Raw genomic sequence first — 72,089 nt, 5'->3', positions numbered from 1 at the left:
CACAATGTTTCGCAGCCACCCCCTCTATCTAGTTTCAAAACACTCTCATCACCCCAAAATAAAACCCAGCACCCTTTAAGTAATTACTCCCCATTTCTCCACCCCCAGCCTCTGGCAAACACCAATGTACTAATGGGATCATTCAACATGCTACCTTTCTGTGCCTGGCTTTTCACTTAGCATGTTCTGAAGGGGTATGAAGGTGCATGCTGTAACATGTACCAGTACTTCCTTCCTTTTTATGCAAACATTAGTTTTGGGCTGAAAGTCTGGTGCTCCAAACATAAACCTCTTGTTTTAAATTAAAGGAGGCCAAGATTACAAAAAGCAAAATCCTTGAATCTTAATTTTTAATTAAAATTTTGTTGGCATCCCTGATTTTTTTTCCTACAGTACCTCCCGTCTAGTAGAAAAGTCTAAAAGCTATTCAACCCAGGAGTAATGAGTACTGCTAGCACCCAGACTAGGGTCCCTAACTACCTTTTTCCGTTAAAAGCAAACAAAGTTCTTTGGAAAAAATGGCTGTTTTCAAGATTGGGGAATAATGTACAAAAGAAGCCTAAGAAATCTTATTATTACAGAAAGTAGTATAACTATGCCAGCCCTGGTGGTCTAGTGGTTAAGATTCGGCGCTCTTGCTTCTGTGGTCCAGGTTTGTTCCCCGGTCAGGGACCCACAGCACCCATCTGCTGGTTCTCATACCGTGGTGGCTGCGTGTTGCTGAAAGCTATGCCACCAGTATTTCAAATACCAGCAGGGTCACCCAGGGTGGACAGGTTTAGCAGAGCTTCCAGACTAACAGACTAGGAAGAAGGACCTGGCCAAGCACCTCTGAAAAAACTGGCCATGAAAACCCTAAGCCCTGCAGCAGAGCACTGTGTGATACAGAGCCGGAAGGTGAAAGGATGGCGCAAAAGACCAGGCAGGGTTCTGCTCTGCTGTCCACAGGGCGCCGGAGTCAGGACCAACTCCATGGCATGAACAACAACAACAAAGCATGACTATCCGAGGCTAAGGAGTCATATCAAAGGACACAGCAGCCAACCTGATGTGCTTCCTTCTGGCATAAACATGGAGAAACAGAGCAATCTGAGCATCAGTAAGAATGCCTGCACCAGAGTGAAAAACATCAAATATAAACAGGTCATGAGTCAATAATGCTATGCAAAAAAACCAGACAAAAAATAAAACAAACACTATTTACTACACTCTTTATTACTGGAAGGTGCTGTCATTACTCTGAAAAATTATACATAAAGGGAAAAAAGCAAGCATTTATCTTTGCTTTTCTGTACAGACTGTATTTCAGGGTAACCAAATAGATCTTTTTAGGAAAACTCTAATAAATGCAGAAGAAATTACAGAGTTAGAAAAATCACTGTTTTGTAATTCCAAATGAAGTAAATCTCAGCAATAATCACAATGAATGCTAAAACCATTATATGAAAGTCTGACTGGGGAACTGTTTATGGATGAATCAGCTTGATAACCCTGGAACCTACTAATCAATCTTGACATTGCTAAAAGATATGACAGAATTTAGGAATACAATAGTACCACCTATAGAGCACTCTTGTCTAGAAAAATGAACTGGATTCTAATCAAGCCTCTAGAGTTCTAACTATGAGTTTACAAGATGAAATACTAAGTCTAATCCGGATGTGGACATTATACAAATAACCTTGTTTCTCTGTAAAATTGATGATCTGCAAAAAAGGGAGGGTACAGGGGGGCTATCATAGATTTTGCAAGTGAAATGACTCAATGTAAGGTATTTGCTTGAAATACTCAAAAAAATAAAATAGGGTAATAGACGAAACAAGATTGGCAAAATGTTGCTAACTATTAAAGCTGGTTGATGGCTATATGGAGGTGATTATACTATTCTCTCTACTTTCGTGTATGTTTTAAAATCTCCACAGTAAAAACGTAGAAAAGGAATTGCAAAGGACCCCAAACAGCCAAAAACACTTTGAAAAAGACAAAGTTGGAGCCCTCTCACTTCCCAATTTCAAAACTTACTACAAAGCTACAGTAATCAAAATAGTGTGGTACTGGCATAAGGATAGACATATAGATCAATGAAAGATAACTGAGAGTCCAGAAATAAACCCACACATCTATGGTCAACTGATTTTCAACAAGAGTGCCCAGACTGTACAACGGGGGAAAGAATGGTCTCTTCAACAAATGGTACTGGGATGTCCACACGCAAAAGAATGAAGCCGAATCATTATCTCACACCATATATAAAAATAACTTAAAATCAAAGACTTAAATGTAAGAGCTAAAACCACAGGACTCATAAGAAAACAAAGGGCAAATCTTCATTACCATTGGCTTTGGCAATGGATTTTTAGAGAGGACTCCAAAAAATACAAACAACAAAAAGGAAAATAAATTGGACTTCATTAAAATAAAAAGCTTCTGTGCATCAAGACACTATCAAGGAAAGACAACCCACAGAATGGGAGATAATATTTGCAAATCATATATCTGATAAGAGTCTAATATCTAGAATTTATAAACAGCTCTTACAACTCAACAACAAAAAGACAAATGACCCAATAACAAACGGGCAATGGACTTGAATAGACATTTCTTCCCAAAAGATAGACAAATGATCAGCAAGCACACAAAGAGATGTTCAATATCATTAATCATCCGGGAAATGCTAATCAAAACCACAAGGAGATACCACTTGACACACATTAGGATGACAGAATTAAAAAAATGAAAAATAACAAGTGTCAGTGAGGATGTGGGGAAACTGGAACCCTCATACATTGCTGGTAGGAATGTAAAATGGTTCAGCCACTGTGCAAACAGTTCAGCATTTCCTCCAAATGTTAATACAGAATTACCTTATACTTCAGCAATTTGAATCTTGAAAACTTTTTTCCTTGAGGTAAGAAAAATTACCTCAAAGAAGAAGAAGAAGAAAACAATATTTAAGAATAGCTATCTGGGAGGTGGTAACTTCTACTGAAAAACTTTACATGTAATTAGGAGCACAAATCACCAGTCCTTCCGTGGTTAAGAAATTGACCATGGAAACCAATGCAGGGAAATGATCCTTCCTATTACAAAATAATCAATTCAGTCTTATTGAAACTGGGGTAAATAAGTGAAAACAGGAAATAGCAGAAACTAATTTTTTTCTTTTTGTGAGGAAGATTGGCCCTGAGCTAACATCTGCTGCCAATCTTCCTCTTTTTGCTTGAGGAAGATTGTCACTGAGCTAACATCCTTGCCAATCTTCCTCTATTTTATGTGAGATGCCACCACAGCGTGGCTTGACAAGTGATGCTAGGTCCATGCCTGGGATCTGAACATCTGAACCCTGGGCTGCCAAAGCAGAGTGCATGAACTTAACCACTATGCCGTTGGGCCGGCCCCAAGAAACTAATTTTTTTTCCAATGCAAAATAATCGTGCAATGATGTTACTAGAACAGTTACTGTCTCTCTCTCTTTTAATGTTATGAGTCATTTAATTCAACTGAAAAACTTACAACACAACTTAAAAACACATCCATCAAATATTAAAAGTGAACCTATACTAAGAGAAATTAAAGAAATGTACCTACCTGGGCCACTCAACATGGCTTTGATTGTTCCTGATGTTAGTGCGTGTTCTCTTTTTACAATAAATTCATGGCCATCAGAGGATATCAATTTGACATACATGGCATCAGGGCCTTCACAGCCACCATAGGTTTTCTCCTCTCCATCTAAAGTAAAGTAAGTAGTAAAATGACTTTCGAATCACAAAACTTATTAAAAACAAACAGGTTTACCAAGATTAATATTTGAGGAAGTCAGACCAGAGACGCTTCTGGAGGGTAGTAGTCGCTATGATTTTGAAGGTTTTAACTTCTTGTTCTATTATTCTCTAAACATTTTCCAGCATCAGAATAAACTCTACATTCAAGAATGTTACTTTAGATGAAAATTTACCAGTATTTTTCAAAGAAGTATTAAGAGTTTTTCTGTGACCACAGGAGCACATTCAAATCTGAAGACAAAGAAAAAATATTCAAATAGTAAAACTTTAATCCTATCACCTGAAATACTAATTTTTCAAATAAGATGCATAGTGTGTTTATGAATGAATGTTTATATGCCACATGAGCTCAACTTCTTCGGACAAGCCCCAAATTCTAAAAGTTAGGGCTTCCTTTACTCAGCATTTACTCTTGACCCATAAAAATACTGATCAAAAACATTTTATTGCCCTGTTTAAATTATCACATGATTGACGTAACGAATATAAACAAATATCAGTCTTTAAAAATTCAAAGGAGAGGGGCTGGCCCCATGGCCGAGTGGTTAAGTTTGCACGCTCTGCTGCAGGCGGCCTAGTGTTTCGTTGGTTCGAATCCTGGGCGCGGACATGGAACTGCTCATCAAACCACGTTGAGGCAGTGTCCCACATGCCACAACTAGAAGGACCCACAACAAAGAATATACAGCTATGTACCGGGGGGCTTTGGGGAGAAAAAGAAAAAAAAAATTCAAAGGAGAAGTGAGAAGAAAGAGTGTGAAGATGCGACTCTGCTACCAGCTACCTGCGTTGCCACCATGCTGGCTTCAGACAGCAGCTAGCTCAATATAACTTCTTTGTGGGGTATATATATATCTGCACATCCCTTTAAGGTCTTTTCTCATATGTAACTTTTACATTTTGTCCTGACAGGATTTTAATTTTTATGATTACCAATAGCTGAAAAAAAAGGTGTCTTACTAAAAATTGAGGAAGTCCTAGAAAGGAAAAGTACAAAGGACGAAGCTGAAGTATCGTTCAGCTACAAATCCATTTACTTGTTCATTTGTTAATAGTTAATTTAGAAATCCTAGAACTGAGGTTAATAAATATCAATATCACTTATGTACTACTGATGCTAAAAATGTTTAATCTGAATCTAATCAGGAGGAAACACTCAGACAAATCTAAATTAAAAATTGCCACGACAGACCTCACCTGTCACCACCCCAAAGGCAGGGAACTGTTTAAAGGAGACTAAAGAGACAAATTACTGCAACAAGCGATCCTTGATTGGATCCTGAATTTTCTTCTTCCTCTATGAGAATGATACTTCTTCCCATTCAAAAGTGTATTTGCTCCTTCCTTAATGTAACTCTTATCAGAAGTCACAATAAATACAAGTTTCATCTTTTACCCCAGTTTTATTGACATATAATTGATATACATCACTGTGTAACCCTAAGGTGTACCGCATAATGATTTGACTTACATATACTGTGAAATGATTGCTACAATTTTAGATAGCATCCACCATCTAATATAGATACAACAAAAATAGATAGCAAAAAAAGAAAAAAATTTTTTTGTGATGAGAACTTAGGCTTTATTGCTCTCTCAATAACTTTCACGTACATCCTACAGCAGCGTTAACTACAGTCGTCATGCTGCACATTACTCCTCAGTATGTATTTATCTCGGAACTGGAAGTGTGCCCCTTGACCCCCTTTCTCCAATTTCCCTCCCCCCCACCGGCATCCTGGATTTAAAATAATAAATCTGCTGCAAAGAACACCATTGAAACAACTGGAAACCTTCAACATGGACTGAATTAGGAGATGCACGCTGAAGTATTTAGCTGTGGAGTGCTATATGAACAACTAAATCTTAAATGGCACAGAAGAAAAGCATTTATGTAAGTGTGTGTATGTGGGTACATAAACACACACATACAGACACACACACGCATACATACACACAGGGAAAGCAAATGTGGCAAAATGCTAACAATTGATGAAGGCTATGTAGTGTATTATTCTTGCAATTTTTCATAATAAAAAGCTGGAGGACTCATAAAGATGCAAGTAACTTCTAAATTATAGACTATTCAAGCATATAGATTTTTAGCAGTTTTTGCCAACGTCTGAGAACAAAAATAAAATTATCAATTATTTAAGTTTATACTCAGTATTTTTTGCAAGCTAAACCATTTTATATGTCTCTTAGGAACGTTTCCAATTTCTTAAGGTATAATACAATAATTAGGAATCATGAGTTTAGGAATGTGAGATTAGGAATCACAAATTATATTTGGCACAATAATGTTACACACCTGCCTTTCAGGAATAAATAGTAAACATAACCTGTTAGTTTAAACAACTACTTTCAGTCTACTTTGACCATTTTCTTACTTGCATTCACTGATGTCAAAGGCTTATCTTTGAGAAGAAAAACCAGCTTCTACTAGTTGAAATATGAAATTACTTTTATATAACTCACCCATTATGTTCTTATGAAATTCTACTTCGTTTCCACAGGAACTTAGGAGTTTCCTGAAAATATAACAATGCTGTATTAAGATTAACACTGGAATGGACGTATTTCCACCCACTGTTACTTAACGAGTCCTCAGTGTTACAAGTTTAAGGACTCCCTCTCTCAGCTATGCAAGAGTTTCCCAGCCACCACAAGACACAGTATCAAGTTTCCGAACATCTGAGAAAAGATGACCACCTCTACGATAGTAAAGGCTAACCACAAATTTGTTCCTTTTTTCCCCCTTTAAGGTATTCAGACAACAGTTTAAAAATATAGACGTTGCTCCTTAGGACCTGAATTGAACTTGAAGGAGATCATTGGCCTTAATCATCTTGTATACTGTATCTGCTAGATATCAGTAGACACTGAAACAAATATTTGCTGAATGAATGACAACATGATGAATCCAAGCAAATGAAGGAGCTTTCATGAGAATCAAAAAGGTAAGCCTTGCCCTCTTTGACATTATTGTGCACATCTACAGAACATTTTACCGTGCCATCCCTTCTGCATATAGGCTACCAAAGTTCTGAAATTTAACAACGAAGTGGTAAATAATCCATAATTTTTAAAATCATAAATTTTACAAAATAAGATGACTGTTAAAGGGAAAGGGCTAATGTTTTCAGTAATTTGTATTTTAACAGCATTTCCTCAAAGGAGGATTTTATTTATACCAGTATTATGTTTTATGTCATTATCAGGAAAACAGCATATCCTACTTATCCTATTCTCTAAGAAATTCCTGACCAATATTTTAATTCTAGCCTTTAGGGAAGGGTCAAGAAAACGAACCATAACATTTTAGAGCAAGAGAGGAGTTTGCAAGTAACTATGTAATCTCTCACCCTAAGAAATGATAACATCATTGATGTATAGAAGGGCCGAATGATTTGTTCCGGGTAGCAGAGTGGGAGTAGAAATTGAATCTATCTGTCAGTCTAGAACACCTGCTAAGCATTGGAGGGAGATACTATTTAAAGTACTATTTCTGAGGTGAGATAGAGGAGCAGGGGTGATAGAACATTATTACCCAAAATTTGAGGGCCTAGTAAGTGGTAAACGCACTATACGCCATACATACATTATCTTAGTTTAAAACAACACTTCCACAAGGGGATTATTATTCCCATTTTAGACCTGAGGAAACACCAAGAGGCTGCTACCTGCTCAACGCTTCTACCGCTGAAGTGGCAGCAGAAGATTTAAACCTACGCAGGCTTCCTTTACAGCCCATATTCCCCTCCATTATTCCACACTGCCATGGTGAAAAATTCTGGCTCCTGTTAAAACTTCTTTTCCACTACTGCTGAGAGCTGCTGATATAAATCCTTAGATAGTTGTCTAAAATTTAAAAACAGTACTATGTCATTTTATGATAATAGTAGGTAATTAAAAAATTCTTCAGTGATTATTATTTTCTCCTGTTCATACTGTTTTGTAGTCATTCTTCTAAAAAGACAAAACAGGAAAAAATGCTAGAAAAGCTATAACAAGAACCAAGTGCTAACTTTCCTATCTGGAAAATCTCCAGAGCAAAACATCTAGGATGTTTACTTAACTAGCAGTAGCTAAGCAACCACGCAAAGTCACATCTCAGAAGCTCTCTGGGTAGCAACAGTTTCTCTACCGACTTCTTAATATAGTAAATCAGTTCCACCATTTATACAAGGGGTGGGGGTGGGGGCGGGTAGAGAGATGCCTCATCACTAACAAAGTGTTAAATCAACATTAACAGTGAAGAGTTCATCCTAATTCCTAGGTAGAAGTTAAACATATTTGAAATATCATTAAATTTAGATTTAACCCACAAATTACTTAGAGAATCTAAGTTTGAGTAACAAAATCTCAGCGTGACATCTGCACATGTATTCTATAACCGAGCTGAGTTCTAGAAATGTGAATTCAGTAGGGAAAAGCAAGGTCCCTTAGGTTGAGGGGCAGCGGCTTGAGAGTAGCTTTAGGCAGAAGATACATCATCAACAAAGGCCTGAGATGTCACTAGGGTTTTAGTGTTAGATATAAACATTACTCTTTAATAGTTTTCTGTTTTTTGGGTAACAAATAGAAATTCTAGGTGAGCCTAGGGCCTACACCGAAATCAGTTTTGAATCTAATATAATTGAACACTGAAAAGATCTTTGCAAAGCTCATCCTTTTTTTGCTTTGAAATGTTGCCTTTATCACACAGTTCTGTCACTACACGGACTGCCAGGCTGCACAGAGTCTGTCCCATCAATCAGTTCACACCTGACCGATAGCCCCACTGTTTTAGTTACGATAGTGTGATAAAGATGTTTTGCTGAATGGTTGGGCAAGTCCCCATTTTGTTATTACACATTTCTTGTTAAGTCTACTTTCAGTTACTTTACAGTTTCTATTATGAATGAGATCTGTTTTCCTATTATACTTTTGAAAGGTTACTGCTGGGGTTTTAAAGAAAAGCTCTAAAATTTGGGAGGTTGATCTTGTATCCCGTCATCTTCACAGAACTCTCTTATTAGTTTAATAGTTTTTCACTTGACTTGCTTGGATCACCTAAATAGAGGATAGCAACAGCCACAAATCCATTCTTCGTATCTTTTTGTCTTTTCACAGTGGCTATTTACTTGGAAAAAATAAGGTTAAATGTCTAACTGACCTCACTCACAAAAATACACTGCAGACTAAAGGACCAAATGTTAAAAAACCACTGAACTCTGGAAAAATAGTAGAAGAAAAAATACAAATAGCTCAGAGACCTGTATATAAATGCTTGATCCCAACAGTAATCAGGAAAACGCCAACTAAAACATTAAAAGTTGCTAAGAATCAAGTGTTGGGGGCAGGGAAAATGGGTGATACTAAATAAATGGCAGAGTAGTTTCAGAAAGCAGGCACAGGATCACCAGACGGCTAGCAGTTCTCCTTCTTGGTATCTGCTTTAGAGTAACACTCGCATTGTGTGCAAAGGCAAGGAGGAGGATACTTACTACAATGTGTGTACAAATGAAACTCTGAAAACGTCCTAAAAAATTCACCGATTAGGGAATGAGCTAAAAAAAAAGAGTCTATCTATATTTATGAAACATTATGGGGCAGTGAAAAGGATTAAGTTGAATCTGTATGTGTAATGACATAGAAATACCACCGAGATAAACTTAATTTTTTTAAAAGCAGATTAGAATGATAGGTAGTTTGATGCCATTTATGTAAAGTAAGCAGCTTCTTGCCTATTAATTTCATGTTTTCTGCAGATAAATAAAATGTATAAAAATACATGTTCAAAACTATAAATAACTAGAAAACTGTGATTTAAAATAGATTTTTATAAAGAAACAAGTGTGTAGAACCAAGCAGCTCATGAAGTGAACAATGGTCACTCTGCCTGACAATTAGTTCTTAACTGTATGTAAGAATATAACTAATTTGGAAAACAAAATAAATTACATTAAGAAAAGATTATTTAATTTTCAGGCCTATTTGAAGAGGCAAGAAGAGAGGCTTTGGCCACATAATATAAATTGACAGAAGTTAGGATGCAATTCCAATTTGTAATAAGACATCAAAATATCCTGCCTAGAATGTGCCTGTAGTGTCACTGAATTTACATCTCTTCAGACGAGTTAAAAGTCTCATTCTGGCTTACTCAACATATAACAATGCTCCTATATTTAATTCTTGCATAGGTATTCTTAATACTTTCAGCAAACAGAGCCCCTTCCCCATTTTTTCCTCCATTGTGGAATTTATAGTTTTCTTCTCTAGTAGATACAAGTGGTTCACAGCTGCCTTGGAAGTGTGTCTTTTTGGATATATTTTGTGTCCCCGACTAGCTGTAACCTTCGACAAGGCAGGGAGGTCCTCACTACGACCCCACATATCCAGCGCAATGGTAATGTGGTAATGTTAACAAAGTGAAGCTTCACACAAAAATGTATCTGCCAGACATAGTGTTATCCTGAGCTTTCTAACAGAATAAAGTTATTCAATGGCACAATGCTTTTGACCAAAATTGATTCTTTTCATGTTTTTCCCTTGATGTTGGAATTTAATAAACTTTGAACTTTTAGACAACCATGATGAAAACTGCTCTTTCTAGGAAACATCTATTTAAGATTATTGAAATATTTTGGGTTATAGAGAGGGGAGGGAATGACTACTAAAGGAGATGGTATTCCATTTTTCACAACAGAATTTACTCAATCTGAATTCTAATTCTTAAAGCAATTTTTGTTTTAAAGACTGGCAGGACATAGTCACACTTTATGAAACTGTGATAACCAAAACATCAGTCTCACAATTTGGTACCATATATTATTAATTATAATTGCAAGGGTATGAAACATGTATTTCCGTACACGATTCCTGCAATTTCAAGTTACCAGAACTAACTCTTTTAGTCATCCGATCATTTGAAGTATTTGATAATGTCCTCCAACCTTCTAGGGTTACAACTTGCTCCCATACATCCCTGAGTTTCAAAACAACTTTCGTTCTCAGTGGCAGAGCACAGGAAGTCAGAGGGACGTTCTTTACTTTTACTAACAGTCTACTAGATCATTTAAAGTCAAAGCACTGACCTCAGTTTTCAATCTGTTTCTGATGGCTAACAATCAGTAACAGCCTAATTGTTGTCCCAAATGGTCAAGTTTTCACTACTAAAATAACGACTCATCTAATAATATCCAGTAATCAACTGTATTATAAAAATACCTCAGCAGCAAAACCTTGGTTTCTAGTAAACGCCCTCACAATGCCAGTTCTATGATCTGCTTGTCAGGAAGCGCGGGCCTTTAGGAATTGTGACTAGAAGAAATCTCTCCAACATTTAAGGACCCTATTTTAGACTGGCCACAAACGATCAATCAGAACTATCACATAGGGTGGTGAGGACCACAACAGACGATCGTCACTGTGATGTTGAGTGGCCCCAGATCCACTGGGAATGATGGTTCTACGTTACTTACGTTTTGGTAAGTTATAGCTGTTTCATATCAAATTACAAGTGGCAAAAATGATAAACGTGACTTTACTCCTTACACTGGAAAGGAAGAGTAAGTGAATCAAAGCATACAGCTAGAAATGAAAATCTCTTCAACAAATTAACCTGGAAGAACTGGGTATCTATATGGAAGACAAGAGCCTCACTCACACCTTACATCACATACAAAAATCTATTTGAAACAGTTCATAGAGGTAAACCTAAAAGGTAAAATAACAAAACCACTAGAAGAAAACACAGACTATGTTCATGACATCAGTTCATTTCTATGTTCATTTCTTAAACAAGAAACAGAACGAACAAATCATAAAAGAAAAAATCAATAAATAGGATTCCATCAAAATAAAAAACTTCTGCTCACCAAAAAACATGAAGAAAATGAAAAGGCAAGCCATAAACGGGGAGAAAATATTCTCAGCACAAATCTGATAAAGGATTTGTATCCAGAGTAAATTAAAAAGCTTAACACTAAGTGTCGGAGAGGATATGGAGCAAATGAGCTCTCCTAGACTGCGATGGGAACAGAAAATGGCACAGTCACTTTGGAAAAGTGTCTGGCAGTTTCTTAAAAAAGTCAAACATGCCTCTATTTTATGACACAGCAATTCCATTTCTAGGTATTTATCCAAGAAATAATCTTTTACAAAAAAAACTTTAACAAAAACGCTCACAGAAGCTTTATTCACAAATAAATGGGAAACTACCCAGATGACACACAAGTGGTGATATATTCATACAAAGGAATTCTATTTACAACAAGAGGGATGATTTACTGATACACAAGGCATGGATGAACACAGCAAATATTACAGTGAGTACGAAAAGCCAAAGAAAAAGTACATACTTTATTATTTTATTTACATAAAATTCTAGGACAGGCAAAACTAACTTATGGTGCTAGATCAGGGGCTGCTTCTGGTGGAGGAGTGATCAGGAAGGAGCATGAGGCAACTTGCTAGAGTGATAAAACTGTTGAGTCCTGATACCCATTTGTGAAAACTAAATGGTACACTTACAATTTCACAGTATGTTAATTACACCTCAATTTTATAAAAATAAGACTAGAGTAAGATTTTTCAAAATTTTATTGGTGGTTTTTGTTAAGTTACATATCTTTTACTCAAAAGATATCATCAATCTAGATGGTTTTCTGCCTGATTAACCTTTCAGAAGATACTTGAACTGATAATAAAATCAACCCCAATTCTCTGGATATGCAGATGTTGACAGAGGGGGAAGTAGGAGTTTGGTCGTCCCAAAGAAAGTAAATCTGAGACTATGAATCTGTTAAGTAAACAGCCATAAAAAGAAAGCAGCTTTTGATGTGGGTCTCAACAGATGGAGGGGGTTTTACTAGGCCAAACTGGAAGGAGAGGGCTGTCCAGGCAAAGCAAAGAAAATGAGTCAAGGGTGTGTGTCAGGGCTGGTATACAGAGGAACTTAGTGTCATTCGCAGTCCACACCAGAATTTCTACTCTTCCCATTTCTATCTCGAGACCTAGATGGGTTAAGTGATGACTTCTGTTTCTTCAGCTCCCAAATGAGGAAATTTGGCTAAATTGTGTCTAAAAGTCCCTTCCAGCTCTACTATTTCACAACTGAATCCATCTGAAATTCATACTCCCTCTACAACAAATGCCTTTAACTCCCAACTTCCTATCAGCATTAAGCAGAGCGGCTCCGCCACACAGCACACAACTTAAGGGCTCCAAGTCCGTCTGCCTCACTCCTGCAAACTACCTCGTCTCCCTCCCTCTTAGTGATCTTCGAATTCCTTTGTTCTGGCTTAAAAAGTATGAACAAATACTCCCACTATGTAGTATGTATCTAATTATAGATTCTCTGTATCACAAAGTAACTACAAACAACCTTTAGAACGATGGGCTAAAAATAAACACAAAAAACAAATATAAAATAAGTTCTCACCCTGCCTCATGCCACCGCTAAGCATTCATCAGGGCAGGCACTACAGTCTCACAGTCCTTATACCATTAACTCCTGCCCTCTCCTCTGATGTAGCTACCCATCCAAATCCCAATCCTGGCCAAACTAAATTCTCTGCCTGGCTCAGGCCTCAACCAAAGAACTGAATGTGGTGGAGAAAAGACACAACCATCTTGCGTGGTCTCAACTTCAAAGGTATGACCACACACTTTAAATAGGCATTTGGCCTTATAGTGATCCTCTGAGTGGACTGGCTTTCCTCCTCTGAGAAAATGTACAGCTTCTCCTCAACTTCCAACACCCTTCTCCTCCCTGCCTTGACAACTTCACTTACTTCACCACGAAAACAGAACCAATCACTGCAGTTGCCTTGTCTTTCCAGCTTCATCCTGCCTGCCTCTTCATACCACATACTCTGTCCACCCTCCTGTTTCAAATTGAATAAAACTATCCTTTCTATCCTATGCCAACCTTTCCACTTCAGCACAGCTATCCAAGGACTGTGTCCTGCCATCAACACATCAAAATGCTGTAGCATCATCAGACGTTTGACCCACTAGTCCAAAGGGCTCTTAACAAATGTCAACCACTTTGCTTGGTCACATGGTCAATTTTTAATCATCATCTTACTTTTAGCAGAGTTTTACAGTTGACTACTCCCTCCTTTCCAAAACATTTTCTTCCCTTAGTATGACAGATGCCACACACCCCCTGGCTTTTCTGCTTCCATCACTGTTTGCTCCTCTTCTGACCAGAGTGCTCCCATCTGCCCTCTTCTCCGTTAACACTCTCTACTCGATGTCCTCCAGTCCATAGGTTTAAATATCACCTACAAAATAAGACTCTCAGATAATCTCTCTAGCCCAAATTCTCCCCTGAGCAACAGACATGGATGTCCAACTTGCCTACGGTACCTATTCTGAGCTGTATAATAGTTACCAAACTCAATATGTCCCATACAGAATCCCTGATTCCATTCCTCTGAAGCCAGTGCACCCTCCCCAGTCTTTCTCTTCAGTAAATGGCAGTACTGTTGACCCAGAAGCTCAGGCAAAACAGTTAATTCCTCAATTTTTTTTGTCCTAAGGGTGAAGGCAAGACCCATTTGGCTCCGTCTTCAAATTACATTCCAAATAAGGCCACTACCCACTAACTTTCAACCCTCCATCTCTAGCACAAGCTACCACATCTCAACTGGACTACTACAAGATTCCATAGGAGCTGGTTTCCCCATTTTCCTCCAACTTGGTCATTTGTCACAGCAACTAGTCACCAAAAGCATAAATCAGATGTCACTCTTGCACAAAATTCTCTAATGGCTTCTCATGACAGACAGAAAAAGGACTATAAAGTTCCATCTTATTTAGTCCTTACTAACCACTCTGATCTCATCTGCCACCACTCCTTTCCCTATGCTCCAGCCCCACTGGTCGTCTTAGTTTAATAGGTCAAGTTCATTCCTCTCTTAAGGTCTTCGCATTTGCAGTTACTGCTCTCTTAAAAGCTCCTCCTTCAGGTCCTCTTCATCACTTAGGTCTCTTGGCAAAACACCAACTCCTCAGGAGTTGTAAATACATTACAGAATTACCATAAGGTAATGAAACTGGCATTCTCCATTTGAAATAAACATACATATTTTTTGGAATGGTAAATAGTTATCAGATAAACCTCATACTTAAGGAAAAAAATGGATAGCCATTTAAAAATTAAATGTGAACTAAAAATCATCACTGGCAATAAACACTTAATAAATATCCTTGATGACAGAGACCATAGCTGTTTCCTTGCCACTGTGTCTCCAGAATGAATGAAATCCACCGTGAACTGTGATGTTTCCACATCATGAAGTGTACTAAAATGATAACGTAAATGAGATCAGGGAGTCATTTTCGTCTACTTAACAGAAAAGGAAACAACTATTTGGATATCAAAAAGCCAATCTGGCAGTTTGAAAATGAAGTTTTAAAACTCTAAAGGATTTTGGACGTTTTCTACACCGAAGGCGAGGTGGAGTAGAAATGCTCGCGCTAATGACACGAACTCCAGTTACATGTTCCTAAAGAAGTTTTAGTTCCATACGAGAAACTCACTGGCCACTGTAGTTGACACTAGATAACCTCTTTTCAGACAACACTAGGAGATAGAAGCACGACAACTCCAAACCATCAAGTCGGGAAGAGATCGCCCGACAAGCTGCCCAGAAGGTAAACTTGAGGGGTGCTGAAGCTGGAAAGAGCGAGGGCCCTCCCCGGTGAGTAGGGACGGACTCCAAGAAAAGGACGAATCTGAGCGCACACGGAGAAAGCAAAAAGGAAAAGCGACAGGGCTGCCATGCTCCTAACTCCACCCTCCCCGCGCTCAGCCCAAAGAAGGCCCAGGCTCGCCGGCCGCCGCCCCTCCCTCAGCCCTTTTCCAAGCCCACCGAGCGGCGCCAGGAAAGGTCCCGCCGCCCTCTTCTCCCCTCCCCCAAACCAGCAGCCGAGGAGGCCCGGCGAGGTTAAGAGCTTCCGTTCCTTCCCCGCCCAAATGGGAAGGGGTGGGAAGTGGGACTGCGAGCGCGCCCAGTACGAGCCTCCCTCGGCTTTCACGCGGACCAGGAGCTCCGTCCCCACCCCAGCCCGAGACTCACTCGTCAGCCCCACGGCCACCGCAGCCACCGCACCAGGTCCCCGCGCACCGCCACAGCCCCTATTCCAGGGCCACCCCCCCACCCCAGCTGCCTGCCGCCGTGGGTTCCGGGGCAGTTGGAGGAATCACTTCCGCCGGGTCACAGACGCTTTTTACAACGCGCGGGAGATAGTACCTGATGAGGCGGGGACTCCCGGAGTCTGTCGCCGGCTTCCGTCTACAGGAAGTGCGCAGTGCCGTCCTCCCTTCTCCCGGAGCACCACAGGCCAGCCTGGGAGGATCGCGGTCACTGGCAAATCTCGACCAATCCGATTCTGGGCTTTCTGATTCCCAGCATGCAGCACCTACCCTCATCCGATTTCCGCAGGGAGAGCGGCCTCAAAGACGTGCTTGGGGGGGCGCGGGGTGGGGGTGGGGGTGGGGGGGGTGGGCGTCGAAGGCAGCCGTGCATCCTGGGATTTGTAGTTTCTCTGGAGTACTGTGGGTATTTGGCCAAGGCAGCACTGCATCCTGGAACTTGTAGTTCCTCACGCCATGTGTTAAGATTTTGGTACTTTCAGAGGTTGTGCCTGCCTCTCGTTTAGGGGTACCCCGCGAGGTCGGAGACTATCCGCAGACGGAAGATTGAAAAGTGGGGGTGGTATTTCTACGCTAACAAGATCGTGCTTTTTATGAAGCAGCATCTGTCTCTTGTGAAAATTTGCAGTGTTTGTTGAAGAGCATCTCAACTGCTCGTGCAATCGGCTTTCCTCATTTCCTCTCTTGCCGGTACCGTTCAGTGTTTACTGAAAACTAACCACGCCCCACCCCCACCCCCACCCCCACCCTCCCCCTCCCCGTGGGGCCTTTCCTCCACCTCCACCCCCCAACCCCCACCCCCTCCCCCCTCCCAGCCCCGGGTTGCTCAGCTCTTTTCGATTCCGTCATCTTTCACGGAAATTCCAGGTGTCTGCCGCCAGTACTCAATTCTGAGACGATCTTTGTCACTCCACTCCCCCTCTGCCCCCACACCCTTCTCTAGCTCTCTTGCTCTGTTTCTCCACCCGCCTATCCTTTTCACTTGCTTTCCTGTGGTTAAATTCAGGCACCCTTCCAGGAACGCTGAAACAGCTAAATAAAGTTCACCCTTTGTTTACGGGACTGTGGAACGAAGGGAATTTAGGGCCCAGACTCTCACCGTTGCAAGTTGCTCAACTAGGCACTGTTGTGTAACTACGTCCACAAAGAGAAAACAGATAGAGGCGATGCAAAGTTTGTTGACCTAATTAATGACTTGCCTGAAAGACATTTTCAGTTGATTTGGCAGAGAAAAGGTATTGCTTTTTACGGACAGAGCGTCCTGTGCTAATTTTTCAAAGCCTTTGCAAAAATTATGGAAGTGTTTTGGTTGTAATGGTAGCTCAGAATAGACTTTGGAGGAGAGGCATTGGGGTGAGAAGAGGCAGCTGTGGGCCCATTTTCGATCTTACCTTTCCTCCTTTACTTGAGAAATGTTGTTTTCTCCCCTTCTGCTTCCCCTTTTCCTCATGGCATTGTCACTCTAAAGGATCACTATGTTAGTTACCTAGAGAATGATTAGAATTTTCCAGAGGAGGATACTGAGACCAGCTAATGCCAGATTTAGGGGTAGAATCCTAGGACTACTTTTTTTTTTCTTTTGGGCAAAATTTTACTTTACTTTTAAAATTTTAATTATCTAATCAACAGAATACATGCTTATTATAAAAAACACAGAAATTGTAGACTTTTTTCCATCCACTTTTACATAGATCATACTGTATATATATGGTTCTGTATTCTGTTTACTTTCCAACTTAACAAACCTCAATAACCAAAACCTTTGTAGCCAAAATCTCAACAAGCATCATTTTTAATGTCTGTATAGAATTACTTGCATAAATGTCGCTTACCTATTTCCTTAATGTTTGACATTTACCTTATTTTCATTTTTAAATCATTTTAGGTAATGCTGTGTTCAGTATCGCTGCAGAAATCTTTGACCATGTTTCTGATTATTTCTTGAGAATATGAATATTTTAAAAGATCTTGATTATCTGTTGACAAATTCTTTTCTGAGAAGATTCTTCCAGTATATGCTCTAAACCAGTAATGTATAAAGAAACATTTAGGGTTCTTATCAACTTACTAGCTTTACCAAAATTTTTCTTTTCTTTTATCCATCATGCCATTCAGCCGTTAAGCTCACCTTAAAGGGGAGGGAAAAGGGGGCTGGTGGATGGGGAGGAAAGACAGCTAAAAACCAAACAAAAATTACATATAATGGTGGCCATATATTCTACAGGTGATCTCTATTTTCACTTTTTCCATCAGCCTCCATCCTTAAAGGCAGCCTCTCAGATGATGTGAATGGGGAATCAAGGCTTATTTTTGAAACAGCCTTTGTATCATTCTAAAACCCCCTCTAAGTGGTTTATCTCCAACAAATGTCTATAAATTACTAGAATTGGGAAATCTATTTAACCATCAATAACAATTCCATGTAATTCTATAGCATAGAGTTTTCAGAATATGATCTCATTTTAGCTGTTGAGAAACCTTGAGAAGTAGACCAAATGTTATTTTTATTTGCTTACAGTATCTGTAGGGAGAAACTAAGCTTAACAGAAGATAAAAGTTCAGGTTCTCTCAGCATATTGTTGAAGTACTCAAAATCAAACAAGGAGGACATTACACTGAGATGACTCTGATGTCTTCCTAGCCTCTTAAGCAAACTAAAAACTAAGCCAGAGTCAATTCCTATAAATGCCACAAGAATAAGAAGGACAACTAATTACAAACAGCCAAACGAGGTTTTCCCAAATAATGCAACTGCTTAAGCTGTAGCCAATCAAGTAATTTCCTTGCTTTGCAGTGTACATATTCTCTATAAAAACCCTGCCCCTTGCTCCTGTCAGTGGAGCCCCCGTAATCACTTCCAGTTTGGTGCTGCCCGATTCGAATAAATTTTTATTTAAATAAGCTCAAAACTTTTATTATGCCTCAGTGTATCTTTTTAACAATATTAAAGAAAAACACTCTTTAGACGAACAGAAACATTTAAATATGTATCAGTAAAATAACAGATGTCAGTAGTATGAATTACACTAAACAAGTTTTTAAAATGTGAATGAGAGATAACTTTAAGAAAATGAAGTTATTCATAAAAAAGTAGTGTAATTTTATCCTTCTGGATATCCAGAAAAAAATAGACAGGATTTGGAGTTGTCAAGGTGATATTATTTTAGACTATCAGTTTGTTCCTCTTCTAGGCAAATAAGATGTTGAGTCAAAAACAGTTCTGAAATAGTAAACAAAAATGTGTCTCTACTAGTTGGATGCTCACCCTTCAAGATTCAGGTGAGCCTGAAGCCTTTAGACATTCCTAGCCTAATTAGTTGTCTTTTGGGCTTCGGTAGCATTTTGTAAATTGGCATATTTCAATTACATTACAGGATTATCTGTTAGCTTACTCTTAGGTGTTTCCTGCGCTACTTGAGCACGGTGAATCCCCAGTTTTATCCAGCATCTTTTTATCCTCTGCGCCTAACTTGGTCCTGGCAATAGGCGCTGAATACCTCACCAAATCATGAACAGGATGTGTACATGGATGTGAATGATTCCCGGAGACAAATTTGACAAGTATCAGCATTATACAAATGAGTTCCATTTATTTTCTACCAGCCCCAATAGTTGGATTCAACTACTATTCATTTTTGTCCAAATCGTATCAAGTATTATGCCTCTGTGTCCATAGGCAAGAATCACTTTCTGCAAAGAAAACAGTTTCGGGGGACTAGAAAATGACGCCCAGAAGAACAAAAGATTTCACCCTGGCTTCCAGGCTTTGGCCTTCGTTGATGGCTCTCCCCTATGTCCTTGCACACTGTCATAAAGAGCGCCGAACTCCAGATAGGGGAGGCCGAGCGCACACCGTGAGTCTGCGGACCGCCCCAGCGATGCGCGGCGGCAGAGCCCAGCCCGCAGGGAACGCGCACGGAGGAGGGGGCGGCGGGCCGCGTATTCTGCGCACGCGCGGCCGCCCAAGCCAGCCGGCGGGCCTTGAGGGGGCGGGGCGTGCGTGGCTGCTGCAGGCCGCGGGGCCTCGCGTGTCCCCGTCCTCACCGCCCGTCCTCTCGCGCGAGATGCTGCTTCTGGCGTTGGGCGGCCCGCGGGCGGCCGGACTGCGGCTCGGCGGGCAGAGGACAGCGTCGTGGGCGCGCGCCGCGCTCCGGGGCCCCGGGGCGGCCGTCACGCGGGCGGCCTCCCGCAGCAGCTCGGCGGGGCCGCGGGGAGCCGCGCCGCTGCTCCGGCGTCCCGTGCCAGCGCAGGTCGGCCGTGCGAAGGCTCGAGGGCCGGAGCGAGGGCGGGGGTGGGCGGAGCGTCGGCCCGGGCCCCCAGCGCTCGCGGCCCGTGCCTTCCCCGCCGCCGGGGGTGCCCCGCGGCAGGGGCGCTGTTTCCGCGGGGCCGCCGGGGTGGCGGACCTGGGCGGTGGCGGGCCTCGGCCTCGGGACCAGGCCCCGCGAGGCCGGGAGGATCCGTTGCAAAGTAGCTATTTTTCTGGGCTGTTCCAAGCACTTTACAGGTGGTTGCAAATCCTGCGGGTTTGTGATGACTTTTTTCTTTTTCTGCCTTTGAGCCGAAGCTCAGAAGGGTTAATTTGCAAAGAAATTAGGTGCACCACCTGGAGGCGGAACTGAGCGCACCCGGATAACCTGACTCTGAGTTTGTTCTATTTTTTTATTACGTGGCTCTATTTTAGGAATTCTTTTCCTCCCTGGAGAAAGGGGATGGAGACATTAATCCTCTCATTTTAATCTGAATAAATTGTCGCCTAATCGTCCCGTGTAAGATATCAGGGTCAGCAAATCTGGCTGAGACTTGGAAGAAATACCAAAAGTGCGAATTGGAATCTAATTAAATTTCAGCATCCAGGAATTAGGCATGCCTGTTTTACATTTCGAAGTGTGGCTACTGTGAAATTCATTTTCTAGACGTTCGGGGAACTCTTGTTCCCGTGAAATTTGATGTAAAATTGAAAGTAAATTTTTTTCCTTATTAAGAGGACCCAGAGATGCAAGGGGCTGGATATAAGGCCTTTAGGGAAAGAGTTTTTTTTTTTTTTTTTAATACTAAGTATAGTATAAATATTTTAGAAGTGTTAAGAATGGTCTGGACTTGAAGCAAACAATTTGAATTTACGGTATTTTGCTTACATTAGGGTATTCAAGTTAATTTTGTTTATGTTTTGAAAAGCTTACCCATTTAAATCTTTAAGACAATCCAACTACGGTGATATTTTCATTAAGAATGGAATAGAAACCATTCCACTAAACTTTGACTTGTTCGAGGTCACACTTTATCTGAATAACTTCCAGGTGGGATGCAAATCTATGCCTTCAGACTCCAACTCAGCCTGTTTCTACTTGTGACAGGAATTAAGGAAAGCAGTTCTGTTAGTTTGATTTCTTTAGCTCTGCAGATTATTTGGGAGCATTCCTTAAATCACCTGTGACAAAGTTCTCTTTTACTCTTCATTATATTCTTTTTAAAGATTGGCACCTGAGCTAACAAGTGTTGCCAGTCTTTCTGTTTTTTTTTTTTTTCTGCTGTATCTCCCCAAATCCCCCTGGTACATAGTTGTATATCTTAGTCGCATGTCCTTCTAGTGTCATGTGGGACACCGCCTCAATGTGGCCTGATGAGCAGTGCCATGTCTGTGCCCAGGATCCGAACCCGTGAAACCCTGGGCCGCCGCAGCGGAGCGCGCAAACTTAACCACTTGGCCATGGGGCCGGCCCCTCTTCATTATATTTTTAAAAGTAAACTTAAAAAAATTTAAAAGTTGGTCTAAACTGCAATTTATTATGTACTCACATTGTAATGGTCTCTGTTTCAATAGATACCTGTTTGTTGGGAAAGATGTGTTCGATGCTTACATACACAACTTGAAAAATCAGAAGATGGAAGGCTGATTTATACTGGGAATCTGGCCCGAACAGTATTTGGTGGGTAATCAGAAGTGAGGATATTTCCTTTAACTGTAAAAAATGTTCTTAGCGTATGTTACCTCTTATTTTAGTAACCGTTAATTACAATACATAAGGAAAATTAGATTAAATTTTTTCTTGTGGCCTGTTGATCTAAGATTTAGAGGTTGAGACCTTTGCATTTTTAGGAGATTTTTAAAAAGATTTTTGAAGACTGTATTATGATTTTGTGATCTTACGGCTTGGTGCTAAAGCTTCCATCCTTTAGTCATCTCTCAGGATGTTTAACAAAAAAGAACAGAAAGTGTATATTTGTGTAATATTTGAATACGCAGAGAAAAAATATGGAAGAATACCTCTTAAGACTAGTTTTTTGGGGGGAGTAGACATTTACTTCATGTATTTTTAAAATTGGCAGGTAAAATGAGCGTCTAATACTTTTATAATGCAAAAATATATCAATGTTATGTTTTTTCAGGCTGTCTTAGAATTTTCAACAAATGTGTTTGTTTAGTGCTTTTTCCAGGTGGTAGAGTGTTGTCATGGAGAAGGAAAAGATAGTGTATTAAATAGCAACAAGTTTAAAACTCTTTCCTTATATCACAATTTAGATCATAGGGAACAATCTAGCAGGGAAGGTGAGAAGAACTTAGGTATGGGATTTGTTCAAGTTCCCTGAGGTTGTATTTTATTTTAGTAATCTTAAAGTGTAACCTGAAATATCTGGAGGATTACTTTATAGCCAAGTTGGCCACAAGATTTCCACACTCACATTTGCGTTTGTGTTTTTGATGATGCTGGCCTCAGCAGATCATCTAAAATTTACTCTGGAAACCTGTAAGTTCTCAAGAGTGTGTTTAACGTACAATTTTAGCTGTTTAAAACTTTTTGGGAATAAGGATTGATTATAATCACTGTTGAGTGGAGTTCTAAAGTTATCGGAATAATCAATTTTGGGTGGTTAGAAATGTCTTTAGGAGTCAATACGTGAGGAGGCCATTGAACCTGTGCCACGTCTCTGGCCTGAGATACGTGGATTGATGCCACCGAGATGTTAACAGGGACCCCTACAGTACCCTTCCTTCTGAACACAGACACTGTTCCTTCCACTGCAGGGAAGGCTTATCAGTTTATTTCATGTTCCCACTTGACTTCATTCTGGAAAGAGGAGAATATAAATAGGAATTAATTTTGGTGTGGGTAGGATGTAGTGTTTGTGGAAGAACCTAGCTATCCGTGGTGTTCAAAGTTCTAGAATTGTAACTTGTAGAGGAATTTAATGTTTGAGTTCTTTCAATGTTATGATAATAGAAAGTCACTCGATATACTTATCAGGGATAAATATTTTTTCTATGTAGAAACAGAGAGAGAAACATTTTTCTGTGGAAAAGTGAAGGAGGCACTTTACGGTAGGGGTACCTTTCTTGAGGTCTTTTAAATTACCAAATGAGTCCTAGTGTGAAGACATCTGAAGGGCCTTTTAGTGGACAGTTCTTAATTCAGCAACGAATCATTACCGATGTCATGGTATTTGCTTTGCATTGTATCAGGGGCTTTGTGTGAGGGATGTTACTCAAAGATAACGTAGGTCATGTCCTCCAGGATCGTAGTGTCTGGTAGGAAAGATAAGATGAATACATCCTCATAATCAGTAACAATAATAGAGAATAGATTTGAGTTCAGAAGGCAGATAGATAATTTTTAGATTAGAGAACAGAAAGCGTCTTGTCAGGCTGGCTTTTCAGCTGGGTCTTTTAGGATGAATAGAATTCCAACATGGAGAGGGGTCAAAGAAGGGCATCCCAGGCACGGAAGTAGCCTGAAGATGGGAAAGCCTGAAATATGTTCAGAAAATAATTACTTCAGGCAAAATAAAGTATACGTGTGTGTTAATTCCCTAGGCCTCTTGTAATAAATTTCCTCAGACTGAGTGGCTTAAAACCACGGAAATTTTCTCTCTCACCCTTCTGAGGGCTGGACCTCTGAACTCAAGGTGTCGGCAGGGCCGTGCTCTCTCAGGGCTCTAGGGCAGAATTCTTCTTGCCTCGTCCAGCTTCCGGTAGCTCCTGGCAGGCCTCTGTGATCCTTGGCTTGTAGCTGCGTAACTCCAGTCTCTGCCTCTTCACCGGGCCTTCTCTGTGTCTCTGTCCTTTTCTGTCCTTATAAGGACACTCTCATTGGATTTAGGCCCACCCTAATCCGGTAAGATCTCATCTCAATTTTTAATTGTCTCCGAAGACCCTATTTCCAAATAAGGTCACGTTCTAAGGTTCTGAGTGGACGTGAATTTTTGAGGGACACCATTCAACCCACTGCAGTGTGACAAAAGTAATGGGGAGAGAAGAGGTAGTTGGGAGGGCTGAGGAGGTTTTTTATACAGGAGGCAACTTGGTCCCCACTGTATCCCATGAGTTCCATTGTCATAGCAACTACCTGTGGGAGGAAGGAAGGAATTATTTTTAAATTACTGATGCAAGATAAGTAAGCCTTCAACCAACGGCAGTGTATGAGAGTGTCTGCTTTGTTACAGCCTCACCAACAGAGTATGTTGTCAGACTTTTGGTTTTTGCCAATTTGGGGAAAAAACAATATCTCACTGTAGTTTTAATTGCATGTTTTTTATTGTGAATGAGGTTTAGCATCATCTCATCTATTTAAGGGCCATGTGCATTTTTGTTCCAATAAACTGCTTATATTTCTTGCATGTTTGTGTATAGGGTTGTTGGTCTTTTTCTTTCTTATTCTAAAACCTTTTATGTATTGGGGATATTAACCCTTTATGATATAAATTGCAAATTTTTTCTCTAGATTTTTACTTTGTGATGTAAGTTGCACAGATTTTTCTAATTTGTCTGTTTACTTTGTTTATGGTGTTTATGCCCATGTACATTTTTAATGTAATCAGATTTATCAGTCTTTCACCTGGTTGCCCCTGTATTTTGAGTCATTGGAAAAGTTTTTCCATTCTCAGATTATAAAGGACTTCATGGATGTTCTCTTCTTATAGCTCTATGGTTTTCTTTTTTTTTAAAGTTTTTTTTCCCTGCTTTTTCTCCTCAAATCCCCCCTGTACATAGTTGTGTATTTTAGTTGTGGGTCCTTCAGGTTGTGGCATGTGAGATGCCGCCTCAACATGGCCTCATGAGCGGTGCCATGTCCGCTCCCAGGATCTGAACTGGCGAAACCCTGGGCCGCAAGTGCGCGAACTTAACCACTCGGCCACTGGGCGGCCCTAAAGTTTTCTTTTTTACATTTAAATCTCTGGATAATTTGAAATTTTCCTAGTATATGTATGAGAGATGAATTTTATCTTTTTCTATATTGCTATCCAGTTGTTCCAACACCACTTTTACCCATTTATTTTAGACTATATCTTTATGCTATACTACATGTCCATATGCAATTAGGTTTATTTCTAAACTTCCCTTTTTGTTCCTTCCATCTATCTGTGTACCAGTACCACGCTGTTTTAATTATAGAGTCACCTGTTTAATATCTAGCTCCCCCTTGTTGTTTTGCTGCTTTTAGTTTTCCAACTTAACTTTACAATCAACTTGTCTGGGATCTCAACTTGTTTATTTTCCAAACAGATAGTATTTTTATTGGGGTCATGTTAAAATTATACATTGAAACTAAGAGAAATTTATATTTTGTCATTTATTTATTTTTTTTATTGTGGTAAAATATATATAACATATGTAACATAAAATTTACCATTTTAACCATTTTAAAGTATACAGTTCAGAAGTTATTGATTTTTAATCTTTCTAATGAGATACATGAAAAGATCTCACTGTTTTAATTTGAATGTCTTTCCTTGGTAAAGAAGTTGAATACCTTTCTCATATGTTTTAATCCCGGGCACATAGCCTGATAAAGTTAGCCCCATATCTGAACATTTTCTGTTAGATTTGTGGAAGTGCTTGTTAGTAGAGAGTTTTATTTGATAATCTGCTGACTGAATCAACGTTTACGGTGTTCATAAGGATCTTTGAGTAGTAGTAAATCTTTTATTGGGAGACTGAGGTAGAAGCTAGTTAACCCTAAGGCAGGTTTCCCACCCAGAGAGGCACTGCAGTGTACTGGCCAACGGCGTGGACCGCAGACGCAAGTTCCCTGGGTTTCAATCCCAGCGCTGCCACTTGGTAGCTGTGTGACGAGAGCAAGTGCCTCATTTTTCTCATCTCTTAAATGGAGGAAGTGATGAATTATGCACCTATCTCATAGGGCCTTTTTGTAGATTTCATGAATAAAATATGTAAAGTGCTTAAAACAGAGCCTGAAGTGTAGCAAGCACTGTATATGTGTTTTGGTTTTATTGTTGTTTTGATGACAATATAGTAAGAAGAAAGGTGGGAGAATTAATTGGATAGGTTGATTCTTGTATAAAATTGAAAAATATTAATACTCTTCCATTTTTTTTCCTATTTAGGTGTGAAATGTTTCTCTTATTCTACAAGTTTGATCAGCCTTGCGTTTCTACCATATATTTTTGCACAAAATAATATTATATTTGGAAGTCTGCCTTTGCAAATCTTATTTTATGGCATCATAGGAAGTTTCACAGTGATCACTCCAGTCCTGCTTCACTTTATCACAAAAGGCTACGTTGTTCGGTTGTACCACGAGGCCACAACAGACACTTATAAAGCCATTACTTATAATGTTGTGCTGTCAGAAACAAGTACAGTGTTTCACCAGAATGATGTGAAGATTCCAGACAGCACACATGTGTTTACCACGTTTTATGCTAAAACAAAATCCCTGCTGGTTAATCCAGTGCTGTTTGCAAACCCCGAAGACTATAACCATCTAATGGGTTATGACAAACCGTTCACTTTTGACATGGAAGAAGCCGGTGAAAAGAAACAGCTTCAAGATGAGAAATGAGTCTGCTGTTTTTATGTTTGTGCTTAAATGCAATTTATGTTTCAATATATAATAATAAAATTGCCTTTACTTTTGTTTTCTGTCAGTGACTGTTAAAAGTAATTTGAAACAGTGTCAAACAGAACTTTTAACTTTCAGAGAATTATGTTTCTTTATAATAAAACAAGCTATGTTTGAAAAACAAAACATGTAATATTCTACTATTTGTGTTAAACAAAGAAAAGTGTGAACATCCCTGTACGTGCTGGCATACACGTGGATGATTTTATGTAAGGGTGGTTACCTGTCAGCTGGGGATTGGATCTTAGAAGCAAACGGGAGAGTTGTTTTTCCTTTGTGTTTGGATTTTTCTAAGTGTATGGGTGTTTAGATAGTATCCTTTTTTTTTCTTCTTCCAAAAGCCCACCAGTACATTGTTGTATATTCCAGTTGTAGGTCCTTCTGGTTTTGCTATGTGGGACTCCGCCTCAGCATGGTCTGATGAGCTGTGCCAGGTCCATGCCCAGGATCCAAACCGGGCAAACCCTGGGCCACCAAAGCAGAGCACAAGAACTTAAGTACTTGGCCATAGAGCCGGCCCTGATATTTTTTCCCACATTATAAACTCTGTTTTTAAAACACAAACTATGGGAAGCAGTGTTAATTTGTCTCCTTTGGTTTGGAATACAGGTTTTTGCCTGTCGTCTCTGACATGCTCGCCTGAAATAGGGAACTCCCTGGCTGGTAGAGTGTGGTTAGCTGTAGGGGAGATGGTGACCTAAGTAGTGTTCTGAGCACGGGATCTGAACCCAGGCTGCCGAAGTGGAGTGCACTGGACTTAACCGCCACGCCACCAGGCCAGTGCCTAAGTGGTGGTGTCTTTAGTGCTCTCGTTTGTCCTTCCGCGTGCGCAGTCCTCCCTTGGTGCACCCTATCAGAGTAGGAAAATCATTTGTACTAAAAAGATGGACAGTACCTTTTATAAGATAGCAATCTCAATGCTTAACTTTATTGTGTTGACATTTTAAGATTTTTACCTCTAATTGTAAAATGAAAGTTGGTTCTTGTGAAAGATTTTCAGCCAGACGCCAAAGGCCTCCAATTGTGCTGTTTAGATCAAGAGATACTTGCTAGGTGCCTGGAGTGAGCCTAAAGGCATTGAGTCAGTTTCTCTTGAGTCTCAAAAGATAGGGAGATCCCTGCTGATAGCTGGATTGTCAGATAATAGACCTCTTCACAATTAAATGTACTGTGTTGTAATCCTCTTTCTCAATGTGGTTTTCATCATACTGAAAGAGTTCCGCTTTCAGAAGCAGAAGTAACCAGATGGCCATTAGGTATGGATAATAGCCTTAGCTCGGACACATTTGTTAAAATTGTATTCTTATTTTTTCAGAATACTTTATACTTTTGTTGTTCTCTTTTCATTGAGAATTTCAAACATTCAGAAGTAGGAGAGTGTACAAATTTGACTGTCATCCAGATTCAACAATTACTAATTTGTGATCAATATTGTTTTCTCTAGACCCCAACCACTTACCCTCTACTTTTATTTGGAAGCAAATCCCAGACATCATAACATTTCTTTCTTGAATATTTAATTTTGTAACTCTATAAGATAAAGACTTAAAAAATTTAACTATAATACCATTGTAACAACTAAACTTCCCCCCTCGATCTTGTCGAATATCTAATCTTCAGATTTCCAATTGTTTCATAATTTTTTCCCCCACATTTTGTTTAGATTAAGATCCAAGTAAAAGTCACACCATATTCACACCAACTGTTGAAGTGTCTCTTAAGACTTCTAATCTATGGGCCCCTCCATTTCTTTCACATTTTTTTTACCCCTGCAAATTATCTGTTGAAGAAACTGAGTTGCTTGTCTTCTTATCTTCGTCGTCTGGATTTTCTGATTGCTCAAGGTGTAGTTTAACATGTATCTCTGTCTTCTGCCTTTCCTATAAATTGGTAGTTGGACTTGAGGCTTCATCAGATTGAGGTGTGATTATTTTGGACAAGACTAATTCATAGATGATGTTTGTATTAATTGTCTATTGTTGCGTGACAAATTGCCCGTAAAACTTGGAGGCTTAAAACGACAAACATCTCTAGTGTTGCACAGTGTCTGCTGTTTAGGAATTCAGGAGTAGCTTAGCTGAGTGGTTCTGGCTCAGGTCCTCTCGTGAGGTTGCGGTCAAGACATCGGCTGGTGCGGTTACGTCTGAAGGCTAGTCTAGGCCAGGAGGAACTGCTTCCAAGATGGCTCACCCACAGCACTGAAACTGGGGCTAACTGTTTGGCATGCGGCCTCCGTTTTCACCGCGTGGATTTCTCCTTAGGGCTACATGCCTCTGCCAGAGCAATCGATCCAGGAGAGCAAGGTGGAAGCCATAGGTCTTTTATGATCTGACCTTGGAAGTCGCACATTGTCATTCTGCAATGTTTTATTAGTTACACAGCTAGCCTTATTCAGTGTTGGAGGGGACTGCACAAGGACTTGCGTACCAGGAAGTAAGGATCATTGGGAACTATCTTGGAGGCTGGCTACCACAGTGTTCATCCATCAAGAGGTACACAATGTCTTCCTGTGTCTCTTCGTGATGTTAGCAACCACTGATGCTCAATGCCTAAGTCCACTCATCTGTTAGATATTGCAAAATGGTTGTACTCTATTATTCCTTTCTCGTATATTAGCTAAAATACTTCTGAAAGTAGAGAAAAGAGTATGAGATGGCAAGGGAAACTTGCCCCTCTATTATTTGGTTACCAATCATTTGGTTTTTACAGAAAAGTCAGGATAAATGTTTGATTCTTTCCCTTTGTTTACCAGTTTTCAAAATAGAGTTGGTTTCCTAGCATCATCTGATGATTAATTAGACTTTAAAAGAATTATTACGAGCTCATGGATTTAAATATCTTTGATGTATTTCAATTAATTGCGGTTACTATCTTATTAATGTTCATATAATCTACAGGTAGGCTGAATAATGGCCCCCCAAGATGTTCATGTCCTGATCACCAGAAGCTGTGAAGATGACGTTGTATGATAAAAGCGATTTTGTAGATGGATCTTGAGTTGGGGAGATTATCCAAATGATTCCAGTATAATCACAGGGGTCCTTATAAGAGGGAGGCAGGAGGTCAGAGGAGAAGTTATTGTGAGGATGGAAGCAGAGATGGGAGTGCTGACCTTTGAAGATGGAGGAATGCAAGGATTGCAGCTCCTGAAGCTGAGAAAGGCAAGGAACAGATTCTTACCCTAGATCTCTAGAAGGAACCACCTCTGCCAACACCTTGACTTTAGCCCGGTAAAAATGATTTTAGACTTCTGACCTCCAGAACTGTAAGAGAATATATATGTATTGCTTTCAGCCTCTAAGTTTGTGGTTATTTGTTACAGCAGCAGTAGGAAACTGATAACACCATCTTTGGTCAGTGGGACCGTATTCAAATTGGTTATCTAATGTGATAAGATGTTCCAGGTTCACCTTGTACATTTTCTGCCCCAGACCTGGAAGCAGCAATTTCTCCAAAGAGTCTTGGTTCCTTTAAGTGGGAAATGATATTTTGAGACCACTAGGGGCATTCATGGGTTTTTCCTCTTTTTTTTTTTTCACTTTTTAAATATTTTTTAAATTGTGAAAAACATATAAAATTTACTATCTTAATTAATTTTAAATGTACAGGTCAGTAGTGCTAACTGTATCTACATTATGGTACGATAGATCTCTTGCAAACCTGAAACTCATACCCATTGAACACCAACTGCCCATTTCCCCATCCCCCCATGGACTTTTGCCTTTTTGAAAATGGGAAAGTAGCAGTTCTTTCGTGAAAACCGTTTGCCAACATATGATTATTTTCCTCTAAAAGTGAGGATTTTTAGGTCCTGACTCCATGCCATTTTTGGTTACCAATCCCAGACTATATCTTTTTGTATGTATGAGGAAGATTGGCCCTAGGCCAGCATCTGTTGCCAATCTTCCTCTTTTTTTTTTTCTCTGCAAAGCCCCAGTACATAGTCGTATATCCCAGTTGTAGGCCATTCTAATTCTTCTATGTGGGAGCTGCCACCACATGGCTTGATGAGTGGTGCTAGGTCCTCACACAGGATCTGGACCTGCGAAACCCCTGGCTTCTGAAGCAGAGCGGGTCAACTGAACTACTTGGTCACAGGGCCCGCCCCTCCCCCAGCCCCCGACTATATCTTATAAAGGATTTCAAGTAGCACAGCACCTAAAGGATTAGCTGTTTTTCTAAAATGGACTGAGAGTTTTGAAATGAAGTACATGCCACACATGAAATAGTAACAATTTCATTATTAGGGCTCAAAATATCCCTGGAGCTGTAGTTTGCCAAGTAAGTGTGTTCGCAAGCCTGGCACGACCTCTGCCCACAAAGCAGAACTGCCACTAGTGTCCCGTGTCCTGGCTCCACCCGGTGGCTGATCCTGTTGCTGAGTAGAAATAGTTTGCATACAACTGTTCAGTTCAGATCTATGGGTCCAGGTCTCCGGGCCATGAGAAAGTGTTGTGTAAAGAGCTCGTGGGAGAGAATAGCAATGTAGATGGAAAAAGAGTGCCAGTCTGTTGAGATTTTGAAGGAAACTTTCTGTTGACTGGGAAGTATCTTGTTTTGTTTTTAAAACTCCGGTCACTCTCACGTGCATCGAGTGTTTGAAAAGAGTACGTTCTAAATCGTTTTCCTCTCTCCCCTTGCAGGAAGTGCAACCTATTAAACACACACACACACAGACAAAAGAGGAAACAGTTGGATAGGAACTCAGAAATCATGTGACTGATGACTAAGTTAAACCTTTTCTACTTACTGAGAGCGAAGTCTGATCATTAGTTATTGATGCTCCTTGCATTTTTAAAGTTTTGGAGATATCGAATCATGTTCTCATTTATGCTTTTTTTCACTCTGTTTTCTTCCATATTTCCTGAACCGGAGGAGCTACGCTGGATCTGCAACTCCTCTGATATGAGTATTTGGTACACCTACTGTGGTAAGTAAAATGGCAACACAAGTAGCCGTGCGTCAGCTATTTCAAGGGTGAGTTTTCACAAGAACCTTATTCTGCTGTCGCTGGGACACAGGAAATGACAAAGTGTTCCAGTTGCTGCTGCTGCTGCTGCTGGCTGCAAAAATGATGGCTGGTTACCGCCTTGTGTGGATTTTCTCCGCCTTTCACAGACCTCACGAGTCTCCGATCTGTGTTGTACTTGACCTCCAAGTGCTTCTGCTGTTCCCTGTGGTCAGTTGTCTCTACCTTGAGCCCAGTTTCAGTTTCTGCCCAGTTTCGGCAGAAATGTCTGCTTCTGGGCTTTTGCCTCAGCCCCAAGACATACCGGTTCTTCTTCAGAAGGCAAAACAGTCCTAGCTGCCTCCTGGAATTGATTAGTGCTCCAGGCTGTGGTTTGCCTGCCAGCACAGTGTTGGGCATAAAACAGGTGCTCTGTGAGTGTTTCAGGCTGTGAATTTCAAGGGCTCTTGGAATCACCTCCCTAATTAGATGTAAGCCTGGTTCTGTCTGTTACTAGCTGTGTGACCTGGAGCAAAGTGTTTAGCCTCTCTGTGCCCTAGCTTTTTTATTTGTAAAATGAAAGTGATTTTAGAGCTTGTTTTACAAGGATTGCCGTGAGGTAAAGTTTTTAGCACAGAGCCGCATAGAAACAATCATTTGGATTAATTTTATTTTTTTAATCAGCCAGTCCTAATGTTATCAACAGGTTGTATCACTGTTGGTTTTGCTCTTCAAATGTCCACTGGTCTGAAAGCACAGTTTCAGGGCTTGACCTCTGTTTTAGTTGGGTACTTTCCACTGCGTTGTTCACCATGGGTTGGCTGGCCTTTTCTACCCACCAGCAAAATCACGAAAATTTAAAGCAATGCTTCCCCAAATACTAGTTCTTTGAGATTCTCTTGGGAAAAAGCATCTGTGGTCCAATCCTTGGAGGAAGATTTACAAATGTACTTTGAGTTTTGAAAAGTTCTACAATAAAGAAACTTATTTAATCCTGAGATTTTCAGTTTTATTTTACTTTAGAGTGTGTGTTGACTATTCTGAGAAACACACTGGGGCAAATACTAATATAAAGTTACTTCTGGGGAATTAGAGTGATTGCCAGGTGCAAGAACAGGACTTAGGCGTGTGCCCACTCTCACACTTGCGGCTTGCTTCCTATCTGTGGATGGTGCTGGATTCCCCCTCAACTTATTTCCGAGATATCTCCACCCTGTAAGATCAGTTTCCATCCCCGCTTCCGGGAAGACGCCTCATCCGCAGCCCCTAGTTGTCTCCTCTGCTTTGGCCCCTCTGCACCACATGTCGATTATGCCCCCTTCTCTGTGCTATGTTCCATATCGTCTTTATTTATTTCGTATTTTATATTATTATTTTGCTTTTAATCTTTTAGGAACAGTAATTCGATTTGTGTTTTGATTTGACTTTTGAGGGAGGCTCTTTCCTGTTTCTCTCTAATGCTGAGAAATCCTGGGATCCTGTCCCATGGATGTAGGGACCATGGGGAGCAAGCAGAGTGCACAGCTCCAGCAACACTGCCTGCCGCCATCCTCACTGCCCTGTCCCTCCCTCTCCCACCTGAGAGAAGGCATCCTGGCTGAGCTGAAAATGCATCATGTGTGGGAAGCACTGGCTCCTCCAGCGAGAATATACATTGTGAGGATGTTGGTGACAACAAGCAGCCCGGATTTAGTCCTTTCTGCGAGGATGATTTCCATTTGGCCGTGCTACTGGGCATATATAGTGTATTAGTTTGCTGCCGTAATAAAACACCGCAGACTGGGTGGCTTATAAGCAACAGAAATTTATCTGTCACAGCTCTGGAGGCTGGAAGGCCAAGATCAAGGGTCAGCAGGTTTGGTTTCCTTCTGAGGCCTGCCTCCTGGGCTGGCAGATGGCTGCCTTCTTGCTGTGCCCTCATATGGCCTTTTCTCAGTGTGCGCTCATCCCTGGTGACCCTCTATGTGTCTGGATCTCCTCTTCTTAGAAGGACTCTGATCATATGGGGTTTGGGCCCACCCTAATGGCCTCTCTCTAACTCAATCTCCTCTTTAAAAGACTTGTCTCCAGATACAGTCATATTCTGAGGTCCTGGGGGTTAGGACTCCAACATGTAAATTTAGGAGGGACACAATTCAGCCCATAACATACAGAAATGGCAAAAACTGGCTGTTTTATTTGCCAACTTTGGAAAAGGCAGAAAACGTGGGTGTGCGAGTGAGTCCACAGAGCTCTCCTGTAACCTAGAGCCATCAGACTCAGTTCTAACTTTTTTTTTTTTTGCTATAGACCAGAAACTCAAGGAATTAGCAGAGTATAGTTAAACCAGTGTTCACTGAGCATCTGGCCTGTGCCTGTTCTGGACACCGAGGATCTCATCTAGCAGTGAACAACAAAGGCAAAAGTCCCTCCCCATGTGGAGTTTCTGTCAGTAAAATATTGAGCATGTCAGATGGTGGTAATTGCTGAGAGAGGAAAATAACGCCGGGGTGGGGATAGAGAGGGCAGATGCGGGGAAAGGGGCTGCATTACAAATCAGGATGATGGGGCCGGCCCTGTGGCCCAGTGGTTAAGTTCGTGCGTTCTGCTTCAGAGGCCTGGGTTTCACTGGTTCAGATCTTGGGCATGGACCTACACACTGCTGATCAAGCCATGCTGTGGCAGCATCCCACATAGGAGAACTAGAATGATTTACAACTAGGGTATACTACTACGTACTGGGGCTTTGGGGAGAAAAAAAATAAAAAAGAGGAAGATTGGCATGTTAGCTTAGGGCCAATCTTCCTCACCAAAAAGTATACCTTAAAAAAATAAATTAATTAATTAAAATGACCAAGGAAGGCCTCACTGAGAAGGTGACATTTAGCAAGGACCTGGAATAGCTGAGGAAGTGAGCCATGCAGATGTATAGGGGAAGGGATGGAGGAAAGAGCAAGTGCAAAGGCCCTGAGGTGGGAACATGTGTGTTGCAGGGACAGCAAGGAGGCCAGTGTGGCTGTGAAGGAGTAAGTGAGGGGGCATGCAGTAGAATATGAGGTCATAGAAGGAAATGGGGAGGAGGTGAGGGCCTTGCAGGTCAGGGGACAACTTATCTTTTACTATGAGCAAAGCTTGGTCTGGCTCCTGTGTTGATAATAATCTGTGAAGGGGCAAAGGTGGAAGCAGCGGACATGTTGGGAGGCTGTTGCAATAATCCGGGTGAGAGAGAGAATGGTGACTTGGGCCAGAGTGGCAGTGGTGGAGGTGAAGAGTAGGGATCAGATTGCTGGAGCCGACGGGACTTGCTGAGTGATGGATGTGTGGTTGCAGCGTGATCCTCCCAGCTAAGCGGGTGATCTTCGCATCTGGTGCATCCCCTACTCCAAGCAGGCCAGCATCTTTACTGACCATTGGTTGTACTTCTCCTATTCTCTAACCTGCATTATTCTTGTCCATCTTTCTTTTTCAAGCAAACCTTTTGAGGGCCATCAAAAGTCCTACCTGCCCTACTTAGTCCAGCTGAGTCAATTAAATTTAATTTGGTTTAACAAGCGTTTATTTAATAAGCATTTGGTTTAGTTATTATGCGAAGGAAGACTGAGAATGCAAAGGTTATGTAAGAGAGAGCCAATATCCTCCAGGAACTTCTGGCTTTTTTGTGTGGCAGAGGGGCTAACTACACAGCTCACCAGGATTCGTTCATTTATTCGACAAACTCAACCGCTGTGGCCACTGGGGAGTTTAATAGCCATTGGGAGTTAGGACTCTTGACCTCCACCTTTCCAAATCCATCTCTTCCTGGGGCTTCCCGTCTCCTCATCCCCCTAATTCCTTAGCCTCCAGGCCAGGGGTGTCCTTAATTATCTCTTTTCCTTATCTTCCACTTTCAATTTATCAGTGATTCCTGTTTTCGTTATATCTGGTATATATTCTAAAGCCAACTATTTCTCACTGCCCTCTGCTCACCACTCACGCTACCCTCATCTCTCCCCTGGCCTCTGCAACAGCCTCTGAAATTGTCCTGTCTCCATGTCAATTCTTGCCCTCAAAGAATCTGTTCTCTGCCCAGAGGCCAGAGAGAGCTTTTAAAAATGTAAACAAAGGGCCTGCCTGGTGGCGCAGCAGTTAAGTTCACACGTTCCACTTCTCGGCGGCCCGGGGTTCAGCGGTTCAGATCCCGGGTGCGGACATGGCACCACTTGGCATGCCATGCTGTGGTAGGAGTCCCACATATAAAGTAGAGGAAGATGAGCATGGATGTTAGCTCAGGGCCAGTCTTCCTCAGCAAAAAAGAGGAGGATTGGCAATAGTTAGCTCAGGGCTAATCTTCCTCAAAAAAAATAAATAAATAAAATTTAAAAAATAAAATAAAAATGTAAACAAATTAGGTAATCTTATTCCCCTTGCTTAAAACCCTCCAGTGGCTTTTCACTACAGTTACAGTGAAATCTCAACTTCATACCAAGGGCTCCAGGACCCCTCAAGACGGCCCCTGCCTACTTGTCGGGTCCCTGTGATTCCCATCCTCCCACATTATTTTCCATTCACACTGGCTTTTATTATTATTGTTGTTGTTGTTTGTGTTACCAACATAACAAACATAAAACTTACCCTTTTGACCATTTTTAAGTGCACGATTCAATGGCATTAAGTACATTCACAACACCGCACAACCATCACCACTATCCATTTCCAGGACTGTTCACCACCCCAAACAGAAACTCTGTACCCAGTAAAGAGTAACTGCCCATTTCTCCCTCCTCCTCGTCCCTAATAACCCCCCCCCTACTCTCTGTCTCTGTGGATTTGCCTATTCTGGGTGCATCACATAATGGCCTGTGTATGTGTGAGTGTTTGTTGTTGCTTGAACATATCAAAGTCATTCTTACCTCTGAGTCTGCACTTACTAGGGATCCTTCTGATTAAAACACTCTTTCTCCGGTGTCCACAGACCTGGTTCCTTCTTGTCACTTGCTAACTGCATAATGTAGTTGAGGTATCACCACCACCCCCTCCTCGCACCCTTCCATTCCCACCACACGCTCACTCTGTATCCCCTGACCCTGTTTGAATTTCTTACTAGAATGCGTGTTTCTCCAGAGCAGGGCCCATGCTTGTCTTGTTCATGGTTGTTTCTTTAGTGCCCAGACCAGTGTGTTTGGCCCATAGTAAGTACCAAGCAAAAGTGAACGAACACACATTTATTGTCTACCATGTGCCCAGCACTGCACGGTGTGCCACAGACGTGAAAAATGAATGAGACAGGCTTCCTGCCCTCAAGGCTTGTGCTTTTTATATGAAGACAGACATGTAAGGGAATAATTGTAATAAAGATTTATAAACGACCACTGAGGGATGATCAAGTGCTATGAATGATAGTGTGTGACTGGGGCAGTGGGAGGGTGTGGAGGAGAAATGGAAGGCTTATCAGAGTTGGTGATATTTGAGCACATTTTAAAAGAAGAGAAGTCTCTAGACTAATGAGGACAAGGGCATTTCTGTCAGAAGAAACTGCATATTTATATAGTGGAAATGCCATTAAAGAGGTAAAATAAAGTGTTATGATGCTGTCTTTCTCCCTTGACCTCCAATAGTACAAATGCCAACACTTAGGATGGCACTGGTTTCATTTCCATCGCCAACTGCGGTTACCTGGAGTGTTGGGTTAAGAAGGATTCTGAGGCAGAGCTCAGTGGGAAAAAGTGCTATGATGGATTAGCATTGCTGACTTCTGCGGTTGCTGGGGAAATTGGAGGCTCTTGTTCTGTGCATTTGCTGAACCTGGTCACGACTTTCTGTATTTAATAAACCAAATGTAGAACTTTACCGTATACATTGTGACTTTAAAATAATGAAGCTATTTTTCATTAGTTCTCAAACTCTTGCAAATAAATTAAAACCACAGGCTATACACTGTTATGTGATCGTTTGATTCCTACATCTAATTATCTTATGTATGTTGGTTTTGTCTCCCCAGAAAAATAATAGACTTCCTGATGTAAAAACTAAGTCATACACCTCTGTTCTCTACCCTCTACCCCGCCCCACCCGACCCTGCCCTCCTCTTGTCCCTGACTGAATGCTGAGCTCCCATAAGGGCACTCTAAACATTCGTCTGAGTGGATTGAATTGTTGATGCTTTCACCATAGTCAGATCAACTGCAGGCATGTGGGAACCTGAACGGGAAATAGGGAATTGCCCTTACTATGACACACAGCATGGCCCTGGTGAATTGCTGCTTTCACTTGTCCTTGGCTTCTGCTCCAGAGTCTTAGTCTGCTTGCTCTGAGGATTTTCTGCAAGCATTTGGCTGGGAGAGAAGATATACATTACACTATGCTTGGTAATGCATATGAAAGTGCCTACATTCCCATACCATACAACCTGTTTCTTCCTAAGAAACGTAGTAATAATGTATATGAATTATGCAAGCCTTTGAAAATATAGACAGAAAAGAAGAAAATAAGGCACCATAAGCCTGTCAGAGTTAACAGTTAACCCCTGTCAACATTCTGATATTTTGGTAAATATTCTTTTAGATATATAATGATATATATTAAAAACCAAAAAAATAGAATCATATTGTATATAACGTTGGGTAACCAGCTTTTTAAAAACTTGATAATATACCATACACATCTATTCATTGAGTATTTTAAAAATATATTTTAATGACTGCATATTAATTCAGTAAATAGGTGTACAATATTTATTCGATCACCTCTGGACATTTTTTAAAATTGAGGTATAATTGACATATAACCTTATATTATTTTTTGTATACAACATAATGATTCGATAGATGTATATATTTCAAAACGATCACCAATATAAGTCTAGTTAATATCCATCATCACACATATTTACAATTTCTTTTTCTTGTGATGAGAACTTTTAAGATCCACTCTCTCAGCAACTTTCAGATACGCAGTACAGAGTATACTAACTATAGTCCCGATGCTGTACATTACATCCCCAGGAATTATTTATTTTATAACTGGAAGTTTGTGCCTTTTGACTCCCTTCATCCATTTTGCCCACCCACCCCACCCCCTGCCTTTGGCAACTCGCAGTCTGTACTCGGTAACTATGAATTCAGTTCTTTCTTTCCATTTTTTTTTGGCAGAGGGAAGAGTCTCCTTAAGCTAACGTCTGTTGCCAATCTTCCTCCTTTTTTCTTCCTCCCCGCACGCACCCTTCCCCTGCCAGAGAAAGCCCCAGTACATAGTTGTGTATAGTTTGAAGTTCTTCTGTCTGCGCTGCCGCCACAGCATGGCCACTGACAGACGGGTGGTGTAGTTCTGGGCCTGAAACCAAACCAGCTGCCGAAGTGGAGCGCACCAAACGCTAACCACGAGGCCATTGGGGCTGGCTCCAGTTCTTTTTTTTTTGACTCCACATATCAGTGAGATCATACAGTATTTGTCTTTCTCTGTCTGACTTATTTCACTTAGCATAATACCCTTAAGGTCCATCCATGTCGTTGCAGGTTGGGACATTTTTTTCTTTGGTCATAAACCATGCAGGGGTGAACACCTTTTGGTCAAATGTTTGTGAATATCCATGATCAGGTGAAATGTCTTAAGATAGCTCATTCTGTGAGAATTTTATTGCAGGTAAATTCAATTCACTGAATGAGAGATGTGAACATTAATTTTAAGGGTTGCATGCAGGGGCAAATATAAACAAACCCAGTACAGTCTCTCTCCCCTCTTTCTCAGTGTTTTTATGAGCTCGTCTTCAATGCCTTTCTTGAAACTCCCTTTTTAGGAAGATTCGTTCATTTACTCATTCATTCATATATTCACTCACTTAACATTTACTAGATCTCTAAGTCCTTGATGTGTATTTTTTATTTTGAACCAATAGAACATACAAAAAGAGGAGGAAAAGAAAGAAAGAGCAATGTAGCAAAGAATAAGTTAAAAAGTCCCGAAATGGAACAAGTGATTTTATGAAAACATGTTTTGGGGAATTTCCCCGCCCCCTACTGTTTAAAGTAATTTAATGCCTTCAACCTCCCGTTAGCAATGTAATGGCATTAAAACACTAATCTGTTTATATTATGGGGGAGATTTCTTTTGTATTTGTACAGTATGTTTTATTTTACCGTGATAAGAACACTTTACATGAGATTTACCCTCCTAAATTTTTTGGTGTACAAAACACTATTGTTAACTATAGACACAACTTTGTACAGCAGATCTCTAGAACTTATTCATCTTGCTTGACCAAAACTTTATGCCTATTGATTAGTAATTTCCCATTTCTCCCTCCTTCCAGGCCCTGGCAACCACCATTCCACTCTTTGATTCTATGAATTTGACTCTTTTAGATGCCTCATATAAGTGGAATCATGCAGTATTTGTCCTTCTTATATGACTGGCTTGTTTCCCTTGAGATCCTGAGTTCAACTCTTTTGGATAAGTACCCAAAGTAGGATTGCTGGATCATATGGTATTTCTAGTTTTAATTTTTTGAGGAATCTCCGTTCTGTTTTCCCTAGTGGCTGCACCATTTTGTATTCCCAACAACAGTGTACAAGTGTTCCAGTTTCTCCACATCCTTCCTAGCACTTGTCTTTTTTTTTCTTTTTTTTCCATGATAGCCATCCTGACAGGTGTGGGGTGATATCTCAGTGTGATTGCATTTCCCTTATGCTTGGTGACATTGAGCATTTTTTCATGTACCTTTTGGCTATTTGCATGTCTTCTTTTGAGAAATGTCTATTCAAATCCTTAGCCCACTTTTAAAACAGGTTATTAGTGTTTTTACAACTGAATTGTTGAACCTATTATATATTTTGGAGATTAACACCTTATCAGATATATGGTTTGCGAATATTATCTCCCATTCCATAGGTTGCCTTTTCACTCTGTTGATTGTTTCCTCTGCTCTGAAGAAGCTGTTTGGTTTGGTGTCATCCCACTTGTTTATTTATGTTTTTACTGCCTCTGCTTTTGGTGTCATATTCATGAAATCTTTGTCAAGACCAATGTCATGAATTTTTTACTCTATGTTTTCTTCTAGGATTTTACAGTTTTGAATCTTATGTTTAAGTGCTTATTCCATTCTGAGTTGATTTTTGCGTGTGGTGTAAGATAAGGGTCTAATTTCATTCTTTGACATGTGGACATCTAGTTTTCCCAGCACCATTTGCTGAAGGGACTATCGTTTCCCCATTGTGCATTCTTGGCACCCTGTCAAAGATTGGTTGACAATATATGCATGGATTTATTCCTGGGCTCTGTTTAGTTCGGTTGGTTTGTATGTTTGTCTTTATGCCAATACCATACTGTTTTGATTACTGTAGCTTTGTGGTATAGTTTGAAATCAGGAAGTGTGATGCCTCCAGATTTGTTCCTCAAGATTGGTTTGGCTATTTGTAGTTCCATATGAATTTTAGTTGTTTTTTCTATATCTGTAAAAAATGCTATTGAGATTTTGATGGGAAATGCTTTGAATCTGTAGATTGCTTTGGGTAATATGGACATTTTTAACAATATGTCTTCCAATCAGTGAAGACAGGATGCCTTTCTATTTGTTTGTGTCTTGCTTGATTTCCTTCATCAGTGTTTCGTGGTTTTCAGTATACATGTCTTTCACCTCCATAGTGAAGTTTAATCCTAGATATTTTATTCTTTTCAGTACTTTTGTCAAATGGGATTGTTTTCCGAATTTCCTTTTCAAATAGTCGATTGTTAATACATAGAGATACAACTGATTTTTGTATGTTGATTTTGTATGCTGCAACTTTACTGAATTTGTTCATTAGTTCTAACAGGTTTTTTATAGAGTCTTTAGGGTTTTCTAGATATAAAATCATGTCATCTGCAAAGAGGAAGAATTTTACTTCTTGCTTTCTATTTTGGTCCTGTGCTGAAAGCGGTTATCCTTGCCTTATTCCTGATCTTAGAGGACAAACTTTCAGCTTCTTACCACTGAGTGTGATTTTAGCTATGGGCCTTTCATATATGGCCTTCATTACGTTGAGGCCATCTCCTCTAACCCTAGGGTGTTGAGAGTTTTTATCATGAAAGGTTGTTGAATTTTGTCAAACACTTTTTCTGCGTCTATCAAGATGATCATGTGATTTTTATCCTTTTTTCTATTAATGTGGTATAGCACATCAGTTGGTTTTTTATGTTGAACCATCCTCACATTGGAGGAATAAATTCCGCTTGGTGATGGTGTATGAAGCTTTTAATGTGTTGTTGAATTCAGTTTGCTAGTATTGGGTTGAGAATTTTTGCATCTATATTTATCAGGGATATTGGCCTGTAGTTTTCTTTTCTTGTAGAGTCTTTGTCTGGTTTTGGTATTAGGATCATACTGATCTCTTAAAATGAGTTTGACAGTATTGCCTCCTCTTCAATTTTGTGGAAGAGTTTGAGAAGGATTGGTGTTACTCTTAATTAAATGTTTGGTAGAATTCACTCGTGAAGCCATCTGGTCCTGGGCTTGCTTTTGTTGGGAGGTTTTTCATTACTGATTCAATCTGCATACTAGTTATAGGTCTATTGAGGCTTTCTATTTCTTCAGTCCTCTGGGGATCCCCCCTGGAAAATTTGGGGCTCTGGAGGCATGAACCAATCTCTTCCCTACTGTGTAAAGCTGGGGGCTGGGAGATCTCTTCCTGCTTATGCTCTGCCAGGGGCAGGGTCTCTGGTGAGAGGGTGTCCCAAATCTCCCTACCAACTTTGGTGAGTCTGGTTTCACATTCTCCTGGGATGCAGGAAGCTTTAAATTACCTTCTGATTTTTCGCAAAGGGAATCGGTCCATGAATTGTTGCTGTTTGGCATGTTTGTGGGGGAAGGAGGGTCTTGGACTTCCTACTCTGTCATCTTGCTGATGTCACTCCTCTAGGGAGGGAGATATTTTTAACTACCCTCAAATTTTCTCATTATACACTTAAGGCTAAAGGCATCTTTTGGGACCTGATATTCAGAATACTCTACTTATTGGAAATGATTTGTAATAATTTATTGACGTTATCTTTATTCCATTTAGATAACATGAAGTCCCCGATTTCAATAAATCTTGAACCCTGTATCGAACTGAAGGGAACCAGCGGTCATTTGCACATACTCTTCGTTCCAAGTAAGTCAAAAGTTTTGTTTTTGTACATCAATTACAAGGACTCAAGGAATGTCAACGATAAATGATTGTGTTCCAAAGATACATGTATTAGTTTTCTATTGCTATGTAACAAATTACCACAATTTAGTGGCTTAAACAGTGGACATCTATTATCACATTGTCTTTGTCTGTCAGTAGTCTGGGCATGGTTTAGCTGTATCTGCTTCAGGATCTCTCATAAAGTTGCCGTCCAGACTTCTGAAGGCTCAGCTAGGGAAAGAGTCACTTCTAAACTCATTGGTAGTTGACAGTATTCCGTTCCTGTCTGGCTTTTGGCCAGCCCTCGGTTCCTTGCCATATGGGCCTTTTTAACATGACTTCTTGCTTTGTCAGAGCCAGCAAGGGGGACAGTCAGCTGACAAGGTAAAAGTCACAGTCTTATGTAGCCTAATCACAGAAGTGTCACTCTATCATCTTTGGTGTATTCTATTTGTTAGAAGCAAGTCACTAGACTAGGTCAGACTCACAGGAGGAGATTACACGATGGCATGGGGTGAAAATGGAAATAACTTGGGACTTCTAACAGTCTAATAGATATATCCTTTGTCGACCATCAGCTATTCAGCTGATGAGCAAAGCTGGATCTCCACTAGTCAAAGATCTATGTATGAGCAAGCCAGGATTTTTTTTTCTCAAGATGACCTTTCTAGAAAAAAAATATGATGATGAGGAAATGAAAGAATGCGATTATATTTTGGGTTTTGTGTGTGTTGTGTCTTGTTTTTCCTCTCTATGATTTTACTTGTCATTAGCTTAATAAAAACTGAATTGGGTGATGGTGCTGGCATTGGGCTGGATCTGAGTGTCTGTGAAAACAAACAAAACTTTCATCCTCTCCTACCAGTCAGGTTTGTTGCCTGTAAGCCCTAGGATCCCAGGAAACTTCATTTCTAATCATCATCATTATCATTATTGTTTTCATCCTCACTATCATTATTTATATCCTAGTTTATATTTGGAGCTTATGCTTTATAAAGCACTTTCACATAAATAAGCTAAAAGAAACATTTTCCCCCTGATTTTAGTTCTCCAGCTTATAAGAAAAAAGGTAGCTGAGAACCCAGATATGATAGACAGTAAACTTGTGGTTTAATTTTCCTGAGTCTAGTTGTTCAAGCTGTATTTTGATACTTTGTTTCTGTATTCATTAAAAATTACTTACTAAATGCATAGTATATTTCAAGTATTCTGCCAGGTACTGTGAATTCGTTGATAAATAAGACATTCTTTTGACCTTCAAGAATCTCTCAGTGCAATGCAAGGGACAGGTCTGTAGATAATATGGTATGGTAAGTGAAATGATAGCAGCAAGGCTTAGTGGTAGCAGAGAGGAAAGAATAATTGACTTTGTCTGCTGCACTTTCTTGGCCAATGGTAAAAGAAATAATCTATACTTTTGCCTATAAGGCTCTACAATTTTTTCCTCTTTCCTTGGGTTTTGCTTTCTGGTCTCTGTGGTGTGCTTTACCCCCAGATGTTTGGCAGAGGTGATTATTTCATAACAAATGATCTCATTTTCAAGTGAACCCCTTGCCCTTACACACAGGGAGCAGGTAGTATCCTTCCTGGCCCAAGTGATAATAATAAAATACAGTACCATTTAGGGTTCTCTGAAAAGCAGATGTCAAGAAGGAATTAGACATACAAGGGACTTATTGGGGGAAATGCTTGTGAACAATAAAGGGAAGAGAAAACCAGAGCAGGTAAGGAGAGAATTCAGATTTAGGTGCAGGTCTGGCATCTTTGAAATAGGAGTGGGAACAAAGGAGAATCTGGTAGGATGGTCATGAGACAAAATGCATCCCTGAGACACTCTCAGCCTGGTCAGCAGGGAGCCTTGGAGTCACAAGTGTCCCATGACAGACAGGACTAGGCTGGCTCCAGTGTCTTTGTGGTACTCGGTCATTATAGCAGAAGCCTGTGAGAGTTTGGACCCTGGGTGGGTGCTGAGATGGATCTGAAGGTGCAGCAGCTGGAGGCTGTCTGTCGCTTCCCTCCTCCCAGCAAGTTCTTTGGAAGGGAGGTTGAAGTAGCATACCTCTGTGGCCACTACAAATACCTTAATCATTCAGTAAATATGGCATTTATGTAATATTATATTAATTCAGTAACAAAGGAATTATTTAGTCATATTTTTTATACTGCCTCTCAATTATGAGCTAAGTTTCCCTAGAATATACTAGAATGTCTATATAAGGTGTGGGGTAGGGCCGGCCTGGTGGTGCAGCAGTTAAGTTTGCATGTTCCGCTTCTCAGTGGCCCGGGGTTCGCCGGTTCAGATCCTGGGTGTGGACACGGCACCGCTTGGCAAAAGCAATGCTGTGGCAGACGTCCCACGTATAAAGTAAAGGAAGATGGGTATGGATGTTAGCTCAGGGCCAGTCTTCCTCAGCAAAAAGAGGAGGATTGGCAGTAGTTAGCTCAGGGCTAATCTTTCTCAAAAAAAATATAAATAAAGTGTGAGGTCACATTCATAGAAATCAACCTTATTTTTATGGCCCTATCTCTATTTAAATTCAGTAAGAGCTGTAAGTACAACCTCGACCCAAAAATAGATTGGGAATGGAAATTATTTGTTTTGAGACTTTATAGCCTTGCTAGTAAATTACTTGTATATGAATAACTGATTGACAGATAAATAAAGCTGGACCATAAGCCTCTCTCAAAGTTATTTCTAAAAGTTCCTGGAGATGTCTTAGGTGAGCTCAGAAACAGTCTTCTTTGTTGCCACATGACAGCCACCGTGTCTCTCGTCTCTCATTGCAACACATACATTGATATCTCCAGCTGCTGAGCCACACAAGTGGTCATGTGCCTAACATGACCACAGTGAGCTCCAAGGGCAAGAAGCTGCTCAAGATGTAAACCGTTGAGATGTCAAAGCAGCATTCCCTTTCTTGGAGTGACTGAAAGCTAGAATCATGCTATGTTCCATGCATAAGTGAAGGAAGGTCCCTTGTCCTGCATTGTCACTGGACACCACAGCAGTACAGCTGTGTGCCAGTGTCTCAAGGAATTCATTGTGAACACAGCTCTTCAACTTCTATATACATCCCTGCTTTTTGAGAGGATCAGACCCAAATCCATGGAGTGGGCCATGGGACCACTGTTTGAAACAGACCCTATGATGTTCTTCTTCTCCACACTTTACCCTAAAAGTAGAGAAATGGAGATAAATTTGGAAGTTTGGTAGTACTTTAGGCTCACAGTAATGAGAGCCTGCGTTAAGACAGTGGTAATGGGGATAAAAAGGAAGCTAGTAAGATTAACTGGGGTTTGGAATTCTAGCGCTGATTTAGTGATGAAGATGAGAAAGTCAGTTTTGGATCTGTTGGCTAAGGTAATGAGCAACATCTGAGTAGAGCTATTGAATGCGTATATAGGACAGGTGCTCAGGAGAAAAGTTGAGACTAAAGACGATGATTTGAGGATTATCACCCCATGTGGTACTTAAACCAGAGAGAGTGTGCACAGTGAAAATTGAGCAGAACTGAGGATAGAACCCTAAGAAAGAGGACTCCATGAACCAGACTGAGGAGAAGGTGTCAGAGGCGTTATAGGACAACCAGAAGACAGCGGTAGAACCAACGCCAAAGGAAGGAGTTTTGAGCAAGGAACTGGCAGTTCTGTGAAGCATAGCTAAATCCTAGCTAAAGATGGAAAAATTTTCTGATTATGGCTTCAATGAGTCATGGTGACCTTATTAGAAAAATATTTTCAATGAAGTAGTAGTTACAATAATTGTTTTCATTATAAAAAAGATTTTATATCTTTTCCAGTTGGGCCAACTTAATAACTTAGAAGAGTTGAGCAAAATGCATTGTTTACTGGAGTTTTTCATGTTAATTGGTAATAGGGAGATGATGAGGAAATAATAAATAGCTCATACATATAATTTTTAATCAAAAGGTTCAGTTTTATTCTCCAAGAAATCTTTCATCAAGAGTCCTAAAAAAGTAGTCATGAATTGATTATCCTCACTTCCTTTCCTTTCCTTTTCCTTTCTTTGGAACTTCCTAGTAGACCTGTAAGTAGAACTGGAAATTTTATATCTTCATTTGATAGTTTTCTTAAAAAAATTGGTTCCTCTATTTTTAGACATACCACACATTATTCTTACTGTGGAACATTCTATTTGATTACAATCGCCTGGTTGCCCTCTCAGAACTTGAGTTTTCTCATCTGCAAAACAAGAATAATAATACCCACATTATAAGTAGTTGTAATGATTAGATGAAATAGCATAGGAAAAGCAAGTGGCATATTTTAAGTATACAATAAATGTTAATTATTATTTATAAAAGAATCTCCCATTTGAGGGCTAATGAGATTTTCTTTTTTCTTTTTAAGGAAGAGATATAAAAAAATTATATTTCAACCTCTATCTAACTATGAACTCTCTGGAGTTTCCAATGCGTAAAGAGGTTATTTGCCGAGGATCTGATGATGACTATTCTTTTTGCAGAGCTCTGAAGGGAGGTAAGCATTCAATGTACATTACTCTCAGAATAGAATAGAATATGAGAATGTTGTGAAAATTAAATGCACTGAAACTGTGAGTTCTTTTTCTGATAATAATTCTTTATTTCCATCCAAAGTTTTTACTTTTAGCAGCTTAAACGTTTTACAATTATGTCATTGAATTGTTATTAAGGTGACACTTATTTGAGTGTGTTTGAAGAGATATTAAAATTTTTACCTTGTTCACTTTCATATTGTACATTTATGCTTGGTTATGGATATCTTTTACGAAACATTACATTTATTATTTTTCACAGAAACTCACTAGACTTTTCTATGCAGCTACATTTGTTTCTTCAATGTCTCCACCCTCCCTTTTTTCCGTCATGGAATTATTCACAGAATCGTAACATTTTAGATTTATAACTTTAAGGGTCGCTTATTACATACCCGTGAATTTTTCCTTAATAATTTTTAAACTAGTGTTTTAAACAGTTTAAAAGATTATAAATATCATACTATCACAGTACCAAAAATTGGAAACTAGAAACTGTGATAAAGTCACAGAATCATATTTCTAAAAACGTTTTGGAGTATTTCCTTCTCGTTTTTAAATCTATGCATATTGTTTGTGTAGTTTTAAGTACACTATACAATTATTTTCTTTTTAAAAATTGATTGGTTTAATTCTTTGACTAGATATGCCATGGGGTTCAAAAATCAGAGTGTAAACATTACACAGTGAAACGTCTCCGTTAGTGGGTATGCCCTAGTTCACGCCTCCATTCTCTTTATTGCACATTTAGTTTCCTTCTGATATTTTTACTATTATAAATAATATTATAATAAATATATTTCTGTATGTAATTTTCCTCATATTTTAGATTTGAATAGTCACATGTTGGAAGAAGGAGTTACAGATAACTCTCAGGGAGATTTCTGAGCTTAAATGGTTTGAATATATTTGTTGTTTTGTTTACATAAGGCCAAATTGCTTTTCTAAAGGACTACCAATTTATACATTGTACCACCGCAATGTGTGTGTGTATAGTGGTTCAATCTCTGTCTTGTTAACACTGAGCATTATTATTTAAAATAAAGAAGTTTAAAAACCAAACTTTATTAGGTAAAAACTTGTACCTAATTGTTATGTTAACATTTTTTTATTACTATTACAGTTGAATGTTTTCCCATGTAATTATTTACCATTAACCTGTGCCCTCTCTTGTTTAAAAAAGATTTCAGATAGTTTACATGCACACATTGAATTTAGCAATGTAGCATAAATTAGATATAGATGGGGCAAGAAATGGAAAGTAAGTGTAGAGAATTAATGGAATGAGAGTAATATAAAAATTCATAATAGAAAAGCTTATACTTGCTTTGACAAGTACATCAATTTGATTATACATTCTATCAGTCATTAAGAAAATAATTTCTGAGTAAATCAACGTGCTTGCTATGCAAACGTGTGTCTCCCAACTAACCATCTCTCCAGGTCTCTAGCTTGTCTGCCACCCCCGAGCCACATACCACTCACGGAGGTGGCTTTGTTTATGAGTCTGGGCTCAGAGTCGCAAAGAGCCTGTGTCTCAGCTTTTCCATCTAGCAGCAATGTAACCCTGGGAGTGTTATTTAATCTCTACAGCCTCGTTTTCCTCATCTCTAAAATGAGGACAGTAAAACCTATTTTACGTGGTTTTAAGGGTTAATTTAGAGAATGTGTGTAATAAAGCTTAGTACAGCGCTCAGAGTGAGAATTTAAGATTGTGGCTATTGAATAATAAATAGTCACGTGGATAACAGGAGGCCTTTTCTTCCTGATTTTACAGTCCTGTCATTTTTACGAGTGAGGAAGTGGATGTCTGTAGTGGTCAGTGACGTGCCCTTGCTCATGTGGAGAACTGGTAACGGAGTGGCCTCTGACTCCTAAGGCCTGCTCTTCCTCTGTACCATGCTTTCTCTTTAAAAAAATCCTCTTGGCAGATCACTGTTTTTTAAAACAACTGTTTTACAATTACTTCACATAATCTCTGGGGATTATGTTGACATTTTACCTGAATTTTTGAAGTGTCACTTTCTTGATATCTAAGATGTGTCCGACTCCACCCAGGCTGCCGGCTTCTTCCCTCCCTCCCTTCCTTCCTCAGACATCTATTGAGCATAATTGGAGCAAGGCGTGATTTAGACTCTGGTGATCCAAAGTTGGATGATAGGTTCTCCCTCCCCAGAAGGTCACTCTGTTCCAGAAAAGACAGTCATGGGAACAAAAATTACAACAAAATGTCATAAATGCTAATAGAATTATATGCTCTTAGATTTAGCGATATAGTTATCAGTTATTTACTGTGACAGGAGAACTCAGCTAAGGCTTCGGAGAATATTTTATTAGAGTCTTGAATCTGAGAACATTAGAGCGGGGAGGAAGGACATTCCCTGGAGGGGAAACAGCATATGCAAACACCTGGAGACATGAAAGAATATGGTTTCTTTGGAGAGTGGTCTTTTTGTAGCTGGAGCAGAATGTGCTTGTGGGGAATTACTGGAGATGAGCCTAGAAAAGGGGACATGAGCGAGCATGAAAGTCAGGTGCAAAATATTGGCTTGCATCCTGTTGTCAGTGGGTAGGGATGACCCACTGAGATTTCCATTTTTGCAGATAACTAGTGTCCATATGGAAGGAGGCGGAAGTTGGCTGAGGCAGGAAACTTGGGTGGAAGGAAGAGCAGCTGGGAGGCTGTGTGAGAGACCATGAGGGTTGAACAAAGATGGCGGCCCTGGCAGTAGGAGGGGAGAGGAAAGAGAGGTTATTGGGAGACAGGACTGGCTGCACCTGCCCCCTGATTTTATGTGGTAGGCAAAGATTAGGGAAAATCAAGAGTAACTCAAGGCCCATGCCTGAATGAATGCAAGTGCCATTTTCTGAAATGATGTATGCAAAAGAAGAGGCAGATTTTTAAAAAAAATTTTTTATTGAGATTATGATAGTTTACAACCTTGTGAAATTTCACTTGTACATCACTCTTTGTCAGTTGTGTTGTAGATGCACTACTTCACCCTTTGTGCCCACCCCCACCCCACCCCCTTTCCCCAGGTAGCCACTAATCTGTTCTCTTTGTCTACATGTTTAACTTCCACATATGAGTGGATCGTACAGAGATTATCTTTCTCCATCTGGCTTATTTCACTTAATACCCTCAAGGTCCATCCATGTCGTTGTGAATGGGATGATTTTATCCTTTTTTATGGCTGAGTAGTATTCCATTGTATATATATACCACATCTTCTTTATCCAAACATCAGTTGATGGGCACTTAGGTTGCTTCCACATCTTGGCTATTGTAAATAATGCTGCAATGAACTTAGGGGTGCATGGGACTTTTGGAATTGCTGACTTCAGGCTCTTTGGATGGATACCCAGTAGTGGGATGGCTGGGTCATATGGTATTTCTATTTTTAATTTTTTGAGGAGTCTCTATACTGTTTTCCATAGTGGCTGCACCAGTTTGCATTCCCACCAGCAGTGCATGAGGGTTCCTTTTTCTCCACAACCTCTCCAACATTTGTTACTTTTTGTTTTGGTTATTTTTGCCATTCTAATGGGTATAAGGTGATATCTTAGTGTAGTTTTGATTTGCGTTTCTCTGATGATCAGTGATGGTGAACATCTTTTCATGTGCCTATTGGCCATCTGTATATCTTCTTTGGAGAAATGTCTGTTCATGTCTCCTGCCCATTTTTTGATTGGGTTGTTTTGATTTTTTGTTGTTGAGTTGTGTGAGTTCTTTATACATTATGGAGATTAACCCTTCGTTGGATATGACTTGCAAATATTTTTTCCCAATTAGTGGGTTGTTTTTTTGTTTCAATCCTGTTTTCCCTTGCCTTGAAGAAGCTCTTTAGTCTGATGAAATCCCATTTGTTTATTCTTTCTATTTCCCTTGTCTGAGAAGACATGGTGTCTGAAAGGATCCTTTTAATACTGATGTCAAAGAGTGTACTGCCTATATTTTCTTCTAGAAGCCTTATGTCTTCAGGTCTTACCTTTAGGTCTTGGATCCACTTTGAGTTTATTTTTGTGAATGGTGAAAAAGAATGGTCAATTTTCATTCTTTTACATGTGGCTTTCCAGTTTTCAAGAAGGGGCAGATTTTTAAAGAGAAAGATAATAGTTAAGGTTTGGGCATGTTGAGCTCAAGGTAATTTTGGAACATTCAAATAAACATGGCCATCTGGCAGCTGGGTATATGGGCCCAGAGCTCAGGACATTCTGATTTAAGCAGCATTGATGCTACCAAGAGACCCTTGACAATTTGGGAATCGAATTAAGTACCATAAGTCTTTACTTTTAAAATAACTTTCCTTTTTGTATTTGTTACAAAAGTCATATATTTTTAGGATTTGATATTTAGAAAATATAGCCAAGCAAAAATAAAATCAAAATTACCCACAATCTTACCATTTCTTACACACACATACACACAGACATGCACACAATCTTTGTTTCTGTCAAAAATGTATTTATGGATAAATAAATGGATATTTCAAAGGCATCTTAAACTTAATAAGCCCGTTATTCCTGTTTCCAGAATTTTGCTAGGGTTGCTATAACAAAGTACCACAAACTGAGTGGTTTAGAACAATAGAAATTTATTGTCTAACAGTTCTGGGAGCTAGAAGTCCAAGATCAAGGCATTGGCTGGGCTGTACTCCCCCTGAAGGCACTAAGGAAGTATCTGTTCCAGTTGTCTCTCCTAACTTCTGGTGGCTCCAGGCGATTCTTGCCTTGTTGATGGCCATTTTCTTCCTGTGTCCCTTCACAGTCTTCCCTGTATGCATGTCTGTCTCTGTGTCCAAATTTCCCTTTTTTCTTATGAGGACACAGTCGTATTGGATTAGAGCCCACTTTAATGACCTCAACACACTTCAACCCATAACACCATCTGAGGCTTGGGTCCTGCATCCTGCCTAGTTGCCAGGAGGAATGGACTGGACCACAAGTGAGCTGCTTGGATACCTTTTGGGAAGAGTGGAGAACGGTCTAAGCAAGGGTTCTGTCTTTTCTCTGGCCATGCCTTGGATCTCTCTTGGCTTCTTCAGTGTGGGCAGAGGCTTCAGGATAACTTCCCATAAGAATAGAATGGGAGCTATGACCAAAATATGAGCTTTCCAAGAGAGACAAAACAATTAAAAAGAGGGCTACCCTACAGAAGAGGTTAGAGCTCCTTCTTCCCACCTGACCTGGTAGGTGTTTGGGCAGTCTACCCAAATAGAAATTTAGAAGTTATTCTTGATTTCTTTCTCAAATCCTCAAGTCCCATCCATCTCCCTCCCCCCCCCCCCCCCCCCCCCGCAGCCTTCTACAAATTGACAGGGTTGGCTTCATATGTACTCAGATTCACTTTTGGAGTTAAATATTCTGTGATCATAACCTTGAGATTCTTAATAATTATGTCTTTGAATATGTGTTTATTTTATTTTATTTTATTGAGTTTGTAGGGGAGGAAGACAATTCCTCTACCCTCTCTAGGTCCTTCTGGCTGGCCTGAGAATTAAATTGACAGGAGACAGAATAACAGGAGAAAACCAAACAAACCTCATAACATGTATACATGGAAGAAATCCAGGAAAACTGAGCAACTCGCCAGAATGGCTGAGGTTGCTACCGTAAATACCGTTTTTAGCTAAAGACGAAAGAGATCCTTGGGGGTAGTGGTTTGGGACTTTAAGGGAGAGGAAGGCAATTTACATGGAGATGGAAATACAAATGGGCCAACTACAGACAATGTGAGCTGAGGGACACATTTGACATTACATTACAGTTATCTTATGGTATTGGCTCCTTCCTGGAACAGGCCCTTCTATTTTAAATTCTTTTAGGCATTTGGAAGGAGCTCAAAGTTTCTTTCAGGGGACTCATCAAGCCAAAGAGACATGTTTTGTTGTGGTCAATTCTGATCTCCCACAAGTTCATATTGGCTTATAACATTGTGTAAATTTCAGGTGTACATTATTGTATTTCAGTTTCTGTGCAGACTGCATAGTGTTCACCACCAAAAATCTAGTTTTTATCTGTCACCATCCATATGTGCCCCTTTAGCCCTTTTGCCCTTCCCCCACCCCTTTCCCCTCTGGTAATCACTAATCTGTTCTCTTTATCTATGTGTTTGCTTGTTTATCTTCCACATGTGAGTGAGGTTATATGGTATTTTTCTTTCTCTGTCTCACTTATTTTGCTTAGCATAATACCTTCAAGGTTCATCCATGATTTTGTCTTTTTTATGGCTGAGTTGTATTCCATTGTATGTATATACCACATCTTTTTTATCCATTCATCTGTTGATAGGCACTTGGGTTGCTTCCATGTCTTGGCTATGGTGAATGATGCCATGATGAACATAGGGACGCACAAATCTTTTTGAATTATTGATTTCATGTTCTTTGGATAAATGCCCAGTAGTGGAATTGTTGGACCACATAGGATTTCTATTTTTAATTTTTTGAGAAATCTCCATACTGTTTTCCATAGTGGCTACACCAGTTTGCATTCCCACCAGCAGTGTATGAGGCTTCCCTTTTCTCCCCATCCTCTCCAACACTTGTTATTTTTTTGTCTTGTTAATTGTAGCCCTCCTGACAGGTGTGAGGTGATAGCTTATTGGAGTTTTGATTTTCATTTCCCTAACAATTAGTGACGTTGAACATCTTTTCATGTGCCTGTTGGCCATCTGTGTAGGAAAAATGTCTGTTCATATCCTCTGCCCATTTTTTGACCAGCTGTTCATTTTTTTGTTGTCGAGTTGTATGAGCTCTTTATGAATTTTGGAAATTAACCCCTTGTTGGATATATGATTTACAAATATTTTTTTCCCAATTGGTCGGTTGTCTTTTGGTTTCTTTGATGGTTTCCTTTGCTGCAGAAGCTTTTTAGTTTGATGTAGTCCCATTTGTTTATTTTTTCTTTTGTTTTCCTTGCTTGAGTAGACATGGTATTTGAAAAGACGCTGCTAAGATGGATGTCAAAGAGTATACTGCTTATATTTTCTTCCAAGATTTTATGGTTTCAGGTGTTACATTCAAGTCTTTAATCCATTTTGAGTTAATTTTGTGTATAGTGTAAGATAATGGTCTATTTTCATTTTATTGCATGTGGCTGTCCAGTCTTCCCAACACCATTTATTAAAGAAAATTTCCTTTCTCCATTGTATGTTCTTGGCCCCTTTGTCAAAGATTAGCTGTCCATAGATGTGTGGTTTTATTTCTGGGCTTTCAACACTGTTCCATTGATTTGTGTGTCTGTTTTTGTGCCAGTACCATGCTGCTTGGGTTACTATAGCTTTGTAGTATATTTTGAATTCAGGGAGTGTGATACGTCCAGCTTTGTTCTCTTTTCTCAGGATTGTTTTGGCTATTTGGGGTCTTTTGTTCCATATAAATTTTATATGAATATGGGTTTTTAAGTGAAGTCTGATGGTAAAATGGGGCATATACTCACCTCCCCTGGATGTGTTCTTGGCTTCCCACAGCCAACTCCCCTGCTGGCACACTGGGCCCTGCCTGGCATCCCCCTCCCTAGTCCCATCCAGTGACACCTGCCGCCCTCTGTTCCTGGTGGGAGCCTGGATACAGGGAGTGTGAGAGTCAGGCACACGTGCCCTGCAGTGTCTGGCATAGGGTATGACAGTGACACCCCACCTGGGCTGGCAGCACCACGGCATTGTTAGGTGGGCAGCTAGGTGGGAGTGGGATTCTCCCCCCTCAACAGGTAGCCTGTGAATTGCATGGAGCTTGCAAAACCCTTGAGGGTCACTCATGGGAGAGCAGCCCTGTGGGTAGGAAAGACACCTAATTTGACTTCCTCACCTTCTTCTGAGGCGTAAGGCATCTGACAGCACGTGGGAGGGGGACCCTGTCAAGCAGCTGTCAGGCCCAAGCTTTGCACAGGTGCCCAAGTCATGCAGTAGCCCTGGGTGCCTTCTACGCTCACCTTGTGCCCTGTGCTAAGGGAACATTCCCTCAGCTTGTTTCATGCCTGCAGGGACCTTCTCTTCCTTCTTCCAGACTTCCTGAGTCTGGCTTGAGGCATCTTCTGGGGATGAGCCACGAAATACAAATTGTGTAATTTCAGTGATTCTGCCTTGGAGCTAAATGCTCTGATATTTGTGTTTAACACTGATGCTATGCAGTATTAAGATGAATGGTAAAATTCATGGTAATAAATTTACAATTTTGTTTTATTTCAAATGATGTTAAGTAAGAAACAAAAAAAAATCATGGCAAGTCCAGAGAGAGAGACTGTGGAAGAAAAGGAAAAAGCTTTATATTTTAGTACGTTTCCTGGGATGTCTCCCCTGATTTTTGAAAAAGGGGCCCCCATTTTCATTTTGCACTGAGCCTCATAGATTATGTAGCTGGTCCTGGAGCCGGATGTGCAGAGACCAGGTACTAAGAGCCGGAAATTCAGAAGTGACCGAAGCAAAACCCCTGCTCTCATGGAGCTTATAGATTAGTAGAGGAAACAAGATCACAACTAAGTCATGAAATAAGATCAAGGTAAAAATGAAATAAGATTCTGTTTATGGTAAGTCCTCTCAAGGAAAGCAGCAGGTTACTAAGACAGACCATAACGGGAGAGGGTCCTGAGATGGCCGTCATGGGAGGCAAACACTGCCTCTTCTCTTCACAGCTATCTCTGCCTCCTGGCCTCCGACTGGTCTCCCTGACTCTGCATGACCCCCTTAAGTCCATCCACTACATGGTCCTGTGACTCATCTCTCTAAACAAATCTCACCGTTTCACGCCCTTGGATGTTTTTCCATCTGCTCCATTCTCTTAAATGCAGAACCTGAGCGCATTCACGCTTACTTCTTCAGACTTACTTCTAGGCACTGCTGCTCCTCCTTAGCTTGAATAACTCTGAGCCACTTGCATAAGTCATATTCATTTTCACCTTCCTGCCTTTGCTCCTCTTCGTCCTGAACCTGGAATGCTCTCCTTTTCCCTTCTTCCCATCTTTTATGACGTTTCAACTGTCACTTTTTTCTCTTCTCTAGATTCTCTTCCCATGGCATCTTGTGAATAACAACAATAATATCAATGATAATATTAATAACATCATCATTATTATTCACCAGATGCCATGGGAAGGGGGTCTAGAAAGAAGGAGTAGCATTTAATGTTATAATAAATAACATTCTAATGTGAATAACGGTTAATGACTGCTATGTTCCAGGCATTGTTCTGAGCACTTACGTGTATTAACTCATATAGCCCTCATAATAATCCTGTGAGGTACGTGTTATTATCTGTTGCCATTTTCCTGAGGCACAGAGAAGTTAAGTGACTTGCCCAAGGTCACACACCACATAAGTAGAAGAGACGGGATTCAAATCCAAACAGTCTGGCCCCAGAGTCATCACTCTTACCCAAAATGCTACACTGCCTTTATCCTCACTGCATCTTTTCGTTGCCTGTTGCATTTGGGGTGGTTTCTTTGCATGTCTGTATCCCCCACAGACTAACACTTTGGGGGAAGGCACAGTGTTGTACTAACCTTTGCCTCCTTAGTGCCTGGTACATAGTAGGCTTTCAATTAATGTTTGTTGAACTATTTAATTTGAATTGGATTGGCCTTGAATGAAAGATCATAAGACCATGAAGACATGACACTTTACTAAACTCAAGAACCAACATCTCATTGCGTTAACACCTCTAATAAGGAGACACCCAGAAGCAAATAAATAAATGCTTTTTTGACAATAGACATATTCATGCAGACATAATCTATTCGTTTGCTAAAAAGGAGTGTCTTTAGCCTGAGAACAATAACCATCACAATTTTGCATTTGAGTATTTATATTACTTAAAAAAAGATTTTTGGTCACTGTTGCTCTTGTGAGAGATTCAAAACATTTCTTTCTTTCTATCCTTACCCCGTAAGTTCACTCCTTTCTGGTTTCTGACTGGGTCAGTGGAGGGTGGTTTTCCTTGCGCTTCTGACTCTGTGCTCCACAGCTTCTGCGGGGCCAGGCCCATGGCTGTGCATTTCAACAGGTACTAAATACTTAGGCTTCTCAGTGGTAGGATTGGAAGACGCTTTGATACCCTGGCTGCATCCCAAATATCTCTTTTACCTTTAGGAAGATTCTTCTTTTATTACACCCTGCTAAAGGAGCAGCAGTATTCAAATGCACATACACAACTCGGGATGAAGCATATTAGCACTAGCTTGTTCGTCATTCATTCATTACTGAGACCAGTGGGCCTTAAAAGTTTGCATCTCCTAAGGGATGAGGTACAGGCTGGTAGCGAGAGAGGCTTGGGGTGGCGGAGGAAGCCACAGGAGAGTCACAGCCAGGGTAGCAGGTTTGTTATTTCTCTGCATTTTGCTTGCGACTGCCTCCGCCAGTAGTAAAAGTGTTAAAGGTACACTCAGTACTAGAAACAAATCACCTAATAATGACCAGTAACTTTTGTCTTTTATTTGCAGAGACTGTGAATACAACAGTATCATTCTCCTTCAGGGGAATGCGATTTCCTAAGGTATGGTTCAAGAGTTGTTTTGGACTTTCTTCACCTTTTGCAGTAACAGATATGTTAAATTTGAAACAAGCCATTTACAACTTCTAAAATCAGCGATTCAAGATTCAGATGTTCAAGATCTTTTTCCACTTTTATTTGCCTTGGGGCATTTTGCTGTTTCTTTTTTCCGTAGAACATAGAAATATGCAAAAGTTACACAAAAGAAAGTTTTTTTACTTCATTTTTTTCCTCTAACATACATGGCCAAAAGTGAGGCAAATGCTCATTATTAATCTGTTGAATGATCTTTGGGTGAAAGCACTGTATGGCCACTGTGTATAACTCAGGAACTGCCCCCGTGAATAATAATGACGTAATTTTAGAGATTTGCGTTAGATACCTAGCAAGGAAATTGTGCATGTTTCACTTTTGGTGACTATTTTAAAATAAACTTTAACAATGCGTATTTTTTGCCTATTTTGTTACAAACAATACCTAAGGTTTGAAAATCTCAAAGGCCAGCTTCAAAAAACTGTTAAACAATATCCTCTCACAATTGGGAAATAAATGGGTTTTATGTTTGCTGCATTCAAAGGCATACAAAATTTCACCTCATTAGAAAACTGAGAAAATGGTAACCAGTTAAATTTAAAAGGCTTCATCCTAGAAAGAGAAAATTCTTGTAAAAGTCTTACAAAAGGAGGCATCTAACATTGTACATTGCTTGTGTTTCTTATTCCTCATTTTAGGGACGATACAGATGTATTGCAGAGGCCGTCGTTGGGAATACTGAAGAAGCGCTCTTTTGTTTGAATTTTACCCTCTTACACCAACCTAGTTTCAACTAGAATAAATCGAGTCTCTTTTTATTTTTAGAATAAATTGAGTATATTTTTATTTTTCAAAGGTTTTATTCTCCACTTAAGATATTTTTTGCACAGCATAATGGTTGCTAGGGCTGCCATAGCAAATACCTCAGCCTGGACATCCTAGACAAGAGGAATTTGTTCTTTCACGGTTCTGGAGGCGGAAAGTCTGAGATCCGACTGTTGGCGGATTTGGTGCCTTCTGAGGCCTCTCTCTGGCTTGTTAGATTGCCTCCTTCTTCCTGTGTCTTCACGTGGTCGTCCCTTTGTGTGCGTGTCCTAATCTCTTCCTGTAAGGACACCCGTCATATTGGTTTAGGGCTCCCCCTAATGACCTCATTTTACCTTAATCACCTCTTTAAAGACCCCATCTCCAAATCCAGTCAGAGTCTCAGTAGGCAGTTGGGGTTTCAGCGTATGAGTTTTGGGGGACACAGTTCAGCCAACAGCAGACAGGTAATGAAATCTCTTGAATCGGTCGACTTGCTCCATCCCTGCCTCTCCTCTGGGGCAGGTGAGCAGCGTGGCTCCCCTGGACTGCCGTGCTGCCCCTGGCTCATTCCTGCACCCGGCCCGGTGCCTCTGGTGAAGTATCCTCCACCAAGGTGCTTTCAATAATACTTTCAGAAGACAGGTCCGGTCACATCACCACAATGCAAATGGAACAAAACGAAACTACAGCAAACAAGGCCCTTCCTGTGGCGTCTGATTCCTTCTGGGATAAAGTTGGAATCTTCTGGAGGGCCTGCCGGGCTCTGCGCGTCCTTTCCCTCTCCAGCCCCTTCCCCCACCACCCTCCTCTCGCTCTCTGTGTTCCACAATGTGCCATACTTCCTCCCACTCCAAACCTTCGCCTACACGGTTCTCTCTGCCTCCACTCCACTCCTCCACAGTACCCTCCCCTCGCCCCTTCACCTTGGTAATGGGTTGGCTCTTTCTTGGCTCAGGTGCTACCTTCTCAGGGAATTATCAGCAGGAGTGCACCTCTTAACTTTTGATACTGGGCAGAAGCAGTTTTGAGTGAAATTGCAGAGAAATTATATAATTTGAGCTGGGCTACCAGTCTCCTGTGGCTCTCTCAGCCCCCTGATCCTTCTTTTCCACCCACCTTTACTCATCCAGGCAGGGCCAGCCTCCTTTGTGAGGTGCTTTGGGAGACCTGTGTCCCTTCCATCCAGTGCTTCACACTCCTTTTGCCATTATTTCAATCATCCATCACTAGATAGAATTATCATATAATCCAGCAATCCCACTTCTGGGTATATATCCAAAAGCAGGGCCTCCAAGAGATATTTGCATGCTCATGTTCATAGCAGCATTATTCACAGTAGTCAAGAGGTGGAAGCAACCGAAATGTTCATTGATGGATGAATGGACAAAAAATGTGGTATATACATACAATGGAATATGATTCAGCCTTAAAAAGGAAAGAAATCCTGCCAAATGCTACAACATGGATAAACCTTGAGGACGAGCTACGTGAAATAAGCCAGTCACAAAAAGACAAATACTGTGATTCCACTTCTATGAGATATCTAAAGTAATCCAGAAACAGAAAGTAGGATGGTAGTTACCAGGAGTTTGGCAGAAGGGGAAAGGGGGAGTTGCTGTTTAATGCATGTAGCATTTCAGATTTGTAAGATGGAAAAGTTTTTGAGATCTGTTTCACAACAATGTGAATATACATAACTGTACACTTAAAAATGGTTAAGATGATAAATTTTATGTTGTGTTTTTTACCACAATAAAATTTTTTATCAAAATATTAAAAATTCTGGTTGGTTATAAATGTATGGGGAAATAGAAAAATAGTAAAAGTAAATATTTATTTAGTATACTGTAATTTAAAATATTGAGCATTAAAGTGTTTTACTTCTTTGTAAAAAAAAAAAATGAAGCTGCAGAAAGGCATGTAATAGTATGATACACTGAAAAAAGTAAAAGAAAAAAATCAAAATCTACCAAAGGATTCAGTGTACTTTCTCCATGGACATATATTCATATGTAAAGACCTTAGATAAGAACTGGAAGGATATGCACCAAATCCATCCCAGCAGTTATCCTTGGGTAAGGGAAAATGGGACCAGGTTGTGGGCGATGGTTAAAGGGACTTATCTGCAGTGCTTGAAGTTTTTATGAGGAGCATCAATTCATGAGTTATTTATACAAAAGTAGTCTCTATGCATGTAAAAAGATGTTCAACCTCACTCATAAGAAAAACTCAACTACACTGACTTCCCATTTCTCCTTCTTCAGATTGGCAAAGATTCAGAAGGTTGGCAACATATTCTGTTGGGGAGGCTATGAGGAAACATTGCCGCTGGGAAGGAAGATGATTCCACGCCTACAAAGGGGAATTTGGCCGTATCAAACAAACCCAGTGTTCTACGTCTAGAAACTCACCATGAGCACGCGCCTCCAAGAATACAAAAATAAATGCACAAAGTGATTCATTGCAGCATCATTTGTAATTGCAAAATTTGGAAACTACCTTAATGGCCAAACACAGGAGCCCGGTTGAATAAACTTGGTACGTATACACAATGGCATTCGAGCTAGGACTAGAAGTGATAGGGAGTGATTTATTAAGTGAAAAAAGCAAGTTGCAAAAGTGTATGTATAGTATCCTACCTTTGTGTAAGAAGAGAAATTTTTAAAAAGCATGTTCTGCTTACTTTTACAAAACAAAATCTACTGAAATTGGTTACCTACAAAAAGTGTGTGTAAAGGAGGCATGGAAACTATAGGGGCAGGAATAACGCTTCTCTGACTACACCTTTTTATATAGTTTTGACTTTTAGAGTTATGTTAATGTTTTAGACATTTTAAAATAAAAATAAATCACCAAGGATGAAAAAAAATCCCCTAAAACTGAGGGTAAATAGAAGCACATAAACTCAACTATATTTTTAAATGAACATCATGGCCACATTGAAAGAGGGAAAAAATGAACTAAATAATTTTTGAATGTAGTAATTTGACTATATATCTGGTCTAAAAAAAAAATAAGTGCAAAAAAATCTTGAATTCTTCTTAGTTCTTTTCTTCAGTGTGGGAATAGCAATTCTAAAGCTACACTATGTGTATTATAGGATTGAACAAAGGAATAAATATGTGGATTTGTTGGGAGCTAGGGTCCCCACTATATAAGAAAGGAGATACAAATATGCTTAGTGAAGGCAAAGAAGAGCCTTATAAAACTGTTTGGAATTGATTTTAGTTAAACTTATGATTTCTAATATTTTCCTAAATCTTTTCATTGAAGGAGTCTAGGAGCAATGACACCCCAGAAGAAATTTAGTGCATGTAACACAATTCCCGACTAAGAGGAAGTGGTTCTCTTTAAGTAATGGCTGATTTCAAGGTTGAGGTAGAAGAAGTCCAAGCTTAGCCTGAAACATTGTATTGATGCAGAAAGTAAGGATGTGCTAAAAAGGAAAAAGATGGCGGCACGTCAAAAACACTCAAAAGCCAGCTTGAAATGTTGCGCACTGGCCAAAACCTGGTCAATTAGTGCATCAAAATATATAAGAGTAATAGGTTATTATTCACTGAAAAAAATGAAGATCCAGGAGTCCTTACTGATAGATAAGAAAATAAATAAAGGAATAAATAAATAAATAGGAGAGAAGGAAGTGTTTTATCTTACAGTAGAATGCCAACTAATAGGGGAGTTAGAAGAAATAATGGAGTTACAAAATTACCATATTGTAACCATTGTAGAAAATTTTACTCAAGGCAAGAATTATCAATGGAAACTAAATCTGGGGAGTGAAAGTTTGAAAAGAAACAGAATGTTTATTCAAAGTATCCCCCACAGTTACTTATTAATTACAACAGGAAAAATGGTAACTATCGAGTGGAGACACCAGACAACACCTTCACAAAGCGATCACAATCGACGTCACCAGTGAAGTGTAAAAGGACATCACATGCTTCCAGATGGGACGCCTTGAAAGGGACACGGCGCCATTTTGGTAGCATTGCAGACAAAGTGTACCAAACTTATCACAAGGATGCACTAGAGAATACAAGTTTAAGATCATTGTATAAAATACCTGGCCTGTGTTCTTCCAAAATGTCCATGTCACAAAAGACAAAGAAAGATTGAGACACATCAACTAAATGACGTAAGTGATCCTGGATTGGATCCTGGCCCAGACAAAAGTTGCTTATAAAGGAAATTATTGGGGCAATTAATGAGACTGAAATATGGACTATAGATTAAATTCAAATTATTTATTAAATTTCTTGTTTTTAATAACTGTACAGTGGTTAAGTAAGAGAATATCCTTGTTTATAAGGGGTGAAGGAGCAAGGTGTATGCAATCTACTTCTGAATGGTTTAGAAGAAAAAGCACGTATTTTATATATGTACACACACATGTATATAGACAGAGAATTATAAAGCAAATGTAGTAAAATGTTAAAAATTGGTTTACCTAGGTATATGAGAGTTTTATTATTCTTGCAACTTTTCTGTAAATTTGAAACTATTTGAAGTCTGAAATTACTTAAATATTTATTTTAAGTGATCTAGAAATAAAAATTTAAAAATTAATTTGAAAAAAGAAATAAAGGGGTCCTGGCATTATATCTTTCTAGTCAAACTAACAGAATTTGAGATGTGGACTCACTCAAAATTCTGCTTCTTTACACAAAGGCATCAACGCATTCTGACCACAGTATAGCACTTGGGTAAGATGACAGAACTTTGAATGTAGTGGGTTTGCCATAAATACTATCTCCCTTAACCTTCCTTTTCCATGTTTTCTTTTTATACTAAACTATTCAAAGATGGAAGTTTCTAGTGCTTTAGAATAAAAATCAATGCCTGGACCTCAGGGCCTTTTTGTTTTTCATTTTCTTTCTCTCTCTTTTTTTTTTTTTTGAGGAAGATTAGCCCTGAGCTAACTACTGCCAGTCCTCCTCTTTTTTTGCAGAGGAAGCCTGGCCCTGAGCTAACATCCGTGCCCATCTTCCTCTACTTTATATGTGGGATGCCTACCACAGCATGGCATGCCCAGCGGTGCCATGTCCACACCCGGGATCCAAACTGGCGAACCTGGGCTGCCAAGGAGCAATATGTGCGAACTTACCAGCTGTGCCACCAGGCTGGCCCCATCTTTTTTTTTTTAACTTTTGACCCTCTTCACCCATTTGACCCACCTCAACCCCCACCTCTGGCAACAGCGATCTGCTCTCTGTACCTATGAGCTTGTTTTTCCTCGTTTTGATTCTGCATATAAGTGAGATCATACGGTGTTTGTCTTTCTCTGTCTGACTTATTTCACTTAGCATAATGCTCTCAAGTCCATCCATGTTGTCGCAAACGGCAAGATTTCATTCTTTTTATGGCTGAATAATATTGCATTGTGTATATATATATATACAATTTCTTTATCCATTCATTCATCGATGGACACTTAGGTTGTTTCCATATCTTGTCTATCATAAATAGTGCTGCAATGAACATGGGGGTGTATATATCTTTTTGTGTTTGTGTTTTTGTTTTCTTTGGATAAATACTCAGAAGTAGAATTGTGGGATCATATGTTAGTTCTATTTTTAATTTCTCGAGGCTCCTCCATAATATCTTCCATGATGGCTGCACCAGTTTGCATTCCCACCAGCACTGCACAAGGGCTCCCTTTTCTCCACTTCCTGGTCAACATTTGTAATTTCTTGTCTTTTTGATAATAGCCATTCTGACCGGTGTGAGGTGATGTCTTACTGTGGTTTTTATTTGCATTCCCCTGATGATTAACGATTTGAGCATCTTTTCATGCACCTGTCAGCCATCTGTATGTCTTCTTTAGAAAAGTGTCTATTCAGATCTTCTGCCTATTTTTTAATCGGATTGTCTGCTTTTCAGGCCTCTTTATTGTGGCTGTCACCAACCACTCCTGCTTCTACTGCTGTGCCAGCTCCACTTGTCATCACCTAGGGTCTGGCTTGTCCTTGTCAGCCTCTTCCTGGGCTTCAGATCGTGACTGGGTAGTGCCCAGGTGGGCAGAGTTTTCTGTCACTGGACCTGTCCAGGTGCCCCGGGCCCTCACCCTGTAGTTGGTTGGCTGCTGGAAGCCAGGGAACATTGGTCCCAGACCTGAATCTGCCACCGATCTGACCTCAGGCTTTTCTGTCCTCATCTCCCAAGTGAAGGGTTTAGACTGGATCATCTCTAATGGCCGTGGCTTGATGAAACAGGAAAGCCTAAAACATGATTTACCCTCTCCAAGAATTCTATCACTTTCCACTTTTGTCTTGGTGTTCTATGCTCTCACAGCTTAGAGAGCTCGTATAGTGTGAGTCAGAAATTAGAGAGGAACCCAAACCCTCACTTTGCCTTTTGAAGCAAATTTTTGTTCATAGAGAATAGTGGATTATTAGGAATATAAAAAGAAATCCTTCAGAGGCCAGCCTGGAGGTGTAGTGGTTAAGTTTGCACTCTCTGCATCAGCGGCCCAGGGTTCACCGGTTCAGATGCCAGGCGCAGACCTACACACCACTCATCAAGCCATGCTGTGGTGGCATTCCACATACAAAATAGAGAAGGATTTGCACAGTTGTTAGCTCAGCAACAATCTTCCTCAAACAAAAAGAGGAAGATTGGTAACAGATGTTAGGTCAGGGCCACTCTTCGTCACCAAAAAAAAAAAAAAAAAAGAACAAAAGAAAGAAAAAGAAATCAATCAACTTGACAACCCACTGAGTACGACAGCTGAAATGTATGATAGAACTATTTTTTTCTTCCTTTTTGTTAAAAGTCAGTTAAGGTAGCTTCTTCATGAATGTTTAAATGGAATAATTTGCTGAGAGAAAAGAAATTGGTCATCTTTGAACTTTTGAAGGAGAAGAGAATTATAAGGCAATGTGAGTCTGGATCTATCTCGGGTTCTGATTGCCCCTAACCAAGCTCTCCCCAGACACCCCTCTCCATCCTGAGTACTAAGCGGTGTTGACTTTTCTCATGGGTGCTCTCTCAGAAGAGGATTATCTGATGATCTGTGTTCCCTGATAACTGTGACCCAGAATGGACGTGATTCTCCATTCACTCAAAACGTCTGTCCTGAGTTCCATTCCTTGCAGGGCGGGCGCCAGAGGATACAAGTAGAAACACACTTCCTCAGCTTTGGGGCATTCACAGCCTTGTGAGTCCAGAAGACAGAGAGGATAAAAAGTGACTCAAGCAAAGTTCAAATGGGAAACAGCAGTTAATACCTTAACATTACATAGGTATAAAAACCGCCCAGGGAACAACAGACGGAAATAAAAACACAAAGCTACCATAAATGCCAATGACCGGAATAAAGAGATTGTGCAGGTCTACTTAAAGCAGAGCGACGGGGAGTCAAACATGGAAACTTGCATTTCTAGGTCTAAAAAACTTGAAAAGTGTTATTCAAGTACAAGTAAATGAATGAGAAACTGAAAGCCTTTAGTTGTAAGGTATTATTACTGCGTCAGTCAGGGTCCCAGCAGAAAACAGATGACACATTTAAATTAGGATAATTTAAGGAGAATTTAATAAAGAAAGTGTTTACAGAGGACCAGGTGTAGGGAAACCTTGCAGCATAGTGCAGTATCCTGGGGCTAGGAGCAGCGGGACTCCACTGTGGCTGTAGGTCAAGGGTGGGGACCATGCACAGGAACTGGGAGACGGAGAGGATCTGTCTGACAGAAGCTGAGACCCCTGACCTCCTTTATGCAGCTAGACTTGCTGCAAGTAACCCCACAGGGAGGGATTCACACCCACCACCTCCCTCAGATCTCTTGCTGTGTTCCCCACGGGCTGAACCCAATGGAACCAGAGGGTGGGAGAGCCAGCTGTCCTAGTCCTTACAGGTCAGCCCCCCAGGGCACAGAGAAGAGTGGAGAAGGGTGCAGAGCGGATCTGGAGTGAATGGAAGATGTCCAGAACAACTACAGGACAAGAACCTGACAGTCAGAGTTCACAAAGATGTAGGCATCACCTTCCCAGCCAATGTTTGACAAAATCCTAGAATTGGTCATTTAACGCTTACTGAATATGGATGACAAACCTTGACAACACACCCACAAAAACTCTTGCAATTTATTAGGGGCACATTTTCCAAGTTAGTAAGGCAGTATAACTCAGAGAAAAAAGAGGTTGTGTATATGAGAAGAAAACACATCCTTACTAAAAATGAACAGAAGTTTATCCCCAGATGTATTTTTGGGTAGTATATGGGCAATTATAAAGGCCAAGAAAGCTTTAGTAAGAAAGTCAGGTGGTTCTTAAATAAAGCAAACTCTGCTAAATTGTGAAGGGCAAATTATGAATTTGTTTTCAAAATCCTTCACTTTTTTTTCCAGCAATCCTTCTCCTTTTCTTCCTGCCTGTTTTTGTTTCCCTGTTGTTGTTGTTTATTAGAACTTATCTCTCATGGCCTTTTGGGGGAGATGAGCGTGTTTCCTGATCCACTCATCCTATATGGGTTTTCTACAGGAAAAGATTTGGTTCTAATTTCATGGAAGAACCAATTCCCAGCCTTAAAACCCTGGAATCACAACACAGAATCAGAGGGTTCAAACGCCATTTGACTTGTTTACACAGCCAAGGAGGTCTGGCAGAGGCTGCCTGTCACACTGTGCTTCTGGTCCCATGATTTATGGGTGAGCATAGAGCCTGATCGTTCAGGAGCATTTCTCTGCTAGAAAAAGGTGGAGAGACTCAGGGCAGAGCAACTGAAGGATGGAAGAAGATCTCAGCGGATCAAGTTGCTTGCCTCATTTTGAAAGTTGGGTAGAGCATGGCGCCCAGTAACACAATCTTTGTGCATGAGACGCAAGAGAAAATCTATTCTGCTACCTGAGTCTAATGACAGGGGACTGGTAAGTAAATTGTGGGAGTGCTGGTCAGACCTGGCTGTGCATCCTGGCTCAGCCACTAACTGTGTGAGTTAAGCCTCACTTTTCATCTCTAAAGTACGATTGACAGTAATATTTACCATTACTAAAGTGGTGGTAAAGATTAACAACACAATGCATGTAAAGCGCTGGTGTCTGAAATGTAGTAATCTCTCCACAAATGATGGCTATGAAGATGGTATTGACAATCAAAATCATTCAACCAACCAATATGTCTGGTCAGATCCAAGGCCAGGTTACTCTCAACGCCAAGCGTCTTTCCCATGTGCTCCCTTTCTTCTATTCTCATGCTGGTACCTAAGTCAGGCTTAGATACCTCTCACTGCTTAGCAGGTCTTCCTGCTCCCAGGCTTGTTCCCTCTTACCTTCTTCACTCTGCAGCCTCAGGGCCTTTGCCCGTGCACCCTCCACACTTATGGCATCTCTCAGTTCGGTTCTACTCCTCCACCTGTCTTACCACTTTCCTAGGTCTTTCTCTCTTTCTCTCTCTCTCTCTCCCTCCCTCCCTTCCTTTCTTCCTTTCCTGCCTTCCTACCTTCCCTATTTCCTTCCTCCCTCCCTCCCTGTCCCTGTGTCTTTCTTTCTTGGGACATATAGCAGGCATGCAGGAAAGTGTATACCTGTACACACACTTTGAGGAATGATCATAAACTACTCTCTAGGTTAAGAAGTTAACCACTGCTGCTTTCCAGAAGCTTCCCCACTCCCGTGTGCGCTTCTTTGATTACAAAACCAGCCCTCTCTACAAGAAGAAATCACTATCCTGATTTCTGTGATAATGTTTTTGCTTTTCTTTTTAGTTTTATCACCTACATATGAATCACTAAACAATATGCCTCACTTTAACAAATCCAAGAAGTTCTCTTTTTCCTATTTTAACATATCTGAAGTTGAGCTATGCTTACGATAATGGCTCGTCGTGGTTTAATTGGCAGCGTTTTTTCTTTCTTAGAAGAAATCTAAAATATAAATACAGAAATATAAAATAATGGTGTGTTTTACAATGAGTGGTACCTTGGGTTTGACGTAGACTGGTTTTGCTTGTTTTTGAACCATACAAACAGAATTATACTGTATACGTTCTTTTACCTCTGTCTTCTTTTTGATCAACACAATGTTTGTGAGGCTTATTCATTTTGTTGCTGCGAGCAGCTGGAGCTTGTTCATGGTTTCTGCTACAAACAACACTGCCATGAACAGTCTTGTGCATGTGTCCTGTGCTCATGAGGGCTCCAACAATAGGCAAACGCACCATAACTTCTCTCTCGACTACTGCAATATTATCCAAACACCAACCCTAACCCTAATCCCAAATAGAACAATGCATTTGAAGCACAAATCTGATCATTTCATTTGTCTGCTTAAAACATTTTCATGGTTTTCCATTGTTCTTCTCTGATACAGCGTTCAAGCCCTTCAAATCCAGCATCAGCTCCACCATTATTCTTACACGGTCTTTCCCTAGGCTCTACAGCCACAGTGGCCTTCTTTTGGTTCTTAAATAAGCCTCCCCCAGGCCACTTCTCCCTGCCTACCCCAACCTCCAGCCTGGTTAAATCCACCATCCATCAATCTGAGCTCTAGCGTCAAGACCTCAGAGAAGCCCACCTCCACCCCAGCCTAGGTCATGATCCTTGTATGGTGTCTGATAGAAGTCTCATCATTTTAGAATATGTGTTAGTTAGGACATAGATCTGCTGCTGAAACTGAGATCCTGGTGACTTTAATCAGATAGAAGATTTCTTTTTGCTCACAATACAGGGTGTACCTTGGCAGCCCAGGATTTATCTGGAGTTCCGTGATGTTGGAAGCCCAGAATCCTTCTACCTTGTTGCATCGACATCTCTACGTTGTTGCCCTCACCAGCATGCTCTGAGATGATTCACCACCATACTCACATTCCAGCCAGCAGGAGGGAGAAAGAAGAGAGGGAGAGCACACCCACTTCTTTTAAGGGTATGGCTCAGGAATTGCACTTACTACTTTACTCACCTCTCACTGGTCAAAGCTTGGTCACATGGCCACACATAGCTGTAAGGGAGGCTGGGAAAGTAGCCTTCATTTTGGCTGCCACATGCCTAGCAATGAACCTGGAGATGGAGTGAATGGATATGGGGACACCTAGTGGTCTCTGTGGCGGAAAACCCAACCCAGATTGCAATGATACATTAATTAGTGTGATCATTTGATTGATACCTATCTACCCTACTTGACTGTAATCTCTACAAGAGCAGGGACCATATCCTTCTTGCTCATCATTGTATCCTCATCATGTATCCCAGTGCCTGGTACATACTAGGATCTAAAAACATATTTGTTGAATGCTTGAATGACTAGATCAGGTCTCTGACACCTCTTGGTCTTCCCTGTCTCACTCTTGACATTCTAGCTAGACCCAATCACTCGTGGTGGCCTAGTAATGTGCTCACTATCCATTAAAAAAAAAAATCTTTGCTAATCTGGTAAGCAAAAATAGTCATCTCACTGTCTAAATTTTCTTTGATGACTTTTGAGATTGCCGACATGTTCACATATTTCCATTTATATTTGTTTTCAGATGTGATATGACCAATTCTATCAACATCCTTTGAGGCACACTAAGCAACTGACACAGTAGGTTTCAGTCAAAGCAGTAAGATCCAAGTCAGGCAGCACATTCAGGAGCTGGCTTGATAAGGAGTAGAATGTAGAGTAATGCTTGAATTAGAACATTCATGCAATTCTACCCGAATGTGGTTTCTCAAACGTGAGCTATTCACAAGAGTTGGGAAGCAAAGAGTTAAAGGTTATACTTTCTGTTTAGAATGTGGAGGGACAGTATGATATTGTGATTTATAATAAGAAATATATACTTAATCTTTGACCCCATTGCTGGCACACAGCTCTTACAGCCCTTGGAATTTCCTAAGTGATAAGAGCTGTAGTGGTGTCTTGATATCATAACAAACCCCTTTCAGCCACACTTGAGTTTACATTAATGAGGTGACTTTTGGAAAGCGCCTAAGGATGGGGCTGGTTGTCATGGGAACCAATCATGTGATTGGAGGGTTGGGACCTTCAGTCACATTTCCTGACGTCTGGAGAGGGGAGAGAGGCTAGAGGTTGAATCAATTGCCAATGGCTAATGACTTAATCAATCATGCTTATGTAATGAAGCCTCCATAAAAACCCAAAAGGACCAGGTTTACAGAGCTTCCAGGTTGGTGAACCAGAATGCATCCACATGCCGGGTCCCAAACTCCATGGGACAGGAGCTCCTGCATTCGGGACCACACCTTGTATACCTTCATCTGGCTGTTGATTCGTATCCTTTAATATCCTTTGTAATAAATTTGCAATCTAATAGGAAAACTGGTTTCCTAAATTCTGTGAGTCGCTCTAGCTAATTAATTGAATGCAAGGAGGGGGTCATGGGAACTTGTGATTTATAGTCGGTCATTCAGAAGCATAGGTAACAACCTGGACTTGTGATTGGTGTCTGAAGTGGGGCAGTCCTGTGGGATTAAGCCCTTAACCTGTGGAATCTGATGCTATATCCGGGCAGATAGTGTCAGAATTGAGTTAAATTTGTGGAACACCTGGTCAGTGTACTCAGAAAACTGAGTTAATTGCTTGGTAGTATAGAAAAAATATACACATTGGAGATGGTATTTTAAATTGCTATTTAAGGAAATACCCATGAGTTGCAGCAGCCAATAAAGATTAATGTTATACTGATAAATGAATAAGTCTAACTAAATTAAGACTTGCTGTGAATGATGACCAACCCACCCATAATCATCCAACCACACCACCACATACAGATGTTTTGCCTATCATATATTAAGTGATAATAAAAATATAAAAAATACAAATACATTTAATATGGATGCACTAAATAAAGCTATAGGAAAAAATGGAAATATCATATGAGACTGGTGGGATTTAGTCTTATTACTATTATTTTCACATTTTTTCTTTGATATGTTGTCATATTGTTGCTGATAAAGCTTATCATAGCAACATGGCCGTCACCGAAACATAACCACCAACCACAATTCTGTTAGCAATACCCTTTTACAAATACTTAAGACCTACAAGACATCACTGGTAATAGAAAAAAGAAGAGGGGGCTGTTCTAAATAAAAGCATGAGTATCGCCAATGTGCGGAAGACACATTTTCCTGTATAAGATTCAAGTATAGTTCTGGAGCCAAGGGAGGAAGCAATAATTCAAGGCAAAGGAAGTGAAGAGCTTCTGTTTTTCAGTGTTCATGAGCAGCCCGATACGGACATTACTGCTAATGAGAACAGCGCGCTCTCAGACAAAAAGTACACGTCAGGTTTTTATGTGTAGATAATATGGGATCAACGTAACTCCAGCGATGGGGAACTCAGCGGGCTTGCTTTGGTCTGTTAGGTGTGACCGAGAGTAGCTTCTTAATAAATTCCTCAGTGGTTTCCCAGAATTGCATTTGACTGTAGCTCCCCCCACCAACGCACACAT

General features: G+C 40.3%; 3 protein-coding genes across 4 annotated transcripts in view; 2 read left to right on the top strand and 1 right to left on the bottom strand.

Moving 5' to 3' along the window:
• Positions 1 to 16,615, bottom strand: part of ELOC (elongin C) — an 18,455-nt gene extending 1,840 nt beyond the window's left edge. Inside the window, exons 1-3 of one of the 2 annotated variants that reach the window (XM_014853749.3) lie at positions 16,034 to 16,615; positions 6,264 to 6,316; positions 3,589 to 3,732 (exon numbers count right to left, since the gene is read on the bottom strand). In XM_014853749.3, the coding sequence (XP_014709235.2) occupies positions 3,589 to 3,732; positions 6,264 to 6,316; positions 16,034 to 16,212 (376 nt within the window). In that variant the 5' untranslated portion in view covers positions 16,213 to 16,615. Of the gene's footprint in view, positions 1 to 3,588; positions 3,733 to 6,263; positions 6,317 to 15,859 lie in introns of both variants that reach the window. The other variant, XM_014853748.3, reaches the window with a different exon arrangement.
• A 908-nt stretch (positions 16,616 to 17,523) lies between these two features.
• Positions 17,524 to 26,921, top strand: TMEM70 (transmembrane protein 70). Its single transcript, XM_044765889.2, has 3 exons — positions 17,524 to 20,186; positions 21,758 to 21,863; positions 26,278 to 26,921. The coding sequence occupies exons 1-3, from the start codon at positions 19,659 to 19,661 to the stop codon at positions 26,733 to 26,735; spliced, it is 1,092 nt and encodes a 363-aa protein (XP_044621824.2). The 5' UTR covers positions 17,524 to 19,658; the 3' UTR covers positions 26,736 to 26,921.
• Positions 26,922 to 31,422: 4,501 nt separating this feature from the next.
• LY96 (lymphocyte antigen 96) lies at positions 31,423 to 60,483 on the top strand. Its single transcript, XM_014853750.3, has 5 exons — positions 31,423 to 31,725; positions 42,735 to 42,824; positions 47,214 to 47,342; positions 57,814 to 57,866; positions 58,595 to 60,483. Exons 1-5 carry the CDS (start codon positions 31,575 to 31,577, stop codon positions 58,691 to 58,693), a joined length of 522 nt encoding a protein of 173 aa, XP_014709236.1. The 5' UTR covers positions 31,423 to 31,574; the 3' UTR covers positions 58,694 to 60,483.
• The last annotated feature ends 11,606 nt before the right edge of the window (positions 60,484 to 72,089 follow it).

This window comes from Equus asinus, chromosome 12 (assembly GCF_041296235.1).
Source record: "Equus asinus isolate D_3611 breed Donkey chromosome 12, EquAss-T2T_v2, whole genome shotgun sequence".
In the NCBI taxonomy this organism is placed as follows: domain Eukaryota; kingdom Metazoa; phylum Chordata; class Mammalia; order Perissodactyla; family Equidae; genus Equus; species Equus asinus.
Note: the sequence above shows the minus strand (reverse complement) of the source record. Positions and strands in the feature narration are given on the sequence as shown.

What these genes read in the sequence shown, in the direction of transcription:
- TMEM70 (XM_044765889.2), top strand. Translation starts at nt 19,659, where the DNA reads ATGACGCCCAGAAGAACAAAAGATTTCACCCTGGCTTCCAGGCTTTGG. An exon ending in GGCGTCCCGTGCCAGCGCAG is followed by an intron (nt 20,187 to 21,757) that starts GTCGGCCGTGCG and finishes CTGTTTCAATAG; the next exon opens with ATACCTGTTTGTTGGGAAAG. An exon ending in TCTGGCCCGAACAGTATTTG is followed by an intron (nt 21,864 to 26,277) that starts GTGGGTAATCAG and finishes TTTCCTATTTAG; the next exon opens with GTGTGAAATGTTTCTCTTAT.
- LY96 (XM_014853750.3), top strand. Translation starts at nt 31,575, where the DNA reads ATGCTCCTTGCATTTTTAAAGTTTTGGAGATATCGAATCATGTTCTCA. An exon ending in GCACATACTCTTCGTTCCAA is followed by an intron (nt 42,825 to 47,213) that starts GTAAGTCAAAAG and finishes TTTCTTTTTAAG; the next exon opens with GAAGAGATATAAAAAAATTA. An exon ending in TTGCAGAGCTCTGAAGGGAG is followed by an intron (nt 47,343 to 57,813) that starts GTAAGCATTCAA and finishes TTTTATTTGCAG; the next exon opens with AGACTGTGAATACAACAGTA.